The sequence below is a fragment of the Amphiura filiformis genome, chromosome 10 (assembly GCF_039555335.1).
Source record: "Amphiura filiformis chromosome 10, Afil_fr2py, whole genome shotgun sequence".
NCBI lineage: Eukaryota > Metazoa > Echinodermata > Ophiuroidea > Amphilepidida > Amphiuridae > Amphiura > Amphiura filiformis.
Window position 1 is genome coordinate 21,765,361 of NC_092637.1, and position 72,089 is coordinate 21,837,449.

Genomic DNA, 72,089 nt, shown 5'->3' on the forward strand with positions numbered 1-72,089 from the left:
ACACAAAACATGGACCTGTCTGTTTAATTCTTTTCCAATAATTGCTGCTGAGTTGATAAAGTTCGAAGCCATGACCCCCTTTTTCTCAATACAAACATGGCGGCATACATGGACATCACCATTTGTGACTTCATATACAATTATCAGGACCCAAATTTTTGACAGGCAGTGGCGCGGCACCAGAGGGGGCATGGGGGCGAATGCCCACCTCCCTCGAAAAAAATTCCTGGCAACGCCACTGTTGACAGCATGCCAGCTTGATTGATTTTCAAAAATGTGGTTACCTATCATTCAGATTTTGATTTTGAGTATTACTACAAAATGACATCAGGCATGCAATGGTCCATGTTTCCACTCCTAAATGATATCTCAGATTTGTTGTTGGCCATCCTATTCCAATATTGATCATCATTTTGCACTCACATTTCACACCATCATGCTGCAATGTACACTTTTTACTGTTAATAATTAATACATTTAAGTGAACAAGTTTGTCTCTTCCAAGCCTGCGCTCTGTTGTATGCTGGAGCATAGTCTGGCAATCTGCAGGTCCCAGTTATATATATACAACTCTGGATGATTGCCTGCAATTGCTTGATTTGCTTCTACATTTAGTTTGAAGCACTGAAGTTGTAAATATGTGTTTTTGCTGGTGATGTTTTCATTACCATTTAAGTGGAACCAGGTTCCCTTCGTTTGACCGGGAGGCTGCTGAGAGCAAGGTGTATTCTCATTTCATTTTGTGGAGTATCTGTGTCTTTACTTCTGTCAAATTTGATCATCGATATCACTCATTCTTATAGAGCTGCCAATCCTTCTTGATCCTGCAGAAGACTTCCTCGTTTGCTGAAAATCTTTTCTGTCTTCTGCAAAACATATTAAATCTTCTGTATTTGCAGTCATGTGGCTAAATCTTATGTATTACAGCCCGGGATTACAGCCATCTGGCTACAAAATAAAAACAAAATCAAGTATAATCCCACTGTCCTGTCATTTGCAAAAAAAGGTTGATTAGCCTTGGAAAGGCATTTTTAAGGGTCTCAAAAAGCTAACATCCAGGAGCTTTTGGGGGCACTGAAGGGCCGCTGCCCTTGGCTGGAGAGCGCCACATATCCGAAGCTTTTTTTACACTTCGTAGAAATCTGCATTTACATATTCCAATGTTGGCAGCTCTGTTCTTATTTTGTTTTATTTTGCACTTGCACTTGCCTACGATACCACCTTTATTATACAGTAAGCCAAAGAATTAAGGTACCAGTTATGTTCACCCCTGTATATCCTAAATAAAGACAAATATGTCAAATTTAAAACAAGCAGCCAATACCTATACTCTTTAGCTCTGATTTAAGACCTTATTTGTTGAAATTGATTGAGAATTAAAGAAACGGTGATCGAAAACTTAATGAAGAAACGAAATCAAAAGTTGCACTTTTGTGTTCTAATCGATGAAAGCACAAAGCTAGTTTTAACGTGCTAATCAATGGAAGCGCAGCGCTTTATAGTTCTCTTGTTCACAAACGCTTTGTGTACAAATCAATAGGGCATTTAATGCAGCAAACTGCAACTTTTAAATTGGTATCTTCCTTGGGTTTTGGGATCGCCGTGTCCTTATTTCTTGAACAATTTCAACGATTGAGGTCTTAAATTCGAACTAAAAGATGCAGCTATTGGCTGCTGGTTCCAATTATGACATATCCGTCTTTGTTGAGGATATACAGGAGGTGGACATAACTGGTACCTTAATTTTTTGACTTAGTGTAGGTGAGGTATGGTCTGTACTTCCCTAGCTATATCCAGTATTCAGTAACCAGGAAAGCAACCAACCTGTTGTGTTTGTTAGACAAGCAAAAGACCATCCAAACTGGGGTGATTTCACAAAAAATCTCACCTTTTTCTGTCTTGAGATTTAAACGAAATATTTTTTTCCGACTGGGCACATTTCTCTCCCCTTGCCCCTTGTCTGGGAGGTAGATATTCAGTGTTCGAAATATGCCTCAAAAAGTTACAGGCCAGCCGGGCTTGACCTTAAAAAGTTACCGGCCAGCCGGGCCAGTATAAACTATAGATGCCAGTCAGAAAAGTTACTGGCCAGGCCAAAAAGTTACAGGCCAATGACCGGCCCTATTTCGAACGCTGTAGATATTATCATATATTTGAACCAGTGTACTCTCTAATATGGGCTATATTCCAATCAAAATCCATACACCCCTATGGAATACATAACTGTAATCTTCCACATAGGAAATGTAAATTTCAAATGGGATTACCTGAATGGGTTATTCCATTAGAAATTCACACTTCCCGTGTGGCAGATTTAAAAGGTCATATTCTTCCATAGGGTGTATTTCAACTGGGTTAGCCTAATGCAGTATCTGGAGCACTAGTAATTTGCCGCTGATACTGTATTTTTACATACAGGTAGGTATGAACTCGTACTTGGCAAAACAAAAAATGTATGTTTTAAAGCCATTTTTCTCCTTATACAATATACACATAGGTAAAAAATCTTGTTTTAAAGAATTTGTTGGAAGAATTGTTTAGATTAACATTTTAAAGTAGTCAGAAATATTTCATACATGTGTTTGAAAATGTAACTTATAAAAGCTTAAAGCAAGTTAAGAAATGAGGTACATTCTAGCTGTACCTCTTTTCTTATCATAAATAATGTACCGCTTGTCTTGAGTCACTGAATTTCCAGTGTAGTAACTGGATTCCTTGCCCCTATAAAACTATAATATACATAACTTTTCTCACTAGTGTGTTATTATTTTTTTGAGAAAAATGCAAAAATAGTCACAATTTTATCAAGGGGTGTAGACGTACCACCTTAAGATGGAAAATTTTCAAATGTTTGCGTTTGACATCTTGATTACAAAAATTAATACTAAACTGAGCTCAAAAAGAAACTTTTATAATTTTTAACAACTTGTGAATCACAAGGTCATATCCTAAAATACTTTCAATCAAAATGAACCAAAATTACACACAGGATTACCTTAATACTCTTCTCAAAACACACGTCAGTAACCAAGCAGTTGTCCAACTGACACAACAGCAAAATGCACTGTCATGGGACAGCTTCCTGGACTTCCTTCACTTTCACAGCCCAACATTTGGCACCCAGGACAAAAAATCTGTGAGAATGCACACAAGATCCTTGCACAGATGAAAAAACACAGATTTATAAACCCTTAGGTCTGCTCCATAGCTTTAAAGATGGCTGATCTTTTTACATTGTATTATTTTTCTAGCTTCAGATCAGTGATGTGTGTCGTGATTGGCGACGTGATGGCGAATGCCCCAGAGAACACTGCCGTTTTGCCCACAGACTACCCTCTCCACCAAGAGAGCCCCAGCAAGCATTCAGATCTGTTCCACCTTCTAATCGGAGGTAAGATGTTATAGGATATAAAATGTTGTGATGTTGGTGAAATGTTGTATTCCCATGTAAAGTAACTTTAGCCTAAGGCTTGCTGGTTGCGGAGCTGTAGCCATGAGGTTTTTGAGGTGTGAAGCACCCCTCATACCCCCACCACACCCCAAAAATAAAATGCCAATCTGAATGAAAAAGTCCACTTTTTTTCTGTAAAAACATTGAAAGTCAGCCCTTTTTTGAAGGAAAAATTTACAAAAGGTGCAGGGTTGGTATAAAATCCTTTTAGGGCGTCCTGAAGTATTTTATATGTTCTGTGTTATATCAGGATCAGTTGTCAGTTTTCTGGTGAGGCGACAAAAAAAACCCTGTTCTATGGGTCCAAGCGACCCAGAATTTGAGTTTTGGAGATGTTTTGTTACTATCATGTAAAATCAGCCGTTTTGGGCCAGATTGATTAATTTTGGCTGAAAATGTTTAGAAATCTTTTTACAGATTTGTCAGATTTTGGTGAAAAAACACACCAAAAAACACCCAAACCACCGGCCCTACTATGACTGAATGTTCCATCTGCCTGAAGAAGATGTTTTTTTTTGGTGTTTCAATTGCTCACTATTTTAGCTGTGAAATTTTGTGTTTACCAGTACAATTTGAATACTATTTTAGCCCAAAATATAGGTAGTAATTAGTATTCGGTGTTTACCAGGCCAATTTTCAATTTTACACTATTTTTTTTTTGAGGGGGGGGGGGAGAGCAGGGGTTGACATTTTCTTTGGGGGTGGTTTTGAGGCGGGGGGGGTGAAATTCATCCCCACAGACTACACTGCTTGAATGCAAAAATATTAATTGATGACTGATTTCAGGAGGTCACCTCCTCCACATCCACCACCACCACCGCCACAATTGGAGTCACATAGAGCCCAAGGTTGCTATGGCAATGAGATGGAGAGTGACAATAACCAAGGACGTGACAGAGGGAGGGTGAGCGATGAACGGAATGTTGTTATAAGGTCACCCCCTGAATGTGAAGGAAGACCTCATTGGCAAGAGAGATCCAGATTTGAAAGACAGTCGGCTTCTGAGCTTAACACTAGAAGACAGGTGAGTGTATGTACACCCCAAACTCAGTGGTGGCACCATGGGGGGATGCCCCCAGTCAGAACTCCTGCCCCCTCTCCCTGTTGGCCCCCCAGTAAAAACTCAAAATTACGAAAATTTACACTTTTTGCGGCAATTTTACCCTAAATTTGTTCATTTTGCCCCCTGAAATTCATGTTACCCCAATGACTGCTGAAAAATTCCTGGTGCCACCACTGCCCACATTGTGTATGTCAATTTGACTGAGCACTCTCATTTTGTTTGATTGAATATTCAGTCAAAGGATCAGAATTTGACAGATTATTTGCACATGGGGTTTTACAAAGATTACTTGCACATGGGGGTGACAGCTAATTACTTGCACATGGGGGGGGTTGACAGAGATTACTGTACATGGGGGGGGGGTTGACGGAGATTACTTGTACATGGGGGCTTGACAGATGCATATGGGGGTTGAAAAAGATTACTTGCACATGGGTGGGGGTACATGGGGGGTTGACAGATTACTTGCACATGGGTGGGGGCTTGGACAGAGATTACTTGCACATGGGGTGTTGACAGATTATTTGCACATGGGGTTTTACAAAGATTACTTGCACATGGGGGGGCGAGGTCGACAGAGATTACTTGCACATGGGGGGGGTTGACAGATTGCTTACACATGTGGGTTGACAGAGATTACTTGCACATGGGGGTTGACAGAGATTACTTGCACATGGGGTGGTTGGCAGAGATAACGTGCACATGGGGGGGTTGACAGAGATGACTTGCACATGGGGGTTGACAGATTACTCGCACAAGGGGGTGGTTGGCAGAGATGACGTGCACATGGGGGGTGACAGAGATTACTTGCACATGGGGGTGGTTGGCAGAGATGACGTGCACAATGCACATGGGGGGGGGTTGACAGAGATGACTTGCAGATGGGGTAGGGGGTCAAGTTGTCTACTGGCTTAAAATAATGGAACAAAATTTGCACTGAAAATCTTTTGGACTGTTTCAGATCAGAAGTAACATTTTAAGTATTTGCAATCTAGTCCTACATGCACAAAACAAAGGCATTCTGAGACTAAAATAATTTCCTTTTGCCTGTTTCGCCGCTTCACTTGTAATGTGATGTAATGAAGTATGCATCCAACTAGAAGTGATGTGGTCAATGACATATGTGACATGATCAAGGGCAATGAGTCACATGCGACCCTGGTCGAAAATGAGTTTTACACAGTTTTCTAAAGAGGAAAACAATATAAAACAAAAGAATTTTAACACTTTCTTTGCCAATATCTCAAAATCACTATTAGCGACATCCGACTCATTTCCCTTGATCGTGTCACATATTGCTGGGGGAAGTCATACAAAAGACAGTCATAGTGACAAAATTTGTCTTGAGTTCTTTCAGCAATTTTTATTTCATGGGTTTTATGAAAAAGTCTTTAAAAAATGTGATAGATTTTTGTAATAACTCCATCAAAACTATTAATATGTGACCGTCCACGGCGAATGAGCCGTAAATTCCTCCCCTGGTCAATTTTGTTTTATTTCGTGTTTAAAAATAAACATCATAAACTTAAAATGGTATATCATTTGACTTCAAACGATATCCAGAAGCGGGGTTATGGTTTGTTAAACTTTGCTCCTTCAACAAAATTATAGCTTTTACGCTTTTACATGTGTCTCTTTTTCCACATTGTTGGCAATAAATATCAAACAGTCATAATTGGCGGTCATTTCAAATCATCCCCAAGTCAACGAGGTTTAAGAAAGTTCTCTCATTGTTAATTGTTGGTTATGCATACCTGTACAAAATACAATGCATGGTAACCCACCGCTTGAACAGGATTTAGCAATATAAGCAAACAAAGACCAGAGCTATTAAAAGTTCTATAGCCATCTAAGGTAGAAGCTTATTATCCACTTCAACAATAGGATTATTGATTAGTTTTGACTATCGAAATGAGACGGATGTCGAGCAGCTTAAGTTACCGATGAATATGACCTTCGTACACATTTTACACCGTAACTCAGAATACAATTTAGGGAATTTACGGCTCATTTGTGCTGCCGGGTCACATATGTGGTTGGTAGATCTACTCAAAAAACGTCTAACAGCTAGTGTGTATGACACTTGATGCTTGATGACTACTTTGACACCCCCCCCCCCCGTGTCACATACACTCACACCCCAACCACACCCTGTTCTGACAAGCAGGGTCAGGGTTTTTTGTTTGTTTGAAGAGGCTTGGGATCATTAAAATGAAAGCATGAAAAATCTGAAAAAATCTGATTTTTTTTACAAATATATTTTGAAAATTTAATGATATTTTCCAAAGAGAAACTGTTGGTTTTAACTGCATATGTTAAAATAAAATACCAAAAATGTAAATTCCAAGTTGGTAGAGCCCATAGAACAGGATTTTTCTTTTGTCACCCAACCTCAAATGTTCCCTTTGATGTAACATGTGACCTTTTGTCATTAACAGGAGCAAGAATCCTACAATACCTGTATGCAAGAACTCGTAAAACAGAACAGGCATCTCCGTGACGATCTCGGCCATCTAGAGCAAGAGCACTACAAACTGGAGATGAACACACTTGACCAGAACAAACACTTGAGCCGTCGTCTAGAACTTATGGCGGATTTCCAACGCAACATAGTGATGCGACTGTGGCGTAATGAGCCAGCGATACGCAGTGCCATTGAAGACAGTGTGTCATTAGCGGGTCTATCAAGTATTTTACCGCGAAACCAACTTGGAATTTTGGGTAAACAGCCCGGTCAGCCAGACCTTTTTGCCGCTGGCCAGCAGCAGAGGATTGAAGCACGCTTGGCACGGCAGTTGATGTTCCAAAACCGGCTACAAAGTGGCTTGAGGTTGACGGAAGAACAGCTGCTGTGCGACACGGGGTGACGTACGATTACGATCACGGACTGATGATGGACAGATATTGGCGTTATCAATGAATTGGTTAGAAAAACGAAAACAGAAAGACAACTGAGAATGGGCTATTTCATTTACAGTCCACACACTACCCCTGTGGTAAATTTTGGAAATATCTGCCACAGGGGGAGTATGAATTTCAAATGGAATGAGCACATTAGGCAGCTCCATTTGAATTTCATACACCTTCTGAGAAAAAGATTTGACCTGAATCTTCCCCTGAGGGAGTAAGACATTCAAATGGAGCTACAAATGTGTTAATTCCATTTGAAATTCATACTCCCCCTGTGGAAGATATTTCCGAAATTTTCCACAGGGGTTGTGTGAATTTCAAATGGAATAGCCCAATGTTCCACAGTTATCAAAGATGTGATGGATCTGTGTGATAGCTAGGCCACTTTGAAAAATTTCAAAATAAAATAAAGAGGTGTCAGATATTAAGCAACATTTTTTTCTGTTCGATAGGATACAAGGTAAAGTTTACTTGAATCCCCAACAGTAAATAGATAGACAACAAAAAATTTAAATCAAAAATATATTTTTATTGTAATATTCACTTTTGAAACAAAATTACATTTTTATTATTTATTCTTTACTGGTGATAAAGAGCTCACCAATTGTGTTATATCATCAGCCTGCTACGCTAAATGCCTAAGTCATTCTTACATGTTTCTCATTTGCGATTTTGATTTTCTGAGTAATAAACCCATAATTCATCCAATTTCCAGCCGCATTTTTCATTAACTTGTGGAATACATCTCTCTTGATGTATTCCACAAGTTAATGAAAAGTGCGGCTGCGGGTTTATTACTCAGACAATTAAAATTGCAAATGAGAAACATGTAAGAATGACTTAGGCATTTAGCGTAGCAGGCTGACGATATGTGATTTGTTGTACAGAAGCTAGTACTTAACCATAACCATTTAGTTTTCAATTTTAAAAGTTATATATATATGATAATATAATTTAGATATATATAGTATAATAGGATAATGTTATGCATAGTTTCCAATCATGTGTGTGCACAATGCCAATAGCTGGTATTTTTATAGAATTTTTGGATGTTTAATATTTGAAGTTTTATTGTGTTTTGCTATTCTTATTGTAAAGAAAAATATTAACGCATTTATTGACTGTTTCTATTCAGTTTTGTATTTTTACTACAATTTCGATCCTTTGTCATTTTAATGAGGCATGGTCCGATTTTGCATGTTCTGTTTTCTATCTTAGATCAAAGACTACCATTAAAACAATTAATATTGATGTTATACTTTGTATTGAATTTTGATGTTATGATGCACAATTGTGTTTGAATATATACATGTACTTAGATCATGTATAGTATTTTTGTTGATTTGATATTATATTTTGTATTGAATTTTGATGTTATGATGCACAATTGTGTTTGAATATATACATTATGTACTTACATGTATAATATTTTTGTTGATTTGGCTAAAAAATCCTTTCCGGTGGGCCATGCATATGTTTTGGCCAAGTTTGACTGCATTTCATCATTTGTATTTAAAACGAACTATATATTTATCATAAAGTTTGGCTTTTTTCACATGCAACCTACTTGTGACTGATTTGGCAAAAAGTGATGACACACAAATGAAAAGATAAAATTTCATCTTTGTTTTTGAAGTTCTTTCAGGAAACATTTATTAAATATTTTATTTAGGCGACAGAAAAAACCCATTTCTACGGGTGCATGGTCTTTTCGAGTAAGGTTACTCGGTCAAGATTTTTCTTTTTTTTGTGGAGGCTGAAATGACTCTAAAATATCACTGAAAGCTTTAAAGATCTGGCAAAAAATTGATAAATTTGTGCAAAAAATGTTTGCAAAAATTTTCAGTCAAAATCAACCAATTTTAGGCCAAAATTTAAAAAAGGAAAATGCAAAATCTGGCAAATCAGGTTTTTTTTGTTACTAAATAATTTTATACGCTTTGTTGTGTTTTATCATGTTTATGGTTCATCATTTTGAATGTTATATATTTGCACCCAAAACTTTGTAGCTATTCCAGTTGAAACCATACACCCCTATGGAAGACATGTCCCTTTAGTGTTCCTCAAATGACCCAGCAAACACCAAAATGTTCTTTAAACATTTATTGAATATGATTTGATAACATTTAAATGTAGGGTTATGAATACATTTCTAAAATGTTATTGTAAAATATTTTTGCAGGTGTGAATTGGGATATTTCTCTATATATATACTACACTTCATTTATTTTTTTAAATAGCATACAAGTGTGAAGAATCTTTTTTTTAAAAATCTTTCAGGGTGTCAACAATTTCTGGAAAAACAATCCTTTTTCTGGATTAGGGGCGGTATTCTTTTATTTAGTATAAAGCAAAAAAACAAAACATTTTTGTCCAGATTTTCCAGAATAGGGTTGGTCAGATAAGAACAATCAAACAATTTGTTTTGCCTTAATGTACATTATGTAGATTATTTATTTTGTATAGTATCTATTAGGCATACATGTATTATTAACCCTAACCCGCCAGGGGCTTTTTGGCGAAGGGAAAGAAGGAAGGAATAAAGAGAGGAAAGAAGTTGTTTGCTCTGGCTGGGATTCGAACCCGAGACCCTTCGCATGCCAAGCAGATGATCGGCGACACTTTGCCACGGGTACGTCTTGGGCTTCGCTGGCCAGCGAAACCTTGCCTATATATCACTTAGGGCGATTGCGTCATCACACCATCTGGGATGCATGCACGAACAGCGCATATATCAAGTAGTTTGTAGTACTCGGGCGGGTTAGGGTTAACTGAGCCTATACTGAGTTTCAATACAGGGACGGATTTAAGCAGTGGCCCGGGGCCAGTTGATTTTGCTTCGGGCCAGTAAACTTCCAACAATGCTGGCCGGCGGGCACTATATTTTGATCCTGATATAACTCATATGAGGCAAGATATAATCAGTGATGGACACAATTGGACACAGTTTCTGCTCCACTTGTCACCAGTGTGTAATTTATATTTTTATTTAATAATTTTTTGTCTATTTATTCTTATCCTAATTGCGTTGCAAGCAAGTTGGAAGTATACGGCCGCAAATACCGCATACTTGAACCTTTTCTTTTGTGAACTTTTGGAACTATAGATTAAGGAAGGACTACTGACTGAACTTGTGTTAGTGACTAGTCTCTCTATATTGAGTACGCTCAGTATAAAACAATTAAAATGTTCAGGTTTGCTTGAATTAAGGTGGCACCATCCTGGAAAAAGATTTTTAGGGTCCATGGTGGCACAGAATAAAATAATGTTAACACACAAGCAACATGTGGCAAGTTTGGTAATTGGTAGTCTCTAACTTTTAAAAGTCGCATTGGAACGTGCAGGCCCGTAACCAGGATTTTTAAAAGTGGACTTTTGTTCAAAATTTGGACCTTTTTTGACCGACAAGGACTGAAAACCTCTATTTTTCGCTTGCTACGCTCGTGAATGGGACTTTTTGGGTCAAAATAGGGGACTTTGTTTTTTGGCATTTGGCGAGGGGGGGGTGTTCACAACTGCTTCTTTATTTGCACTTTTTGCAGTAGAACATATTGAAAAAGTTGGGCCAGTAAATTTATGCAGATTACGATTAAGGATTAGTATAAATTATTTGTTGATGGTGTTTTTACATAATTAGGGTAGTCGACTTCAAATCAAATTGTGCATTTGACTTTTCTGTCATCACTTGCTCATGCTTTATATAACCATTAGTTATGTATGTGAACTCGACTTCTAATTGCGTGTTTGTTTATACTGCAAAAGTCAAGTTTGAAGTTGTTTGAACTTGACAAATGTTGCTCTGGGTCGTCATTAGAAGTCTAGTTCCGAAGTTGAGTTCCAAAAGCAGCGACCCTGTTAAAACACAAATGAAGTTGTTTAAATTCAACTAAAGTCGACTTCAGGCTCTGTGTAAATGGGGTCTAAAATGAAATATTTGGAATAATTCTGGTATACCCTGCACACAAATATAACCTAACCCCAATCCAACCCTGAAAAATAGGGTGCGCACTATTATAAACCAGAATTGTAGCAAATATTTCATTTCTCCATCCCCTTGAATTTGATCAAGAAATTGTCATTACCTTTAATCTTGCATTTCTACATAATTTATATCACCCTGTTTTCCTTAAAATGTTTGGTTTCCTTTCTAATGAAAAATTTGAACTTTTTTTATTGTATCAAATCTATTCATTACGATCCACTTTTTTTCTCCAGATAAATACAATTTATGTATTACACATTGTGCAGACTCATTGCCAGTAGTGCTAGTATAATTAAAAATAGAAATCTATTTTTACATTTTAAAAGGGGTAGAATTTTCTCTAGCTTACAATCTGCTATCTGTAAATATATCATGGGCTATTCCAGTGGAAATTCATACACCCCCATGGAAGACATGGAGTGTGAATTTAAAATGGGGTTACCTGAATGGGCGATTCCATTTGATATACCTCTCCACCCCACCCACCTCCACATGTGGGAGATTAAGGTTATGTCTTCTATAGGGGGTTTATGGATTTCAACTGGCGCTGGCATAATCCAATGCACACTTTTGTCCAGGGAAAAGGTCATCAGACAACACCCTTAGAAAAAAGGTTATACCGTATTTCGTCAAATAGTCGCCCCCCTCAAATAAACGCCCCGCACCACTTTTTTCAACCAAGATGTTTCAAAAATGCCGATATTTCCATGCTATCTTGTGTAGTAAGCTTACCAAGTTGCGCACATGGTCGATAATAGCGTCAATAATTGGCGAAAGTCTGGATCAGAAACCCGGAAGTGAGCCAGAAGTCAGTGTTTCTAGTTCATAGTTCGTCATTTTAGCGTGTGTTTTTAGTTTACCTAATGATTTTAATGGGAATTGTCGTTCTGAAATTGACCTTGAATAAACGCACCCCCCTTGGGAAAATGTAACGCCCCCGGGGGCGTTTATTTGACGAAATACGGTAGTTGGAACCTAAAAAGGTTCATAAGGTGTTCTATGTGGACCCTGTCATATATGTGGGATGTTGAAATTCAATAGTTCTACGAATACAGAGAAAAAAGATACCTTTAGAACTCCAATTATGAACTGTTCACTGCTATTCCAAGGCATATCTTACTCTTATTCTCTGCGTACCAGTTTGAATGTTGTTCGCCCATGAAGTCTGACATTTGAACGGGGACAGGCCTGTATGCAGGGGGATGTGACCACACCACCCCACCCCCAAAATTGCAAATGTATATAAATGGTCCCAAAAAATTCCATTTGCAAGCCTGTGGCAAGAAAAAATCAGGTTTTTATGCTTTTTTGGTTTTAAAAAAATCAATATTTCGGGAAGAAGGCCCAATTTTTACAAAATTGCCCCTGCCCCACATCCTAGAAAAAAGGTCCACTTGTTCAATATCCGCAGCACCCGCCCCTCCCAAAAGATATCCTGCGTACGGGCTGCGCCTGAATGGGGACATGTACATGAGAATTTACCAGTACTGATAGAAGGTATATTTTGACTGAGGTAATTTAGAATACTTTGCAGGGTGGTACCATTATCTAGTGGACTATATATTCCTACTGTAAAAAAAGTGTAAGCAAGTTCTAACTGGGTTTTCATAAACATTTTTTCTTGGGAAAGGTGAAAAAAGTTGTGCGTTTCAATTTACTTTGTAATTAAACTAGGTTCTACATTTGGTATAGAATTTTGTTTGACAGCAAAATTAAATTCAACAGGTTATGTTTTTTCATTGCAATGCTTGTTTGAATTTGTTGTTTGTTTGTTTGTTTGTTTAACCAGGTTGGCCCGTGAGGGACGGCATGCTAATCCATGGACCGTTCCAAGCTTATACAATAAAAGTGCACAAGCCTGGATAGCCAGTGTAGGCAGGGCCGTAGCAAGGTTGAAAAATGCGGGGCGGCCATCATAAATGTGGAGCGGCCAAAATACAAATATATGCCCAAATTGAAATAAAGATATAAAGAAAAACAACAAATTTCTCAAAAAGTGGGGCGGCCATGCTACGGCCCCGAGTCGAGTGTAGGCTAATAAAGATGCATGCTGGCCCAGATACTCGTGGGTTTGTACATACCGGGGATTTTCTGAATACCCATACTAGATATGGGGTCCCTGGAGGCAACCTCTACTGAGACTAGTTTTATGTAAAAATATACCCCTAGCGGGTCCAGATTTCTATAGAGACATACCCCTGGTGGGACCAGATTTCTATAAAAACATAGGCTACCCCTAACAGGAGTCCGGAGTCTCAAAACTATCACTAGAGTCTCGCTTTTTATCGAATCAAGCATGGGTGCTCTGCCAGAATGCAAGTACCCCCAGGTTCACATAGTATTCCAATATAAAAAAGTGATTACAATCCTACCCCAATATTTGCAACACTTGACATTTTGTGAATTAACATTTTACTGATGACTTCCACTACATGCAAGGTTGGGCTTTTCCAGGTGAAATCCATGATACATCCCCTATGGAAGACATGAAGTTAACTTCCCACACAGGGAGTGTGATTTACAAATGCGATAACCTGAATGGAGGAGTCTGTTCAAATCTACACTCCCTTTGTGTGAGATTAAGGTGATGACCGTTATTTGTCTTCCATAGGGGATGTATAGAATAAAGTAGCAAGTCACAGAAAAACTGGAAAAATCCACAGAATTTACAAATAAAAAAACCAGAAAACACAGAAATTTGCGGAAAACATGTCTTTCCTTGTGAAAAATAAAAATGAAAAAATAATGCGAATGTGAGGTAAAAATAATCAAAGGTATCAACCTTAAAACAACTAAAAATATAATGCAAGTAACTTAGGTACCAGAAACAAATGTGTTTGATCTTTGGATCGACCATCAATGCTGCTTCGATGCTTGTTATTAATGAACTAACATCTAATTAAGCAGAATTAATGCTAAATTTATAATTTTCGATACCAATACAGGCAAAGGTTTATATGTTATCACAATTAATAATGGTCAATTAATTGATTTCATAAATAATAAGGATCAACCAAGCATCAATGGTGGATCCAATGACCAAACTAATTTGTTTCTATCATACCTTGGTATTTAAAACAACTTACCAACAGAAAATCATGGAATTTGGTGTTTTAAATCACAGAAACCTTGCCACTTTAGTATAGAACTGGAATAGCCCATTAGGTGAGGGAGCAGAGTTTAATGATAACAAAGACAAAAAAAATTGAGAGAGTTTCATGGGCGGCATTTTCCCAAATCGTATTTGTCACGTGAAGTGGACCAAAATAACGTCAACTTTAATCTTTGTATAAATTAGCATTTTTTTGCATAGGTTTGTGTTACTTAGCCATTCATAAAAAACCTTATCACTAACTTTACCAATTTTGGTCATTAAAGGGGAAAAATGATTTTAACCTAATTTGCATAGGCTAATTGGTGGCCATCTTGGATTTAAAGGTGTCAAATTTCAAAATAGTCTATGGACCAGAGATTCTCATCTTCTCTGTATGGACCTAGAGGATGATTTAAGGAAGCCCCATCATGCACTGCAAAAGTGTTATCACTAGAGTTTCAACTGCCACTTTACTTTTCAATCCCATTGAACTCTGTGCAAAACATGTTGTTTTAGAATTGTGCGTGTGTCATTATTACTTGGTCGATTTCAGAACAAAAGTGATGTGTGTTTAAAGGATAATTCACACCTTCTGTAGATAACATAAAATGTGAAATCGACTAGCATCTTCACAGCGTTTTTTATGTAAATATAACTGTACAAATTCAAATTAAACCATGCACGTGCAGTACGTCTACATGCAGTTGGCGAGTAGTGGTGTCATGTTCGCTCACACAGCTATGCTAACCGCAAGTAACATAGTGGAATGTTGGGAAGTGCTTAAATCATCCTCTGGTATGGACCCAGGGAAATGAGCTAAGAACTTGATTTTTATTATAGATGAAAGAGAAAAGTCATTGAAAAAATGTTGGAGTCAGTTTTTAAGGGATCTGGAATGAGTGTTTCAACAGCATTTTTGTGGGACATGAGAGCACATCAGACCTATCGAATTGCATTCTGAATACTGAAGAATCTTTCTGATATCAAATAATTTTCATTTTATGAAATTCACGATATAATACAAATTTTATGACAAATTATTAAAATTTGATATTTTTCACATTTTGGAGATATAACAGTTTTTATGATAATGTTAAAAAAGCCTTTGCAATAGCAATTTTACACAGAAAAGAATGGTCAATTTGTAACAAAATAACAAATAATAAGGGCCTCCCTCACCAAATTTTGAGAAAGTTCGCACAATATGCATGTTACTTATTTTACTTGGCCTAATTGAGATCCAAAGTTTTTCAAAACATTGGAATTTGTAACAAATTACCCAAAAGGCTTTCTTTTTCTCAGTTAATCCTTATTTGATTTGTGCACTGCAATCAAACAGGAAGTTTTAAGAAAAATATTATGGGCCTGTGTTTGAGAGTGAATTTGACTGTGCATGGATGATGTCTTTAACAAGTAGAATTTCAGTGGTATTTTTGTAACTTAAGAGCATTTCATGCATGTTATGCAAGATATTAAAAGCTTTTCTCTTCTTCTATGCAAAGGTCGAGTGGAATCTTTAGTGTTTATATATAGAACCAATTTCAGCCTTAAGTGAAATATCTGTAAAATTAAGAGTTGATTTAAAGCCATAATGTGTGATTTGCTTCACAGCGACGCCCTCAATTTGACTCCTAGGATTTCTACTTTTTGCATAATTATAATGCCCAGTGGTGTACTAAAATACCACGTAAAAGACTAAGCCTGAAGTGCTTTAATAACAGTAAAAATTAACTTTTTATATTAAAACCGGGTTGACCTGGTTTTATTCAGAGTTCATAGATCGACTGCTTGCTAACATCTCTGGTGGATATGTCAGCTTATGTGTACACACATCGAGCGCGATGCTCTGTGTAGTATTGATGTTACGATCGGCGCGCGAGCGTAGTACACGCATTGTAGGCGCTGGAATGAAATCGCAATTTTCTTCATTATACCTCATTTGTTTGACTCGAAATTAAAAGGGGATAATGTGATCAGTGAAAACAAACATTTAAAAAGGAAATTATTCTTTATGCAAATCACACATTATTGCTTTAAATCTCATCAACCAGACATGCCTATTTTTTTTTTTTTTTTAAATTGACGTTCAGTCGAGTTTAATCTGATAGTATAGATTTATTATGTGTTACCTGGCAAAAGCAAGTAAATGCCTCTAGGCTGTCATGTGCAGTCTGTGTTCATTGGCAGTGCCAGGGGCATGGGGGATGCCCACAGTCAGAACTATTACCCCCAGTAAAAACCAAAATTAGGAATTTTTCCACTTTTTGGGGCACATTTGAGCAAAATTTGTTGATTTTGCCCCACCCCCGAATTAAAAAATTCCGGGCTGCCACTGAGTATAGTTTAATCTGGTAGTATAGATTTATTATGAGTTACCTGACAAAAGCAAGCAAATGCAGCTGGGCTGGATGTGTATAGTCTCTGTGTAAATTGTGTAGGTCTATAAATATCAGAATTGTGAGATAACTTGGTAATTGTGAAGATCGATTGAGGCACTTATTGTAGTGAACATGAACACGGTGGAAATTTATTCCATTCGTATGATAAATATGCTAAATTCTGTTACCCTCATGGCCCGGGATTTGTCAAAACGTGTCATATAAAAGCACATTCTACATTGTGTCAAGCGTAGATACTAGATAGCCTTACGCTTGATTACATGTATAGAATATTTCCTTGATTTCAGGGAATTTAATGTACGGTACGTCTTACGCCAGTGATAACTTAAATCAGTTGGCAAATGTGGTATTTATTTAAATTGCATACACCCCCTATGGAAGACTTCACCTCAAAGACATAATGTACAATCTTATATTATGAAATTGGGGAAGTTTTTTTCAAACCTGATTTTTGTTGTTGCATATTTGTAATGTATATACATGTCCCAACTTTCACCTAAATGGAATCTGCCAAATTTGTTGTGTTTGACCAATATTCAACATCATTATAACCAAAATTAATTAGTGGTAGGGCTTATTTGTGCAAATTTTCACATGCTTCAAGAATTGGGCGCCATTATGCCCATTAGCCCTGGGTGCCACAACTCCTAGCTACGCCACTATGTCCTCCCATAGAACTGCATGTTAACTTGGCGGCCAAAATAACCAGTGGGATTTCTTTCACGTTACCTTGTTATTTCAGCTTAAAATGGAAAGCAACCCTATTACTTATACTATTTCAACATTGTAGGTATTAAAGAATAACAAAATTAAAATTTGATGGAAATTGTACATTATGGCTTAATCTCCCATACACTGGGGGTGAAGATGCCAAATGGAATCACCCATTCAGGTAACCCTATTTGAAATTTACACTCCCTGTGAGGAAGATTAACTCTCTTCATGCGGGTGTCAACTGCAGACGACAAGTTTCAATTTTTTTTTAAAAGTCAAAAATTTCAGAAATGTGAATTTTCATGACCATATTTGGAATCGGCATGAAAAATGCATTAAAATGGGTACAAACAAGCCTAGTATTGGTTCAGTGGTTCTTGAGATAGCTCTTGGTATTTTGAGAAAATATCTCAAAACTTGGGACTTCTTATGTTGAAGCCTATGGCTAGCATGCAGAGTATTTAAGGACATGCCTTCCATAAGCTTCCATAGGGGGAATAGATTTCACCCAGAATAGCCCAATCAGCCACAGTAGAGTGAATTTGAATAAAAGCTTATTGATTAACTGGTGTTCAGATAGAGTTAGAATTGGTCTAAAAAAATCTAGATGCAAAATGTGGTTTAAATATTTTCAATTTTTTATTTCATTTATAAAATTGATTTATAGTAAAATATGCCTCAAATCACAGGGAAATTATCATTTATGATTGTCATAGGATTTTATTTGTAACCCAAATAATTTTTTTCTGTTTTTTTTTCAAATAGAAAAACCACATGCAGCAAAACCAAAATGTGCAGGCTTGCAGGAAACTTCATTTTTTAAAGCCTTGCTGATAACAATTCTTGAAATCCTTATGATCAAACAAATAATTTGATATACATGTATCATTTAACATAATGGGAGAAATTTTTAACCCCTGTATGATTGATTTTTGGATCCTATTGTTTAACATATTTCACAGAAAGTTGATGATTTGATTTATATTTATCAAAATGTTTTATATTTTTGGCCCAATTTTTTTACAGACAAAGCATACTTTGCAGATTTATGAGGTGCATCACCCCCACAGCACCCCTCCCCCCGGCCAGTCTACAGGCCTGCATGTTCTAAGTTGATATTGTTACTTACAACATCCTATTTTGCTTTAAACATGTTAAAACATCTTATCAGTTGTGTTCTATAAATACTTTGATGTATGCAATAAATTGAATTTAATGAAGCAAATGTCTATTTGATTTTTCTTTTTGGTTGACTGAGACAGCACAAATGCATCAACATAAAATGTGATGAAATCAAGAACACTGATCGTTGGATGTCAATTTTTAACTTCTTACTCTATGGTATTCCAGGGACTGCTTTTGAAAATGAGAAAAGAGCTGTAGAATGTTCTTCTGGTCTCTTCAAGAAGAGCTTTTAGAAGAGCTGTTTGCACCTGTGACCATTAAAGCATAAAGAATTTAACTAGTCATCTAGAGAAGCTATAAATCGCTCCTGCAAATTAACTTTAGAGCTGTAGAGGAGCGATTGCTCTCACTCTCAAAAGGCAGTCCCTGGTATTCTGGTTTGTCCCTGTTAAGATTTGTCATGAAAAATATCAGTCGTTGCCAGAAATTTTAGGGAGGGGGGGTCGGGATGAGCATAATTTTAAGTGACTAAATAGTGCTACCAATAGATACATTTTATATCCAAAAAAGCTTTAAAAAATGCTGTGAAAGTGAGTTATTTTGTAGATAAGGGGAAATAAATTAAATTTTAATGACTCAAAAGCCTCTAGCATGATACTGATTTTAGCTGTTGAAGCCTAAAATTGGGTTGTTAAAGTTTTGTTTGACAATCTGGCTTGAAATGTGGGGGGACAGAATTTTCAAATTGTGGCTGAAAAGAACAAAAAAATAGGTCATATTGCCGAAAGGTGGGAGGGACATGATCTCCCTGTCTGCCCCGGGTTTGATGCCCACATCAAACAAACATGTTTAGCAGTGAAATTATTGAATGACATGTGCGACTATACCAACACAAAGGCTAACACAACCCATTTTCACATTTTACAACATATTTATTATGCATGATTTTCCAACATCACTTGTGCTGGTTTTTTTAACAGCATTTGCTGTGTTAACATTATACAAAACAATCATGGTTTTTTTCACAACAAAATAAAAAAATCTTCATATAATAATAAACTCATAATTGAATGCATTAAACTATACACATCCTTTGTTTTTTATGAACTAGAGCAGTTATCTATTGTTGGACCCATTGTCAACCTTTATGGGCTATTCCAGTTGAAATCCATACACCCTCTGTGGAAGACACGACCTTAATCTCCCACACAGGCGGTGTAAATTTCAAATGGAGTAATCCATTCAGGTCACCACATATGAAATTCACACTTCCTGTATTAATAAGGTCAATGTCATCCACAGGGGGTTGTATGGATTTTAACTGGAAATGCCCCATGTATGTTTGGCTCCTTGACTTGTCAGTAAAATTGCTTAACAACATTTACAACTATTACCCAGTACACATTCATTTGTGATACGTTCTGATCCATGGAGGCCAAAGGCGGCAAATTTGAAATTGAGATAAAGACAAAAATATGGAGGGGGAAAAAACCATTAAAATACACAAGGAAATAGACATCACAAAACTTCATAACTTGAGATCTTTGGTATTTTCAGTATTATGATAGCCTAATGGTTGTATTAAGCTACTTGCAGTTCCGCCATTATGCACTATGTGCGGGAGAGCCTCGAACTGGCAGCATACATGAAAGGAAGAATTATGTAACCTTACACAGAACGTTATGACTAGTTCAATTCCCATTCATGTATGCTGCCAGTTCGAGGCTCTCCCACATATAGTGCATAATGGCGGAACTGCAAGTAGCTAAATAAGGTTTCAAAAATGCCTCCTTTGTCCTCCATGGACCAGATTGTGTCACATTTGAAGTAACCTATATTATTACTGAAATTGTAAAAGGAATGTCATCCCAGTCAATAAGCTCCTCACTTGATTATAAAGTGAGGGGCTTATTGACTAGGATGAAATTCCATACAAGTTCAGTTCAGCATGTATTATTATGCATACAGTCCTATGCACATGCTTCACATAACGCACATATGTACAAGAAACAATGCTTAAATAGGACTTGGCAAAACATTATATGTCATTGCTAAAAGGAATTCCTTCACAGCATTTGTCATCATCCCTCTTGATTCTACATGATGCAAACCTCTTTTACAGAGCTATACTAACAAGCTAGGGGGCACTGTGCATGTGCATATACAAGAGAGGGTTTTTGTTATGTTTTTGATGAAGTTGATGCTAATCCTGATGAAATGTGTTTGATAAAAAATTATGGTACAAAGCTCAAGCTGCTAAAGTTTACTTTATAGCCTATGTTAAACTTATCTGACAGTGAAACTGTTGTAACCCATCAACTTCTATTATTCATACTATAGATGTGACAAATGGCAACTTTTGTAACTCGCACCAAATATAATAATGGTATTGAACCCCAGGTGTACAAATGTCCATACGGTGACGTTTTGTAAACATAGTAGCCTTTCCGCCTTTTAGCAATCAATGACCTTAACTTTCCACACAGGGAGTGTAAATTTCAAATAGGATTACCTGAATGAGTGACTTCATTTGGAACCTACACCCCCTGTGTGGGAGATTAAGGTCATGTCTTCTAAGGGGTGAATAGATTTCAACAAGAATAACCCAATAAACACTGGCTACCACATCCATACCTTGTTATAAATACTGCATACAGAATTTTTAGCAATTTGAAAGTTTTGAGAACAAATTTCAAGAGTTCAATGTTTGAAATAATATGGGTTCTTGTTCCAAAAGTCGGAGAAAATCAGTGGACTACCCTGCATGCCTCTTGAAATTTTGTCACTAAAGTCAGCAAGACGGACTCGATGCCGAATTCAACATCAATCCATGGCTCCATGTCATTGCCTCCCTGGTTGCTGAGTTGCAAGTCTTACAAAGTGTCACACATACATGTGGACCAGTGTAACATTTTACACTTTGAGGTTGGGCCCGTGAAAGTTGATGAGCACCCATAGGTTTCAAACCCAAAGGTCCGAATTGCTGGTTCTTTATTTCATACACTCTGTGACCTGTTTTTTACAAATTGTTTTTAGCCAAAGTATAAAATTTCGGTGCTGGGTAGTTGAGTTCCTCTTCCGATACACTTCCAATTGCAAATGTCAATAAAATGATATCACACAATTTTGTGATCTGAACCCAGAAATAGATGAAGTAAAATGCTGACTCTGCACACAAAGTATGATGGCATCATCAACAATAGAGAACATTTAAAAGATATTATCAGGTCATTGGTGACAGTACACTTTATCTCTTTTTTTTTCCATATAGGCCTGCATGCTTACATATGCTTTTAGCCTGGCTTGAGCTTTTGTTTGAGTCTGGTCCTTTCAGTGTCTTTGCAATGAGTGACCATTTAAAAAAATCAAATCAGTCATCAATGTATCACACCACGAACGGTGTTACATTATGCGTACAGGTATTAAAATCAGGTAAATTCTTGGCCAAGTTCAAACACTCGGAACGCTAGTGGCTCTGTGATAAACACACGCAATAGCGTGGTACAGAAGAAAGCATGCACACGCCTTACACTGCGTACACGCTTAGTATGCTACATGGACGCTACAAGTATTTCCGAGCGTGGCCAAGAATTACTTAATTTACCTCTAATCTGAGAGTATCAAACACAAGTGCAACAAAAAGAATTAGCAAAATGAATGCACCCCAAAGTGTTCCCCCATGCCTGGATAAAGATGGCAAGGAGTCTATAATCGGAGCCAGATATGAAAATACTAGTTTGCATCTGATGTCACCTGTCAATCAAACTCATAAATGATTTGTTTACGAGTTGTTGTGACGATTGAAATTTTTGAACGTGACAGTAAAACTGTTTGCCCTATGGTTAATTTTGCACCTTCAAATATACAAAATGCGTCAAAAGTTACGTCTTAGTAATGGGAAACTTCTTTCTTGAAAGCACCATGCCAACAATGCCTAGGAATTTTTCACCATTTTCTGTGTTTCCTTTTCTCTGATGAAAGCACCAGATGAATCAACCTTCCTTTTACGTTAGTACTACTAAACCGTAATCAAGGGTCGTGGGGAGTTTGATTGACAGTGACGTAAGATGCAAAATAGTATCGGATTATAGCAACACATAAAGACTCCCAAATGTTCCTCCATGCCTGGATGAGGATGGTAAGGAGTCTGGATGCTAATCATCCACATCTCCATCTCAAGAGAATTTATCATGTCCAACCTCACCGTGAGGTTGCAGTCCTCTTTCAAGTAATTTCTTGTTTCTGTTCTTCTCTTCCTCTTGTTTCTGGACCTGTTCTGCTCTCTGGGCCTCTAGAATTTCTTCGATGGATACTTGCTCTAAAGGATTGTTCCTTCATTGTCTAGATCCTGTCAAAAAGAAAGTAAATATATCACAAAATCATTTTATCCTTTGTTTTCATTCACTTTCAATTTTAAAATTTCCAAAGATTTTCAATGACCTAGAATTTCAGAATGACAGATATGACTAGGCCTACATTGTACATATTATATATGTACTTAAAATTACCCTAATATCAGCCTTGATCAAGCCAAGCTTACATTTTATTTCCTCTAATGTTCATGTATGATCAGTGTCCCACAGGGGGAGTATGAATTTGAAATGGATTATGGAATTAGCACATTATAGGCAGCTCTATTTGAATTTTATACACCCTCTGAGACAGATTTAAACTGAGTCTTCAACAGAGGAAGGAAGGATGAGTTTCAAATGGAGCGGCATACTGTGTTCATTCCATTTGAAATTCATACTCCCCCTGTGGAAGATATTTCCAAAATCTTCAACAGGAGTAGTGTGGATTTTAAATGGAATAGCACAATTATGCAACAACATAATTTACATAATCAGCAACAATTATTTATTTTATTTGAATTTTACCAACATAGCAATGCTAATCTTAAGGGCTCCTATGAACAAAGTATATGTATAGGCAGGGTCAGAATTTCGGCGAATCCGAGAATCGATTCTTCCAAAGATTTGTGTGAACCCCACAGAATTAAAACCAGAGAACCAGGACTCGACCGCCATCTTGATACAGGCATGGAGCAAAAATTGGGGGTATTCGGTTTCCCTCGGAATGCGCTCGAAGCATTCGTAGTCATGCAAACGCGACATGGATGATGGGCGCATTTGAGAGACGCACTTGATGCGACCTGCACGCGAGTACCAAGACGCTTCAGATGAAACACAAAATTGTTTTCGTTCGTCTCCGCGCACCGTCGGCAAGGACCCGAATACCCCCAATTTTCTCCCCATAGCTGACGGCGCGATTGTACATGCCGGTATAAGGAGTCCCGGTTCTCCTTCTCTAATTCTGTGGTGAACCCTAGTAAATTCTCGCAAACTTTACACCGAAGTTGATTTGCAAGAATCAAATGATTCCCACAAATTTTTTCTGCAACTCGCACTGCAAAACAAAATTCGGACCCAGTGATAGGTGGATTGAGACTGCCAGGGGTAAACACCATATTCAAAAGTGACTGCATATATACCGGTACTGTAAAAGTGGTAATTTGTGTGTGTAATTTTTTGCGCTTTGCCGATTTTGAACTACATTGCTTGCTTTTAATTTTGCGATTTTGAGTTAGACATACATTAAAAGAACATATTTGTTTATTTATTTTCGCAGTAGCTGTATTGCGTGCGAAAAGCGCAAAAATTAATGTACTGCACAAATTTCCACTTTTACCATATATGTTATGACCACAGAGGAGTAAGATAAGACAGAGCGCGTACCACCAGTCAAAGTCTCCGCCTCATCCGATAATGAGGGCCGATTGTTCCATGAAATGCGACAGGCGAGACTGCTACGCAATTACCGCGTATTTTCATGGTCTATCGCGTAATCGCGAAAGCATGCAACGCTCTATCGCGTATAGGCGAAGGCACGCAGCGCTGGCGTGATTGTTTGACACAGCACGATCGAACAATCGGCCCTCATGAATATGCGAGAACTGGTACCATACAATACACGGGGACTTTGACTGGTGGTACACGCTCTGTCTTATCTTACTCCTCTGTGGTTATGACCCTCTACCCAAAGGATGGAATATTCTCATGGTTCACTTGAATTGACCAATTCAGCATCGATTCTGGGCCCCTCCAAGCGATGACAGTCAAAATTTTCGTGCGCATTCCGTACAAAATCATTTGAAATTCAATTTAAGACCAATATTCAATTTCATTATAACCAAAATTAACTAGGCAAATTTTTGCGCAATTGTTTCAAGAATCGGGGGGAGGGCGTCATTATGTTCCCTTAGCCCTGGGCGCCACAAACCCTTACTATGCCACTGCATTATGCCTTATGTGGTAAAGAAAAATAATTATCAATCATGAATCACATGGTTTTATTTAAAACAATCTCATATTGCCCTTCAAAACAAAAAAGAACAGCTGTCTCTCACCACATGATTTTTAAATTTCCCTGACATTTCCCTGACAATAACCATGACATCATTGCCACAGGCAATTTTGGCACGGGAATTTTGAATATCGCCTGTTGATAGCCGGCTGTTTTTATGATATGATATTGAAATAAAACCACATGATTTGTGCTGATTGTTTTTCTACCATATACATGTAAGGCAAAATGTTGTGATTGCTGTAAATGAACCATGGGGAGAGTGGAAGTCTGAATTTAATCTACATTATGTTGTCACTTAAATTCAAGCCTTTTTTCAAGCCAATACCCAGCAAGTTTACACCGACTGGGATTAAAATATACAATTACGATCTTGGAGGACACACACTGGAGGAAGTGAAAAACTACCCATATCTGGGTGTTAACATTTCTAATAATTTAAACTGGTCTACTCACATCAACAACATAACTTCATCTGCCAATAGATCTCTGGGTTTCATAAGGAGAAACCTTTATGCATTTCCCAAACCAATCAAGCAAACAGCCTACATGTCTCTTGTGAGACCTCTCATCGAGTACTCAAGCTCGGTATGGGACCCCCATCAGAAAGATCTCATAAATAAAATCGAAATGATCCAAAAACGGGCTGCCCGATTCACAACAAACACATATGTGACACGATCTGGTCCATGGGGGCCAAAGGAGGCATTTTTGACAATTGAGTTACCGTAATTATTACATTATACATACAATAAGCTTTCATTTACTGAAAACACCGAAGGTCTAGCATACTTGGTTCTAAAGTTATGAAGTTTTTTGAAGTCTCTTTTCTTATGTATTTTATTGTTTTTTACTCCATATTTTCACCTTTATCTCAGTTTCAAATTTGCCGCCTTTGGCCCCCATGGACCAGATCGTGTCACATATGACAGAACAACCAGCATTACCAAAGTCATCAAGAACTTAAACTGGGACACTCTACAAGATAGAAGAACTGCCAACAGATTATGTGTTCTCCACAAAGCCAGACAGGGCCTCCTGGCCCTGTCGGTTGAACACCTACTTAAACTAAGTCTGCGTCAATCTCGGCATACTCACTCTGATTCATACCAGATCATCACTTGTGCAAAGGATTGTTACAAATATTCATACTTCCCCAAAACTATAATAGACTGGAACCAACTACCACAATCAATCATCAATATTCAAGACTCGACCAGCTTCAAAGCAGCTGTGCAAGAATACATGTACCTAAAGCAAGACTAAAGCATCTACAGGCGCACACCAATTCCTGCTCGTCTTGTTCCGCACGGAGCGTTGTGCAGTATCCACACAGGTACAGATACAGATTAAACCTGGGACCTCATGCAAACTCTCCCTGTAATAAAATACTTACAATTTCTCCAAGTAACATGACATTCTCACCGCGTACAACAAACACACCTCTGGGGATGTCGCCATACTGCTTGCCAACATGGATTCTTTCTATGGTTCTGTGCAATACTAGGTTAGCTGTAGAAAAATAAAAACAAATTTTTACAAATGTCTTAAAAAGTGTTGCTAGCAGTCATCATTTATGTGTTTACAAATGGCATAGAAACTCGCTATTGGCAGGAGGCCACCGGGCCTGATGGGGGTCGGGGAGGTAGTACAAACCATTTTTCAATTTAAAAAAAAAATAAATGGGGGGAGGGAGGCATGCTTGCCACTGCTCATCAGTTATTTATTGAGAATAAATGAATATATTGCAGTGTTTCTAAACTTTACATCTGTTGCTGTATAGACCATTTCATATATATCAAGTTCGGAAAACCACACTATTTATTCAGTAAGCTAGCTAGGGGGTCAAATTGAAATGTCATGAATCATGGTCCCCTTTTGTGCGAAAATACAGCTCATTTAGCCTATGTGAACATGGGTCATCAGTTTAAATATTTTCCTAGCATATTGAGCTAACACCTGCAGCTAGTTGGTTTTTCACAATAAGATACTAAAAGAAATGATCAATTGTTCGTCATTTTTCGTCAGTTAATTTTTTTTTACAGAACGACGATTATATGCATCACCTCTTCCACAACATACCACCACACGTATGATGCATATTGAGTATCTTTGGCAAAAGTACCTCTCTCATCCATAATTGACCGTAAAAAGTTACACATTGGAACTTTGCACTGTACATGATCATATGCTGAAGAGGTACTTTTATGCGTGTGCGATCGGGGAAATTATTTCATGCTTCAGGTTTTAACGGAATGACAAGGTCTATCCCGCAGTAATCCAAGTACCCAAAAAAATGCCAACAAAAATTATCACAGCTGGATAAAATTGTATTTTAGTTACGAAGGTACGGTACTGTTGTCTCTATTGATCAGCCAAGAACACATTGAATTAGTACCGTGTGCTAGCTATTCAATAAGAGTAAGATCATACTTTATCCAGCTTTCAATTGCTTTTTTTTAGTATAACCCGTCACTGGAATTTTGACCCGGATGCCAAGGACGGGTGGAAATTCGGGTACGGTATCCGTGAATTGGTGCGAGCCTTATAGTTGTTATTAGTGATAGGCTGTATAAGGGTGTAGTTGCAAACAGCTTAGGGTACCAGCTTATTTGATGCAGCTTGCTGTTCTGAGTAATTTGACACCAATTTTATTGAAATCGGCCAAAAATTGAGACAGTGCGGGCCAAATAACGACGCACAAGGGGGGGGGGGCAGATTTGACCTTTATTTTCTAGTTTTAAGGGAATTTTATCACATTAAGGATTATGTAATACATTTTTGGTATCTACTTACATAGTTTTAGGTACAGGAAGGTCATTTATACATTTTGTGTCAAATGAAACTTTTTAGTGTCCTTAAAATTAACAGTTTTGGGTAAAATTAGGCAGTGAGGGCGCTTTACCTTTTAGCGACCACTTATGCAACCATTTTTGATTTTTAAGTTAATCATACTAGAGATAATCATCCATCATCCATATTCTGAAATTTCCAGCCATTTATCACATTTGGTGTGGCTGTGGCGCTAGTTTTTAATACAGGGATAACCTGCCCATAGCAATATACAGGGGTCAACGACCTTTGTATCACATGTAAGTCAATGGAAGCGTCTCTACACATTTTCAAATGGGTACCAAGCACAAGTGAAATAAGGTTCGGAGTTCAAATTTGGACAGAAGCTGTTATTTAGCAGTAGCTTTGATTTGATAATAAGAAATGATAAAATTTTAGTAGGGGGGATACATAACAGCTATTAGGCTGAACAGCGCCCTCACATCCTAAATTGGCTCTTAAACTTGCATCAAAACATACGATTTGTGTAAAAATTGCATAAATATATCCAGGGGACCCAAAATCATGTAAATAATCATTAGAATCCAACAAGCAGCAAAGAAAACGCCCATAATTGTCAAAATAGTGAAAAATAGGGGGGTCCCAAAAAATCCACCTTACGCGTAGTTTTTTGGCCCGCACTGTCTCATTTTTCAACCGATTTTTTTTTTAAAGGTGTCAAAATGCTCAGGAGGATTAGCTGCTTCAATTCAGCTGGTACCCTAAGCTTTTTGAAACATCAACCTTTTTTTTGGGCTGTACAGCCTATCACTATTGTTATCACATTTCAATTCCTGGTTTGTAATCATACTAATCAATTATCTAAACTCACCAAATTGATCAATACTTCGTAAAACACCAATCAGGGTTCTTCCGTCTCTTAAAACTACCAAGAGCTTTTCTGAAATAAATAAAGATGATATTATTCACATTCAGTAATGTTACTCAAACACGAAACAAAATGTCAATCCCATCCCGATTCAGATAATATTTTCAAATCAGTGTTAGTCCATCCCCAGTTTACTCAGCTACACAGACAAATTCATCTCTTAATCTTTCTCCTTACGACAGCATTCAAGCTTTGACTTACTTTTTGTGGCCAGAATGGTGAAAACATAAAGTGAAAGATATCCTACTTAAAGGAACATTTTCTAGGGTGAAATTTTGTGTAGAAACTGAATCTGACATAAAAATGCATAATTATCAACTTGAAAATTTTCCCCATAGCACTGTACAGGCATATTTCTGCCCGAAATCCTCAAATATGAGTGAAAATTTGCTCTAAAAAAAATAAGTCCTTTAAAATGGGGATACTTAGGGCTAAATAAACATAAACTTGCTCTAGAGGGATATTAGGGGTATTGGCAAGAGCAAGTTTGTGTTTGTTTAGCCTTAAACCTCCCAGTTTTGAAGGACTTATTTTTTTAGAGAATCCATTAATTTTTTCACGCACTCAAAATTCTTACGGGTGGGGGTAGCATATTGCAAGTTATTTTCTTTTCTGTAAATGAAGCTTACTTATTTATCATATTACCATTTAGCTATTGAAATACTGAGCAAAAAGACACTTAAAGCATCCCTATAGCTCATACCATTGTGGAGATATGGCCTTTTCAAATAGAAAATGAGGCAAATATCGTACTTTTTTCCAAATCAATTGTCACCCAAACGCTCAAGTTTCTACTGCTGCTACGAACATAAAGAAATATGTTGATCCCATTCAATGCTTTTAATATCACAATTGTACCCTTGTTACACAATTAGTATAGAAAATTAGGCTCTATAGTGTTCATGTTCATACACTCACAGGAAATCTGCAAGTCAATTTTTTTGTCACCCCAAAACAGCTATTTTCGGCCAAAATCGGACATAAAATTGAATTTTTCTTGAAATCTATAAAAGATAGCGAGTTTTAAGTGCCAAAATCTGAAACTACATGATATTTTACCCTTGGAAACATATAAACAATCAAGAATTTTTATTGTTTTCACCCCTAAATAATTTTTTCACACTTTTGTCTGCCAAACGTAAGTCAAAGCTTGAACGCTGTCTTACACACACCCCCACGGACGAATTCATCTCTAATCTCCCTCCTTACAGTTACACACACTCAGCCCCACCAACAAATTCATCTCTTAATCTCCTTCCTTACACACAGCTATATGGGCAAATTCATCTCTGAATCTCCAAACACTTAAAAAACATTATTTTCTGCTGGGATTTATTTTTTTTATTTATTTTATTTATTACACTTTATCACTGGCACAGAATTACAAGAAATATATAATATTGCACATAAGTTACATCAAAAATTACACAATATTATGAAAGGAACATTTGTTTTAAAAGTCCAGTGAATGGCTGGAGCGAACAGGTGCCAGGCACCTCTAAGACCGCCCCACCAAAACCAAAAAAGAAGGAAGGGAAAAATAAATTAGAGGGGAAAATGCAGGTAAGTTACATTTGCCTGCAATTTGGACAATTACAAAAAGAGGTCCAAGTGCAAACAGAAGTTGCATCAAAGGTGCGAGCAAATTTGGACTGGTAAAACTCCAAAACTTGGTGCTTAAATGAAGCAACAGAATTTGTAGATCTGATAATACTAGGGAGCTGGTTCCAAATGGGCACCATACGCTGAAAAAAGCCCATCTTGTGGCACTCAGTTTTAGAAAGCTGATTTACCAGCAACAAAGGATCAGAGGAAAATCTGGTGGTGGGACGGTCTTTGTTAATACCATTAAAAACTACATAATCATCTAGATTGATGTCATATAATCCCAGATTGCACTTGAAAAATATATTGAGATCAACATATTCTCTTCTAAAACTTAATGGGAGAAGAGTTAGCTCTGTTAACCTTTCTTTGTACTCAGCCTTGGGATAATCTAAAATGAATTTAGTTGCCCTTCTCTGGACCCCCTCAACTTTCTGGATGTTGCGCTTTGAGGTACCACTCCAGAGGGGACTGCAATATTCCAAATCACTACGAACCGAGGCTGAGTACAAAGTCCTGGATACATTACGAGGGGCATTGAAGCCAATGGTGCGCTTTAATCATACCAAGTTTTTGTTACACTTTTTAACAACCCTGTTAATGTGATCATCCCAAGTGAAAGACGCAGGAAATATCAAGACCAAGATCTTTAATGGAACTAACACGGTCTAGAATGGCACCATTCATTTTATAATCATGACGAATTGCATTCCTACGTCTGGTGATTGATATGATCTGGCATTTAGAGGGATGAAAATGGAGATCCCAAGTTTTGCTCCAATTAAATAATGCATCAATATCACTTTGGAGCATGTGACAATCAGAGACATCAGAGATGTTTTTATAACATTTAGAGTCATCTGCAAACAAAGCTAAAGAAGAATTCTGGGCAACACTGGGCATGTCATTTATGTACAAAAGAAAAAGCATAGGCCCCAATATTGAACCTTGGGGTACCCCTGAAACAACTGGAAGCCAGTCGGAATTTACCCCATCAATAACAACCCTCTGCCTCCTCCCTGTTAAATAAGCGCGAAACCAATTGAGGAGGTCAGAATGAAAGCCAAAAGATTGCAATTTGTGAAGCAACAAGCTATGACAAACACTGTCAAAAGCTTTCGAGAAATCAAGATAGATCATATCAACTTGCCCAGCGTTGTCCAGAGTAGAACTGACTTCATGAAAAACGGATAAAAGCTGTGTCACAGTGGAGCGACCTTTGATAAAACCATGTTGCAGATGGTATAATTGGTCTTTAATTGCGGGAACACTTGATCAAAAATAGCTCTCTCCATCACTTTTCCACATATACACAATAGTGACACAGGTCTATAATTTTCAGCACGTTGCCTGTCAGACTTTTTAAAAACAGGAACAACATTGGCTTTTAACCAGGTCTCAGGCATAATACCAGAACCAGAAGGATAGGTACAAAAAAGCCTCTTTGCATTAATGCTGGGACCACTGGAAAGTCTATTGAAATATTATTTGGTAGATCGGTATGAAGATTGGCAACATAAGGGGATTTTCCCCCGATTCAGATTCAAGGCCGATTCAGTCCCAGATATGGATCGGCCAACACTATCCACAACATTTGATTTCATCTATTTTTTGTAAAAATTACTGCATATACATGTACATAAGACTGATTCATTGTATGTGACCAGCTCCAACAAAACCCGAAACAAGTCACCAGACATGTTTTTGAGTTATAGGCCTTTAAAGATGATGTCATTCCCATAAAAAAATCTAATTTTGGAATTCTTAATTTCATGGTATTTGACCTTATAATGAGACTTAGTGGACTTTCAAACCCTTGTACATGTATGTAAGTACTATTAAAAAGAGGTTTATTTAATCAATAATTGACAGTTGAACTAGATGACAATCCCTATTCAATCCTGTGTACCGCAGGAAACTAATTAGCCCATTAACCAGAAGAGCAATTTGACAAAAATATCAAGGTATCATTTGCAAAATTATCCATATCTTGAAAAGTAATATTGATGCTATATATTTTGGTATCATTTTAAAGTTAATTGTCCCGTGCTTACATTTTTATTCAAATCATGAAATGTCAAAAATGCGACTTGTTCCTGGTTTTGTCGGAACGGGTCACATTAGGTCTGAGACTGCAAGTCAGTCGCTCAATGTAATCTCTCAGCAATTTACAACTTTTTTTTATTTATTTGCCACTTGTGGTGAGCTGTGATTCCCAGGTGGCATGTGGCAAAAAGAATTCGGGTGTGACGTCACAGGCATCGGTCGCATCTCTTTTTGCTCCCGCGAAGCTTTGAATCAAATCTTCGCAATTTTCTGATTTCCTTTGGCCATCCGGCAATAATTTTTGTGGATTTGCGTTGTATAAACCTTGCTCCTCAGTTATGTTGGCAAATTTACCTCGATATTGCTGACTAAGATGTTATTTTATGAACTTTAATGATCCTGGGGTACTTCAGTGTACAGTCGCCATTTTGACTCGTGTGTTGAAATCTATCGGGGATCTACGATAGTGATTACGGACTTACGGACTTACGGAATTGATGGGTAGTGTTTAGGCACTCGCCTTTATATCCCCATATCTTTGCCAATAGTTCTGGAGTTCATGTTTGAATGAGGTAACTGTCAGTGCGTTAATAACTTGCTGAGGCAGGTTATTCCATTCTTCAATGACTCTTTGCGTGAAGAAATCCTTTCTGCAGCGAAGACCTTTATGCAATCTGGGTTTAAAGATCTTCTTGTTGTGTCCTCTTGTGCTGCTGCTTTCATCCACCAATTGAAAAAACTTGTCTGCATTTACCTTCTCAAGCCCATTCATGATTTTGTACACCTCTATCAGGTCACCGCGCAATCTTCTCGTCTCCAGTGTAAATAGACCCAGTGCCTCTAATCTCTCACAATATTGAAGATCTTTCAGATCTGGAACTAATTTGGTGGCTCTTCTTTGCACTTTTTCGAGAGTAGTAATATCTTTTATCAATCCTGGATTCCATACTGGAACACAATATTCAAGATGAGGCCGTATGTATGATCTATAAAGAATCTGGAAGGCATCTTGGTCAAAGTGCTTGAATGTCCTTTTAATCACTCGGAGAGAATTCATGGCTTTCTGAGCTGCTTTTGAACATTGGGTGCTGGGCTTGCAGTCATTCGTGATGTACATGTACACTCCCAAATCCTTTTCACTCTCAATTTCTTCAAGTGCTGACCCATTCATCTTGTAGCTTCCACCTGGGTTATTGTATCCCATATGCATCACCTTACACTTTGCTGTGTTAAATTTCAGGAGCCATGTTCTAGACCATTCAAGGAGGTTGTCTATGTCTTTCTGCATCGCTTGTACATCATCATTTGAGTTCACACTACTAAATACCTTGGTATCATCCGCAAACATCTGCGCCTCTGATTCAATAACTTCAGGAAGGTCATTTATGTATACTATAAAGGAGTGGCCCTAGCACGGATCCTTGCGGAACTCCACTTGTAACTTCTGCTTCTGCTGACTTGCCTTTCCTTACAGCTACATACTGTGATCTCCCACTGAGAAAGCCTTGGATCCAATTCAGTATATTTCCTCTGACTCCATATGAACTTAGTTTACTCAAAAGTCTCTTGTGTGGCACCGAATCAAAGGCCTTCTGATAATCAAGAAAAACAACGTCTACTCCATTTCCTCTATCAAGGTTGTCTGTTATGTCTTCCAGAGTCTCCAATAAATTTGTAATTTCCCCTTTGAGAAGCCATGTTGTTTTTTCTGAAAGTGCACTGTGTTCATCAAGATGCTTTTGAATCTTGTCTTTGATGATCGATTCCATGACCTTGCAAGGGATGCAAGTTAAACTCACAGGTCTGTAATTGCCGGGTTTTGTTCTCGATCCCTTTTTGAAGATGGGTGCAACCCTTGCTGTTTTCCAGTCTGCTGGCAAAATTCCTGTGTCAAGTGTTTTCCTGAAGATGAGGTACAAAGGAGTTGCTAATTCTCTGCTACACTCTTGCAGAATTCTTGGATGAAATTTATCTGGTCCCGGCATTTATCACCCTTAAGCTTATTCAATTTCTCTTCAACATCTTCTATACTAAAATCAAAATCACTCAGTTCATCCTCAATAACACTTGGTAGAATTGGTATCTCTCCATCTGGTTCTTTAGTGTACACTGATTGAAAGAAGGAACTCAGTACTTCAGCTGCCTCTGTGTCGTTGTCGGTTCTTGTCCCATCTCCTTTTTCAAGCTGTGTTACTCCAACTTTCACCTTTTGTTTCTCTCTAACGTAACTATAGAACTTTTTCGGTTTCGTCTTGAACTCCTTCATGAGTTCTTTTTCATAGTCTGCTTGTGCTTTCCTGACTATTTGTCTGGTCCTGTTGTTTTGCTTCTTATAATCTGCAAAATCACTATCATTTTGCGTTCTCTTGTATCTTTTATAGAGTTCATACTTCTTTTTGACAGCTCTTTTGACTCCAGATTTCATCCATCGTGGTTTGTTTTTCTTTGCAGGCTTCTTCTTTGGCACATGTTTATCAGTCACACTCTGATACTTGTGTTTCAACAGTTGCCATGCACCTTCACTGTCAAGAATGTCCATTTCTTCATTCCACTTGATAGAACTGAAGTCGGCTCTCATATCATTATAGTTTGCTTTGTTTAAATTTGGCTTTGACTCATTGTCATCCTGCAGAGTCTCTATGTCAACATGGCATGTAAAATTCCAAAATAAACCGACATGATCGCTTTTCCCTATGGGGGGGATTTCCTCTATTTCTCCATCAATCATTGGTTCTTCGCTTGTAAAAACAAGGTCAAGCAACGATGGACTTTGCCCCTCTCTATAACTGGTTGGTTTGGTAACATGCTGAATCCAATAAAGATCTTGAGTAACATCGTAGAATACACTTGCTGGATGTGTGTCACTCGCTTCCACAAAGCCTTCTGTCCACTTGATTTCTTTGAAGTTAAAATCGCCGAAAACAAGGATGTGGCTTCTTCTCATATTGTCAATACTCTCCAGTTGATCAAGTAATTTCTCATTATTTGTGTCTGTACTGTTTGGGCTACGATAACAAAGTCCAACAAGTAGAACTTCACTGTTACTTAACTTCACATCACACCATAGTGATGATTCAAAGTTGTTGCTGACTACTTCATGACATTCTGAGACTTGTAGATTGTCACGGAAATACATTAGTAGGCCTCCTCCTTTTGCTGTTGTAGGCTTGTCCTCTCTGAAAAGATTGTACCCACTTAAATTTACTTCTCCATCTAGTACAGAGTCGCCACACCATGATTCTGCAATGCCGATGACATCAGGATCAAGTCTGTCTATGTGCACTAGTAGTTCACTCCGCTTATTCATAATACAGCTGGCGTTTGTGTAAAAGCATTTCAGAGAACTAGGGTTGCTACTACCTGTATTTCTGCAAGTCGAACCATCATTTCTTAAGGTAGGACCATCTTTCTGGGTAGCGCTAAACTTCTCATCTGGTTCTGATTCTTTATTGTCTATTTCAATATCACTTATCTTTAGTTTCATAATCTTTGAAGTATCACTTACTTCATGTACTTCTTGTACAGTACTTCCTGTACCTGTGCTGTTGTGCTTGGGTGCAGGTTTTATATACAAGGTTTTCTCTTTCTCCTTTGAAGGATTTGGCTTAACTTTTGCCTGCCTTGTCATCATATCATTGTCACTAGTACCCGGAACTTCCAGGGGTTGGTCAGTCTGCACATCGCCCCTTACCGTAAAGTTCTGGTTTAAACTCACTTCTCCACTGGTCCCTTCTGCTCTTCTGTCATCTGACACTGGCTGGAACTCAGGTGGATAAAAACTTGCTCTCCTTGCAGCAATATCTTCTGACATAGGCAGGTCTATGGTGCCGGTGCTAGTAAAAAGTCTGTATCTTTGTAATTACCATTCTTTGAGCCTGGCTCCTTTTTTGTTGCCACGAAAGGAGCTACTTGTAGTACTTGTGGACGGTACTATTTTTCCTCCACGTATTACAACATCCTCACCATTGCGTCGTCTTTCCTTAAGATCGCTCTCAACTTTCTGTTCTCTTCACGTTCCTTTGGTGTCATATCAGGTGTGACGTAAATGAAGGATAGAGTATCGCTTTACTACTGTGAAGTTTCTTGGCATTTGATAACATTTTCTTTTTGTCATTTATGTTATTTAAAGTTACTTTCAATAGTCTTGACCTTCCAGTTGCCATGTCTGACTTCTTACCAAGGCGTATTGGTTTTAGGTTGACTTGTTGATCAGATATGTCAAGATACTCTAGTACCTTACCAGTTTCCTCGGCATCATGTTCTTTTCGTTCTTCAGGATCATCTTTATCACTCTCTGGTACATTGTGTAAAATGATATTACATTCTCTTTTTACCTTTTCATCCTTTTCATCCATGTATTGGTACACCTTTCTCTCAACTACATTATCGAGGTTGCTTTCTCTTTGGTTAAGTGTTTCTGTCAAATTGTTCAACTTATCAACCACTTCTTCAAGCTTCTTCACAACTTCAACCATCGAAATACTATCATAGTTTAGTGGATTTTGCTTTGATTTCCTTTTACCATCTTCGTAATCTCAGCAGTGCATGAATTACAAAACCACATTATATTGTGTCTACCTTTATCTAGAGCTTTCATCTCCTGGTTATTGAGATTGGCACATGATTGGTGTGTCCACGACATACATTTCTGACACATGATGGCTTTTTCACTATGACCTGTGATCTCTTCGGCACATAAGGCCGTGTAAAATTAATATTTTGGTTCTCGTCCCTCCCTCCTCAATTTCTGGGATTTGTCAGATTTTTTTTTTTTTATAGATTTTTCAATTTTGTTAGACTTTGGAATGATTTATGAAATCTTCATACATATAAATAAGTTTATTAGAGAACAAGCATCAGTTCCAAGTCTTTTTGTGGTACTCTAGGGGGTTTATCCCTCAGAATCTCACATTTGAAAAAAAAAAAGGGCCTCATCGTTTCCTCAAGCACTGTTGGAGAAGACCGAAAACTAATGACAATGCTAATTTTACATTGAAAAAAAAAAAAAAAAAAAAAAAACACCTCCCTCCCTCATCAATTCATAAAAATCCTCTGGACGAGAACCAAAACATTAATTTTATACGGCCTAATGTACACTCGGCAGAGTCATTTTGATCGTTTAATGCACTTGGTGTATCTACATTACCTCCTTTTGCACCTCTGAGTTTGCTTAAATCATCACCAGCGTCGTCGCCATTTTGATTTTTGTCAATGGCTTTTAGCTTTTTCAATCCGGTACCATCCTCACTGACAGTGACAGATTTACCTCTAGTATTTGGCATTATGATATAAGATAATGGGGTTTTAGGCTTAAATGAGACCTTATTACTACCATCAAACCGCTTTTGGATTCCTCTTCTTTCTTCACTTTTTCAGTCAAAAACGGGAGCAAAACAAAATCACACATCCACCATCTTGAATAGCGCCACCACATTTCATGATTATGATTGCTTGCAGCTTGTGCGCTGCTTTACTCCCGGGATATCACTGGACTTTTCTTTGGCCACTATCCTCTCTGTGTCATCTTCGTGCTGGACAGTTACGGTAGGATCTTTCCATTATTTTTGTAGCCTATGTTACCGAACTTATACATGTAGCAACGGCGAGACGACAATCTGTCAACAAATATCGTGACCATGATATGCTCTCGCTTATTGTTCTTCTAGCGGCAAAACTGCTAGTATTCCATCATCTAGTGGCAGTTAGTGATTTGCAAACAGATGTTCATGTTACAAATTTGAAGTTTAGGCCTAGTTACGATGTCTGTCATGAAATAGTAAATAAATATGAACAAAAACATGTCATGAGATTCTGCCTATACCACTTCAATGGCCAAACCCCACTTTAAGCTTCCGGGGTGCACCCCTGCCAGGGGCTTAAGGTGGGACTCAGGACCCCACCCATGAGATGCAGCGCTCTACAGTGTATTTGGTTACATGTAGTTACATGTAAGTTATTTCATTTTTTACTGTGGCACTTCACATACGGTAATCTATTTGGGAATGCCTGCTCTACACCTGTAGTCACTCGATCCACTTCTAGTTGGAGCGAGCAGGCCATCGATCGTTGATTCTAGTATGGGTGATGTCGTATGAGTTGAAAACAATTTCTGAAAAAATTTCATTTCGAAAATTACGAAGAAAATATAGTCCTGAATCAAATTATTATATATTTTTTCTACTGATATATATCGCTCCCACGCTTTTTAGAAACCTTTATACCGCAAAATTGAAACCCCACCCTTTTAGTTTAAATACCGTACTGATTTTTCAGAATTCCAAACCCACATGCTTTAAATTTTTAAGCGAGCCAGACAAACAGTGCCAATCCACTTGCATATCTACTTCTGGCTCATCAAAGATCATCCGTCGAGGCCGAAAATGGGATTTCTTTAAGAAAATGCAAAGCCGGTATATATTCACTTTGTTGTACCGTACTTGATGAAGTTGATCTGCTTACTTCTTACAGCCTATGACCATCTAGTTTGGTTGATTGGTAAAAATGGTGATATGATGAACAAAAAACAACAGATTGGTCATTGGTGGTCAAGTTAAACTAGGGTAGATAGATGCAATGTCCACATTGCTTATTATATAGGGCGACGTTTGTGTAATCCCCATAAGAAAAAAAAAAATGTTGAAATTTGGACCTCAGAGTCAGAAACTTGGAGACCTTGGATCTAAAAAGTGCTGGTACTTTATCCTTGATACAGAAGTCATCATGCAGTGATAGTTAGATTTCTTAATATATAATCGCTTAAATTGTGTAAAACGGATCGCCATAGTGAAAAATGATGCATTACTTGCTTTTTTGTACAGTAAGTTAATTGTAAGGCATTGTCAATGATGGCCACAGAAAAATGCGGAATTTTAAAAACAGACATTTGCCCATAACTTTGCTGATATTTGAGCTACAGACATAGTTGACCCCTCATTTTTTTAAGTTAAATAATCACCTTTTTAAACAAAATAATTTCCATGTGAAAAAACCTACTTGAATTAAATTTTGGGATCATGCCTAACTAGGGCCCCTTGATTAGGTTTTAATTCTCAACGACAACGTTTCGTTTGACATGTCATTTCTAGAGACCAGGGTGATTAAATAAAGATCAATATTAGTTTATATTTGAAGAATGATTGTTATGATTCTTGTCATCGAACGGAGTGAGGTTGCCTCAGTCCCGGACATGCATCGTCATCGGGAGTTGGAAATTAATCTTTAAACATGTTAAACAGGATTTGGTTTGAGGCACTGTGATTCCCAGATTGAGTTTATATACTCCCTGTACTGCCAGGACAAATGCTGGATGTGATGTGCACCCAAAGATCTTTTAGTAAAGCTAGATGAGAATAAGTATATGTGTTCACGTAACCTCCTTCAACTCATTTGCATAGAATTGGATACCGGGATCGTATTCGGATTCGTCGAACTTCGAATTAGCATACTTTTGGATACCTCCATATTTGGGTTTACCTAATTAACTATTAATGACGATAACGTTGTTTACATCATGACGTCATTAGAGCTTGTCACTCGTCCAATTCGAAACACGAAAAACATTTGCCCTTTTCTTTCCATTAACGTTATATTGTGAAATACCACATAGCGGAGGAGTTAGTTTTTTATTTAAGGAAAATATTCTTGGTGATGACCCCATGTTGACAATGGCTAAATATGCTGCATTAGTTCTGGAAAGGGTCCGCGACCGGGCGGCGACGGTCCGCCATTTTTTTTCTTCAGATTTTGATGTCATTTAGTAGACTTGCTTACCAGTCGTTTTCATTATAATCCTAACTACAGTTTGCACATTGAAAAGTGAACTTCGACGTACCACAATCAAACTTGCACCATTGGCACTGTACAAATAATTAAGAGAACACACCAGGTACCACCACCATGATGATCAATTGCACAGTTGGGAAACCACCAACCAACAGTACACACAGCGCTGCTCACATTACAACCCCATGCACTGAACTGACCAATCAGGTGCATGGATTTTCAAGAAAATTTGTTCTGGACTATGAAAAATGCTCATGCATATTACGTTTGTCCATCAACATTTGACTGTCTCCACTTGTACTTCCTACACAAGTAGCTTGAATAAACCTTAAACTTCCGTAGAAAAACTTTGAAAATCTCCGAAAAACTTGTAATTTTTTACAAAAAGGCCTTGAAATTTGAGTAATGTTGGCCGGTTCCACTTACATCAGTTACATGTATTTCAATGGGATGTAATTTGAGCTGGTGATGTCATTGGGTTATAATGAGCTGTGGTTGATTCATTTGCATAAGTTGAATTTGTACACAGAAGTTTGCTTGTGCGTACGTGATGCGAAAAATTCTTGCCGTACCTTTTTGATTCATTTTTCAGCCGGGACGGTTACGTTAGCGGCCACGCATCGGTATAGGGATGACCAGTTCTTGTGTATATAGAATTCTGTGTGTGCACCGCATGCATGCATGGATATGGATGATCATGCATGCATGATGATGATGTCCCTTACCATAAGTCGAGGCTAAATAAGCCTTACCTTAGCCTCAACTTGGCCTCGATATCTTTTGAGGCTAAAAATTAACCTCAACTTAGCCATCGAGGCTAAGAAATTAACCTTATCGGTGACAAGGCTAAGAAATTAACCTCGTCTTAGCCTGAAATGTTTTTGAGGCTAAAAAATTAACCTCGTCTTGGCCTGCTTTAATTTTGAGGCTAAAATTAACCTCAACTTTTTTGAGGCTATTATTAGCCTCAAAAATATGGTCACATGATAGGTCAGAGGTCACCAACTGTCAGGGAGCAGACTACTGTATGCTGCTCAGAATTGCCAATAATTTTGAAAAATTAACAGTTTAAAGGGTATTTTAGGCTTTTTTACTGGTGCCTAGTTCATGGGGAGCATGGCAACCATATCTCTGGAAGAAAAATCAGCTTTTAAGTAAGTTTCAAAGTATGTATTTTATTGCTTCTTTTTCATCAGGAAATATGGCCTTTTTGAGGTTGTCGAATTCAGCAGACATGCATGTATTGTAGTCTGCAGACATGTATACTGCAGTTTGATGCTGGCTGACCCTGGTGAAAACGTGTTACTGCACTGATGTTGTTAGGGTGTTATGTTAATTGATGTTTGGGGATGTTTGTACTTTAAATTGGGGTGGGTTATTTAGAGAGTTCAAATATGGTGAGTTAATGTTGTTGGGAAAGTTCAAATAAATGAAATATGATAGGTTGTCATATTGGAAGTGTTATGTTAAGTTGGGATGAAGTGGTGTGCATGCAATATATACAATTATGTATTGGAGATGTTTCTACTTTGAAGTGGGGGAGGTCATCTGGAGAGTTCAAGTGTGGTGAGTTTTCACCTACACCCGATTTGAAAGAGTCATATGCGGGAGTTCTATTTGGTAAAAGTTGAGATGTGGACATGTGGTATATGGGGATGTTTGTACTTTTAAGTGGGGGATGGTCATTTTGAGAGTTCTTATGGTGTCGAGTTGTCACCTTCAGCATATTAAAAGAGTTGTTTGGTGACATTGGGATATGGTGTACGTGTCATAAAGATAAACTCTTCCAATACGCTAAAGGTGACAACTCTACAAATTACCACCTCCCCACTTCAAAATACAACTGTCCCGTAACATTGACAGCACACCATATCCCAACTTTACAAATAAAACTTTACAATACTAGTATGCTCAAGGTGACAACTTGCACCATATTGGAACTCTTACCAAATGACAACTCACCATAGTTGGATTTTCCAATTGACAACTCACCATATTGGAACTCTCCAAATGCAACTCACCAAATAACCCTACCCCCACTTCATAACACCCCAAAAATATCAGTAACACTTATCACCTAGCTGGATCAATAAATAGCCCAACCGTCCCTGCATGCATGTAATGTTTAGCCTCGTAAAATAGCCTCAAATTATTAGCCTTGTCTTAGCTTAGCCTCTAAATATTGCGAGGCTTATCTAATTTGCATAATTAGGCTAATTTTCAGGCTAAGGTGAGGCTAAGGTAAGGCTAAGACGAGGCTAGTTATTTACTGAGGCTAATATTACGAGGCTAATAATGCGAGGCTAATGATTTGAGGCTAATTATTTGAGGCTAATTATTTGAGGCTAATTATTTGAGGCTTATCTAATTTGCATAATTAGGCTAATTTTCAGGCTAAGGTGAGGCTAAGGTAAGGCTAAGACGAGGCTAAGGATATGAGGCTATTCATGAGGCTTATTTTCTGAGGCTAAGTCGAGGCTTAGATAAGGCCTCGACCTTTGGTAAGGGGTGATTGTGAGGTAAGCTTAAAAAAATAAACATTGTAAAAACCCATCAACTGCTTAAATTGACTCACTGTCTATTTCACTGATAAGGCTAGCTGTCCCTGGCATATATTCCATTGTTACTATCTTATGTAGCTGTACAAAAACATGAAAAGACTACTCTGTAAATACAATAATAATGCACAGATCTTCACATTCTGCAACAAAAACAAGAATACAAGATTGACCTCAGCCCAATGACCCCACGAACTTTCTGAAGTGTTTTTATAAATCAAATATTTAGAATACAATATTCACCTTTTAAATGGATTAAAATGCCATAAATTTTACTTTAAAAGTTGTTTTTTGATACATATAGTAATTTAAAAAAGATTAAATTGTCACTTTGAAACAGAATAGATAAATTTTAAGTAAAAACATAAATGCTTATTTTCACATAAATAAACACATGTCAAAGGTCATGCACGTGAGTCAAATTTTATCGCAACTCTCAGGCAAAGTTCTACTTCACCAATACAAAAAGGTGGGTAAGGTCACTTGAATAATAAAAGGAGGACGAATATTAAGCTGTCTGCTTTCGGATGATGTCGTATTTTAAGGTCTATGTTTGTGTGAAGAGGTTTGGTTTAGCACTTGTATTTTTTTAAAAGAATCCTAACTCCAGGTTTACAGATGGCAGCATTCAAAAGAGTGTTTGGAGCAGGGGTAAGATAAATTGAAGAAAATACAAATGTACATATTTTTTTTACAATCATGATTTATATGACTATTTTAATATATTAAATTATTATTTTACAAAAAATAAACATTGACGTGTACTAGACCGAATAATCAGTCGCAATACAACATCTGTATAGCGACTGAAGTGGTTACAATGCTAAAGTCCATGGTGGTATTTCACCGTATTTATGTCACTTTTTGTTGAACTTGTCTCACCTGCATTTATATGAACCACTCCAAATTGTTGCTTGTATATAATACGAGGTTTGGGTGTACAATCGGCGCAATATGATTCCTTAAAAAACAATTTGTAGTTACATTTTCAGCGCAGTTTCTCTCGTCGCATGCTCGGTATTTACTTTTAAACTGGCATATGAGCATGCGCGGCTAAGCTGAATTTATACTCCTATCGCCGATCAGTACTTGACCAATGAGATACACGCTTTTTCCAATGTAACAAAAAGTGGTCTACCTCATTGGCCAAAAAAAAATCGCTATCGCTTAGCGATGTAGTATAAATTTAGTTTTAGCCTAAGTCTTCCGGCCACGATTTTGAAGCTAGTAAACATAGTAGAACGAAAAGGCCATTTCTCATTATGACCGTGCGTAGCAGTTGAAGACTAATGCTAAATACAGGGTCGGCCATATTTATTTCCGTTGTCCATGCAAACAAGATTCGCGATGAGCAAGAAATTTCGAAGGTGAGAGCGCAAGAAATTGGATTTTTTGTGCACATTTCAGTGCCCATCCAGAAGCTTGAAGTATTGCGCTCGAGAGATAAGTAAGTTCTCATCACATATAGGGTATTGCAGGGAATTATACCAGATTATTTAGGGGTGAAAAATATCAAGTAAAACACATTGTGGCCGTTTGCAAGTTCAGGATGTAAATATCGTCATCCTCGCCAAATACAAAACATAGCGTAATAGTACGGCACTAGACGTGTACATGTGATGTGTAAATTAATTCACATTCACTATATTGCTTGTATTAAAAAAAATTAAGTAATATCATATTAAATATGAGTAAGTAAGGGTATTCACTAAAACAGGGATCTATTTTTTAGGTACGGTAAATACTAGAACACACACAGACCTAGTATCATCATGATCATCCGATGACGGATCAACATATAAAAAAATGGTAAAATCTTCAATAAAAATCACTGGGTCAAACCCTAGATTGGGGAAGATCAGGAAGTCTAAACTCGGAAGAAAATTAATGTCGCGACGCGTGTGAGCAAAAAGGGGGGGTCTGACCCAATTTTTAATAGGCCGGTTCTCGGAAACGACAAGGATTAGAGACCTACCGTTTGAAATGTGTTCATTTGGCACATAGGGCTATGATATAAGTGATTTTAAACTAAATCTGAGAGGGTGACCAGTAACCACACTAGCCAACCCATTAGGTGATTTGAGATGGACTGACCCGAAAGTCAATCTCTGGGAAGATGTTACTACGGAAAGCGCTACATGACAAAATGGTTTTCAGTTTTGCTTTCTTTACTCAAGGGTTTTTAAAAGGGGGTACTACACCCCCTGCCAATTTTGTGCCTATTTTTGCATTTTTCTCAAAAATTATAGCGCATTTGGGACAAGTAAAAGATATGTATATATAGGGGCAAGACAACTACTGCACTGGAAATTCAGCACAGCCAACAGTTGTGGAGTTACAGTCAAAAATGAGAAACCCAATATTTGATCAATAAATCAATAACTACTTGCCTTGAGTTGCTGAATTTTCAGTACAGTAGTTGTAGTCCTTGCCCTATAAATGCATACTAGCTTACTTGTCACCAATGTGCTATAATTTTTGAGAAAAATGCAAAAATAGGCACAAAATTGACCAGGGGTGTAGTACCCCCTTAATTTGATACCGTAACCCTATAAACTGATGTGGTGTTGCTGACAAATAGGAATTCACCTTTTTGGCTGGCCAAAAAATTTTTCCCCCCCCCCCCCCCATTTTACCCTACAATTTCAATAGAGACAAGGGCTAGATTTGTTTACATTCCAGTTTGGGGAAATAGGGGAGGGGGATGAGAACCAGTCAATCTGTTCATCCACCTACTTAATTAAGCTTTACGGTACATTATTTTTCTTTTTGTTTTTCTATAGTTATCCCTGGTTCATAGAGCGAGTGCCTTGAAGACAGTACCACAAACATCCTGGAAAACTGTGTCACGACCACTGAGTGTGTGTAAGTACAATGTACAACTTTGGTAGCTGAAGGGGCTGGGAGAATTAGGAGGGTATCATTTTGATTAGGAGGACATGATGCCAAAGTGCAGCTGATTATATGAGTGGGTATCATGCAGCTGACAAGAAAATGAGGAAATGCAGTGGGAACAATTGAATACATGAATACAAAAGCCACCTAAGTCCATGCGAAGTTATTTTGAGAGAAAAACCCGTGTATCATTTTAATTCCTTCAGTTAGATTTACCTGGTCAATATGGTAAGTTTTACGTGCAAATGAGTGGATTAACCTGTATTAGGTATGACGATTAGCATTTCAGGGACTTCGTGGGGTTCATTTTAAATTTTGGACTTAAGGTGGTTTTTGAATCATATACAAAGACAACAATGTTAGAATGAGATTACCACTAGTAAGATAATACAAAATAAAGCACACAGGTATGTATAATGTTGATAAGCATTCTGCCATGTAATATAAACCACACACTTTCCTTTATTAAACCCATTTTTTGTTCAAAAGTCATTCTCTAGCAATGAATGTGTTACATTGTACAAGTGGACTTTTATACATACTGGATTTCAATCAATGTGTTTAAGACTCAAATCATGGAATTGGGTGATTCTTTCATACATGCTATTTTTCACATGCCCAATAGACACAGAGAATGAATTTGAGTTGTTCTTTCATGCATATGACAGGCCTATGTATAGCAACAATTTCCCATGCTTAACTCAATTTGGCCAAAGTATGGACTTAGGTGGCTTTTGTATTCATATATTCAATTAATGATAACATGTTGAGTTTCAATTGAAATTTATTTAGTCTTGCTTCTCAGAAGGTGATGGAATATTGCTATGATACATCACAATATTTGGACAGGGATAACAATTGGATTACTGTCAGAATCACAAATGAATGAACTCAGAGTTCCATTTCAGATACTATGTTGTTTTATGGTTAAGTGGCGAAAGGATTCACTGAGATTTCAAATGTACATGTAGGTCCTCAAGTGTATAGCAACAACCACCTCACCTTCACGCAGTGGTGTAATCAGGTTTTGAAACAGGGGGCTGAAACTTGTGAATATATATGTACTGACAAAAACGTGGTTTTACCTGATGAGTGTTCTTGTCAGTGTCCCCCCCAGTTTCGTAGCTTTAAGTTCCATACTATTACTAGCCAACATTTCAGAATTACTAAGTGATCAACACTTTGCAATATTAATGTTTGATAAACTGGGCCCAAATAGGTGAACTTTGGACTGAAACAAGCCAAAAGGTAGAGCGCATCTCATATTTTGGCCAATTATGGTTTAATATTGGTACACAATCCCAGGACCGTCATCAGTGATGAACCAACAGACTATGATAACCGTGAGGGCTAGTCCTCTGGCTATGACACTGCCCACACACACACATCTCATAGTATGTGTGTGTTTTAACCAGAAATCCCCTTCTCTGGTTTAACCCCATGAGAACTACCTGCCGATTGGTAAAAAAGAAGTTTTCATTATCAATTGCACCAATCAGCAACATTGTTAGAATAATTTCAGTACAAAAATGGGGTGAATTATTTGCAAAGCTCCTTTCTGATTGGTGATTAAAGTGAAAATATCATGTAATTGTCCAATCAGTGGCAATGTTAGATCGGCAGGTAGTGCTCAAGGGGTTAACACTCACCATCATTTTAGGAACATGACAACACATCGTCTATCCTGAGTGCATGCATTTAAACTTTGGTGTCTTCAGTAAGGCTATCATGGGTGTGTGTCTGCATGCTCAAAGATAACTTTTTTCATGAGAGAAATATGATTTTAGGTTCAGCTTATTATCAATTTCAAGATATGTATGTTCTGCATAAATTTGTGTGCACATTTCTATAAGATCAGCATAACTTCTTGTTATTTCTTCTATACTTTTCAGCATCCCATTTACACCAGGTCAAAGTTCAACATGCAGCCCCAGGATTCCAAGGCACAGCAGTAGTTGATGGAGAATTTAAAGAAATCAGACTTGACGATTATAAAGGCAAATATCTGGTGCTGTTCTTCTATCCACTTGATTTGTAAGTATCAGTAGCATAGATTGAAATTACATTAGGGTGGAGGAAGATGGTGTACAATCCTTAAAACAGAGGGCGCTACATACATGTAAGCCTCTTACGCCATGGGGTCGCTGTGTCCTGGAAGATTTTGACTACTAACTGAGCTGTAAGGCAATCTTAGGAATATACATTATAAAATATATTTCATCAAATATTTGGGATGATCATAAACGCTGTTCAGTGTGCAAATTAAGTGGTCATCCGGGCATCTTGAAGCCCAGATTTGCTGGCAGATGACCATGCAGAAATTCACTGCAGGTTATCTGTTGGATGCCCATTCTTTGTAAAAAAATAAATAATATTTTTGCTTTTGCAGTGTTACTTGACCTAGAGCTAATTGCTAGGATCAATCATTCATGGTTGATTTTTTTTAATGTATTTTTAATATGCAAAGTGTAATTTAACTTTTTAAATATATTACGGATGACCAAAAATTTTGGCAGATGACCAGATTTCATGACCTGGTCATCCGCTGGATGACCTGATTTTTTTCTTAATTTGAACACTGACCCTGTTCATATTAGGTATTTGCCTGCTGGTATAGAGAGTTGTAAAAATGTGCTGGCAAGGTGTTTTCATGGCTTACCTAGATATTCAGTCATATTGTCAAAATTTCACCTTAATTGACCTGTGCACTTGGAAAAATCTTTGCACAAGTTGAATTATGGCAGGCATGTTATGGAACACAGCATGTGATATTCATGGTTGCTTTTGCATAATTATGTCCATTTTGGATCTTTTTTGTCTACAGCACATTTGTGTGTCCAACAGAAATCATTGCATTTAGTGACAGAGCAAATGAGTTCCATGATATCAACACTGAAGTAGTTGGCATATCAGTAGATTCACACTTCAGTCATCTAGCATGGATCAATACACCAAGAAAGGTAAAATATACTCATATTAGAGGCATTTATAATCATTGCATTCAGTTAGTGACAGGGCAAATGAGTTCCATGATATCAACACTGAAGTAGTTGGCATATCAGTAGATTCACACTTCAGTCATCTAGCATGGATCAATACACCAAGAAAGGTAAAATATACTCATATATTTGAGGCATTTATAATAATTGCATTAATGCACTTATACCTTAGTGACAGTATGCAGTTGTACTAGTATATGAACAGTGAATCACATCCTCTCTATCAATTTTCATAGCATCAAGCTGATCAATCAGTAACCATCACAAGTTGAAAAATACCGCTTTTCGTCATGAACTGCTTTGATCATTGCTGAACAAGTTGATCTATAATTTAGCACTTCTCTCGATCATCAACCTTCTCAAATAGTTATTAACATCAATGGATCTCCTGAAAATATTTTTATGTAATTTGCACACAAAGAATGTTGTGATTGATTGGTATAAATGCCAAAGTGTCAAGCAATTTACAGCTTTTCACAAGTATAAATTTAGCTGTGGGTATTGTTCATTTGATTTGTTTTCAGCAAGGAGGCCTTGGGCAGATGAAGATCCCACTTCTGTCAGATTTCAACAAGAAGATGTCATCTGAGTATGGTGTATTGATTGAAGGAGCTGGCATAGCCCTCAGGTTAGTAACAGATTGGGATATTCCATTTGAAATTCATACACCCCCTTTGGAGGACATGACCTTAATCTTCCACACAGGGGTGTGGATTTCAAATGGAGATGTCCATTCAGGTAACCCCATTTAGAACCTTGAGACACAAGCACTTCTCAAACAATGGGACAAACTCAGCATCCATGATAACATCTTGTATCGTACAATCCATGTCTTCCATATTTGGTGCATGAATTTCAACTGCAATAGCCCATTTATACTGGCCTGGCATATAAAGATCTTCCATCAGTTTCATCATTATCCTGGGAAATATATGTTTAATTTAATATGGTTTCCCTACTGATCCTAGCTGAAATACCGTAAAACCTCGTCTACATGCATATAAAGTGCTTCTGATGAAAACTTAATTAATCCAGGCGCCATTATGGAGTTTGAGCAAATAAATGACAGATTCAAGCATATTCAAACAAGTATTATTATAACACCAATCTATTGTAATGGCATATTTACGCATGTATCGTATTAATTTATATCTTTCATTGAAAACACTATATATGCTTGTAGACAAAGTTTTACGGTACCCCTATAAAAATGGTTCTTGGTGGTGATTTTCTTCAATTTGCAGTTCCCCTTGCCTGGGGCTCATAACTATTGCACACCCCCTTATAGACAAATCCGATACCACACATTCCTACACCTCAATGGCAGCCATTAGAGTGGGCCATCCCACCTGAAATGTGAAATGATGCAGGGTTTGTGAGAATTTTAAACTGCATATATATGTTCCATCCCTTGTGTGACAAAAGGATGCTCAAAGTTTACAATGCAATACAATATAAGATTGATTTTGAAGCGGTGCTTTTCCACCCAATTGGGCAGTTACAACACCAGTTTGGTATGAATGGCCCCCAGTAATGACATAATGAATTCATTCTGACCATCACTTGGCTCGTCGGATTAGTGCTTTCTTAATTTAATGTACATTTTTTTCAATCTCTTTCACATCCACACAGAGGGTTGTTCATTATTGATCCAGAAGGCACAGTGAGACACATGAGTGTGAATGATTTGCCTGTAGGGAGGTCTGTGGATGAGACGTTACGTCTGGTGAGAGCCTTCCAGTTTGTCAACAAACATGGGGAAGTGTGTCCAGCAAATTGGACTCCAAACTCAGATACAGTAAGTTAGAAATTACCATTATTTGTAGATCTCACACGACCAAATAAGAGTTAAAGGAGCATATAGAAATAACAGATGTGGAAGTAGGAGTATAAACTGACCAGTAGATACCAGTTGTAGTCTTACTGTATATGGCATATTGGATGGCCTAGGGGAAAGTTAGCCCATATTTGCAAGTCTATCCTTGCCTTCAAGGTGAAACAAACCTACTCATGTTACCCTCTCGCCATGGGCTGGCCTGGTGTCAGATCTTACCCAGGGAAAGATGACATTCCAATATGCGCCTTTAACATGAACTTCTCTCTACTTATTCCTGTGATTTGGATTTTTACTAGTGCAGAAACTTCCATGGTTTGCATAATGCATTAGTTTTTATCTTTCTGTGTTTTGTCTTGTTGCGCCCACATCAAGTTGGTATACCTGACTCAAATCTTTCAAGTACACTGCAGTATCTTACAGGGGTGAAACTGGCTCCTTAAAAAAAGAAGGGTTGATGTTTCGCCGTTCTTGTGGGGGCTAGGGGGTGGCAGCCTATGTCGGGGGTGGCAGCCTATGTCGGAGGTGGCAAGGTGCCCCTTGGATTTTTTTTCACAATTTAGCCTCAAAATCATCAATTTTCATGGATTCTGATCTCCTTGAATTTGTATGCATTTTGAAATCATTAATTATAACATGAGTATAACATCAACACAAATTTTAACTTTGCATAAAAAATTATCGTTATTGGGCAGTAAATACCTCCTATGTGATTGTGGCCCCTGAACATGTTTAAAACAAAACTGTCAAAAGGCGGTTTTTGAGGTTTCGCTTTTAACATGAGGTTTTGCTTCAAACATGTTCAGGGGTCAATGACACATAGGATGTATTTCCTGCTCAGCGACAATATCAAAAACACAAAAATATGGGGGTTTTTTTGTTTGTTTTGTCAACCATGAATGATCCTAACATTTAGCTCAAAGTCCAGGTACACTCCAAAACCGAAAAAATAAAGAACTTATTTTTAAGTAAATGGTTAAAACTGGAAATATATGGCTCCTGCCATCCCACTTACATTAACAGACAACTAATTTCTTTTTTCTCTTATTTTTGATACGCAGATCAAACCAGACCCAGAAGGTTCCAAAGACTACTTTGCAAAGGTCAACTGAGAAAATTGCAATATACTCTAGCTCCACTTCATATCAACCTGACCTACCGAGTACAACTCCATCCCAGTAACATTACCTTTAGTTGTAATGCTACCCAGCTCTAAAGGAAACTTTGCAGTGTTTTGTGATCTATATTTATTTAGCAAGTTAACGTTACAGGGTACACTTATATTACTTATGCTGATTCCACAGATAAGGACCTGTTCATGTATTGACAAACAATTTTAGTGATCCTATATTCACATGTATTTAGCGAGTTACAGAGTGTACTCGTTTTGCACATACCTGTTCTACATGTATGATAAGGTCCTGTTCATTTGTAAGTTTTGACTATCAACTATCAGTATTTTGTGATCTTTACTTATTTTTCAAGTTACAGGGTATATGGGTGTTGTGCATTATATAGACAAGTATTTCCTTTTTTGTATTCAACATATGGTTGTTTTGTGTTTGTCTGATAATGATATTAATGGTAGTTTTTGTCGGATACAGGGTGTACATGATATGTACATGTCGGTCTTCAGTGCTTAGAAGTAGTGTGATATGCATGTGTGTGAAACTTTTAAACCAAAAACAAAATAAGTATTACTTGGCAAAAAAAATTGTTTGCTTGCCTCGCACTCACCGTGAGACAAAGCGGTCTGTCGGATTTTTTTTTTTTAAGATCATAGCATAAACATGTGTAATGAGAAATTTCTGAGATATTTCTCTACTGTATCACGTAATTCATGTTTTAAATCAGTTTAGAAATGGGAAGAAACTGTGTCAGGATTTCAAAATTCTGCAATTTCCAATATATTGTGTCTGTGTAGATTTGGTCAGTCAGGTGAGGACAAGCATCCAGTTTTTTATTTTGCCTTAACGGGGTGTGTTAGCAGTGTGGTACAGTATTGTCATCTGTGAAACCAGTTCTTTTTTGTGTGTGAACCTCAAACCAAAAATCATGGGTCTTTAAAGTCAATTTTGTTGGCCAGGCCAAATATAGTACACAAATGTGAGGTCAAAGTAAGACTGTGGTAAGTTGAAACATGATCATATAGCAAGATTTTAGATAATATTCCATCATGCAGTGGGACTGTATACATTTTCTGTATAAATGTAAACACCACCTGCAAATAAAGGTCTTTTTAAATTTTATTTAATTACATGTATGATTCATTTCGCAAAACAGTACAATTTTTTTTTTTAAAGTAGTTCTGTATTTTTCTGGAATAGGGAGTAGGTAGGTGCATTAATTATCTTGTTTTACCCTTTGCAGCTGTAATGTTTTAGTAATAAGTATGTGCTCAGGATTTTGAAGTATATCATAGTATTTAAGTTATTGTAGTGTTTAGTTTATTTAGACCATTTTGGAACTTGTTTAGCATGTTGACAAGAAAAACAAATATGTACTATTGGCAGCCTAAGTAGATCAAGTTCATAGGCAGTGTAACAATTAGTTATTGTTTGCAATATTTACCAAACCCAAGCATAAAATGTTAGGTTTTAAAACTTCTCTATACCAAAATATACATATTATCCATAAATAAACCACGATCTGGAAAATATCTTGTGAATTTGTATTATTTACATGTAAAGACCGCTATACAGACTCCAGAGTACTTGACGTAGAATATTCCTTGTAACATGTCTTTGTTATTTCATCTATTCCTATTCTTTTCCAGTCATGTTCAAGGTCTAATAAAAATGATGGTAGATGATTAAGTATAAATCAAAAATGTTTTGTAGAATGCCTTTATTGATTTTTGATTTTACGTCAATAAACATTCATTAGAAGTTAAACATCAAAAAGTTTGTTGTGGCCCCAAGTTTTGTTTGGTAGTTTTTGTCAAAAAGTGAAGATAAATATATAGGCCTACTGCGTCAAAAAACTAAGCCATTTCTTTAAGACAATAAAACCATGGATGAAAGTTCGATTTTGACAAGAAGCCTGAAAAACTGCATGAAAATGGCCCAAAAATGGGCTGAAAATTATGTGACGCTGGATACAGTCTAAACGCAGGACAACCGATCTTTTGTTCTGCTTAGTCGCGCTAAAAGTCGATCGATACATGTTAAAATCAACACAATTCCGAGATACACCTTTTGCTATGAAATTTATTTTCTCGGTCAAATATAAAGCAAAATTTTTTTTTTCTTCAGTAATGTCAAATAAAAACATAGTGCTTGGATGAACATTTTTTAAAATCCTGGTGTTAAAATTAAGCATCAAATTGTGTCTTTTAGTGTGATATTTTTGATTTTTATAGGCCTTTAGTTCGCCCGTGAGCTTTTTACAGAATTCATTTTTAGCGTCTCAAACTAATATAGTTTGCTAAAGAAAGATATTTCCCACCTCTGTAAAGCACATCGTGTGGGTCTATATATTATAGTTTTGTCAGAATTTCCGTTTTATTTTACCCTTTTCCCCTTTATGCTCCGAAAATGTCAAACTTAGTACTTTACCTCGAGAGCAACCACCAGAAATAATCGATATTTCAATTGTTGTCAACCCAGGTCCCTTTTCCATTGAAAACCAGGATTGCCTGACCAGCGATTTAGTAGCCCAAATCCCCAATTCTGGTAAATGATGTGGATTTTGGAAATTTGCTCCCGTGATAGCCTGCAATTTCAATTTATAGGGGCTATGGATTCCATGATTATGAAAACCATTTTGTCTGTTTGTTTGTTTGTTTGTTTATTTATTTACCTAGGATGAGGTCCATGGGAAAATCCACTGTCCAAACCTAGAAAAATTCGCGTGTTATTAGAGGGGATGGTAATTTTCTGTCCCTCCTATCTCCAGGTGAATTTTGAATGACCCCCCCCATCGCAGGTTGGCATTTTCATTACACCCTTCAGACTTGCGTTCGGGTTTGTGTAGGCCTGTTTGTCATAATTTAGCGCTATAGGACCTACTTTCTAAATGTATAGCTATAGCCGTGCTATATAAATATTATAAGGTACCGGTATGTAATATTATGTAGGCCTATGGGGGTGGGGTGGGTACTCAACACATTTTAACCATGACTTACAATGCAAGGCTCATTGTTACCATAAATGATTTTTCCTTTAGGTCATTATAATAGGTTGTTATAAACTTCCGTGTTTAACCTTGTATTGTTTTGGCTGCTTCATTATGACTTTCAGTGGGTTTAAGCAATTTCAAACAAACACAAACAAAAGGCACTATACTGAAACACTAGGTAATTTCTTTGCTATATTGAAGTTCTGGCAAAACTGTATCCAGGCCGGGCACCCAGAGATATCGATCCACAATGCTAGTATTTTACTCATGGATTTTAAATTTTTTTCAGCTGGTAGTCAAAAATTATGGAATCAAACGGAAATTCTGACAAAACTATGATATATCGCTCACGGTGATGTGCGTTAGAAAGTTGGGAAAAATCCTTCTTTAGCGAACTATATTACTTTGAAAAGCTAAAAAAAAAAAAAAAAAAAAGGCTCACGGGCAGAGTTGAAGCCTATCAAAATCGAAAATCTTACACTAAATGACTGAATTTCACGACTAAGTTTAACACTAAGATTTGAAAAAAAAATACAGTATCAAGCATTACAGTTTTTCCTGACATTTACTAAAAAAATTATTGCTTTTCATTTTGCCGAGAAAAAAAATTTTACACTGAAAAGGTGTAACTCAAAATTTTGTTCATTTGAATACCAAATTCGATCGTTTGTATTGCCTTATTAAATGACTGAGTGAGCCTTGCAGAACAATAACAATCGGTTGTCCAGCGTCCTAACTGGATACAGGCATGAGAATTTTCAGCCTGAATTCAGGCTATTTTGTCCAAATTTACACCTTTGTTTTTCAGATTGTTTTGGGCCGTATAAAGGGCCAAATTCACACGCTTTTTCAGGCACATTTCCATGAAGTCATTCTCATGCCTGTGGACAACAAAAAGCCTGAATTCTGGCAAAATCCTGAACACTTAAATCCCTGTAAAACTAAATTGTAAGATAAAGTATTCGGTAGATTGAGCATTTTGTTCGACATACTTTGATACCTAATTCGGTACGATACAACTTCATTTTTTCTAATTTTTTTTCTAAATTACTTGTTATTGAAGGTCGGAAACCATAGAAATACTGCTTTTTTTTAGTAGCAGTATTGCTCAGGTTTCCAAACTTCAATAACAAGTAACTTAGGGGCTATTACATGCTTTTTTGGGGCAAAAATTAAAGAAAAAAAGAGGGGGGGGGGTCAAAATGTGATGAATCACCATTTTCATATTGCGCACTATATATATCAATTTCAGCCAATTAAGCCATGTTATTAGGTAAAAAAATAACTTTGAAGAATGCCTCTTATGTACAAAAGTATTGGAAACTGAACATTTAAAACCACTTTTATAGGATGAAGCCTGAAGCATTTTTTCAAAAAAGTCTAAAACAAGTTTTTATGTCAAAAATGGCCTTTTGGGGTGCTAAATCTGCCAACATTGGCTGGGCTTAGGTACCTAATTTGCATATTTTACGGTATGATTTTGAGAAAACAAGCCAAGATAACAGCCTTGAAGAAGATTACATGTATAATAGATATTTTCCAAGGCTGTTATCTAGGCTTGTTTTTTCAAAAATAACCTTATTTTTAATCCATTTAAATGTAATTTTCCCCTCAGAAATTGTGTCTCCTGTAGTGTAAAATGTGTAGAAACCCTCTGGCTTCGGGGGCTTTGCCCCCTCGACCCCCAACAAGGCCCTTGAGCGGGGCCCCTGGACCCTCGGCCGTGTGACGCAAGCGCTACACTTCGCAAATTTTCAGGTTTTTTGACAATGAGTCACTGGCATCCCTGCTTAATACTCTACTCAAAACACATATCAGTAAACAAGCAGTTGTCCAACTGACACAACAGCAAAATGCACTGTCATGGGACAGCTTCCTGGACTTCCTTCACTTTCACAGCCCAACATTTGGCACCCAGGACAAAAAATCTGTGAGAATGCACACAAGATCCTTGCAGAGATGATAAAACGGTGGTGCTTTCTGCTTTTTCATACACTATTTTCATGAAACAGGGCTGGGCTGTGAATGTGGTCCAGGAATTTGTCCCATGTCAGTGCATTTTGCTGTTGTGTCAGTTGGATAACTGCTTGATTACTGACATGTGTTAAGAATAGAGTATTGAAGTAAATCTGTGTGTAATTTTGGTTCAATTTGATGGACAGGATTTCAAGATATGACCTTACATTGTACTCTGACCAGGAAGTAAATAAATGCACCACTGCTATCCGTGAAGAAATTCATCAGATTTGTGTGATACAATTAACATAACGGCCATCTTGGTCGAAGGCCATCATCGGAGTGATGGTACTTGATCCTTCCTTCTGGTTGACTGGTCACCAACAGAGGGCGCACAAGCACCCAGAAGAGGATCGAGGAATGTGATTAGGGGGCACGCCGCATCAAAGAATCCATGTGGATAAGAATGAGAGCTCCAAACACCATGAACAGAGATGAGGGGGCCCATTTTCTCAATCACATACGATCCTCTTCTAAGCGCTAGTGCACCCTCTGCTGGTGACCAATTAACCAGAAGGAAGGATCAAGTACCATCAATCCGATGATGGCCTTCGACCAAGATGGCCAAAACTGTCAGTAAAATATAATTGGTTTTGACAAGAACATTGTTTTATTAAATGCACCACTGGCCTTGTCTGTTTGTCCTGAAACACCTTTTGGTGAAACAGCTCGTCATACATTCTATACTATATTAGCAGTGTTCGAATTTAGGAAAAATAAATGGTTGTCCCACGGACAACCAGATTACAATTTCTGGTTGTCCGTCTAAGTTTTTGGTTGTCCGTAGGCCTACAAATGTGACTTTTGGCTAGATTTATGGTTGTCCGGCGGACAACCGAATCAGTATTTTTGGTTGTCCGGCGACTTTTTTAGTTGTCCCGGGCAACCGGACAACCAAAATTTCGAACGCTGTATATTAGGATACCCAGGAAATGGTGAACCAAAATGGGGCACAGTGACATCGCCCCGATGTCTTCATAGTAGAAATCGCCATGGTAGGGTGAATCCACAGCCACCCATGACCATTTTATTCGGACCTTATGAGATGCATATTATTAGCGAAGTGACCTGACTAAGGCTACTGAATAGACGGGGTGATTGATTTCTCGATCTGTGAGCAAGCTTGTATACGACATTGCGGTCAATGGTTATACTCTCTCCACTTGAGTGAGTGCCGAAATAGCCTGCTGCGCGCTGTAGTCCATATAGGACCAAGGCAATATAAAATTGAGAGTTTTGGGCAATTTTTTAGTTCAAAGCGCACTGCCAATTTTCAAAGCGCACGCTAACGACTATAATATCTGTTCAACACGTATTTTCAAGTGTATGAGACCACATCTGGTTTCTTGAGAAAAATTCATTTACGGGAGATATTCATCATTTTTTAACCCAGTATCCGAAGATTTTCGTCTGATATCAAAATCGTGCATAGCAATTCACGTGTATGGATCCCGTGTATTCATTTTAATGTCTCTGCTGCACCAAATAATTATTAGCCAGGCGATGTCGGTGTGTGGGGTTTCTCTATAATTTGAGGTCAGAATTTGAGATCATTGTTGAATGGAGTCTATTGATCTGTACCATTAATCTGTACCATTGGATATTGGACTCAATTTTGACTCAAATATCGACTGTTGAGTCCTGTTTAGAAATATGCGTCTGAATTGCAAGGACTTCTTTCAATCTTCTCGTACTTCTTGCCATTGCTATTAATAAACCATATTCAACCTAATTTAATTGATAAATTTCAGGGGGGGGGGGCATTTATTAAATTGAAGAAATGAAGTAAAATTTGATATTTACACACAGTAATATGACATGCTCTCAACAAATAAGCATCAAGTCAAAATTGGTAGTTTTGATTTTTGATGCACACACATGTCAGTAGTATGTGAATGCCCCATTGTGTATGCTAAATTCACATTTTTAATGTGGCTGTACACATTTGTTCACTTCAGCATTATAAATTCATAGTGATATTTTTTGAAATGCACAGTGCCAAATACTACATGTAGGCGAGTAGTTGTCAAAGTTCCTCGTTTGCATAAACTTTCAAGTTACGATTAAGCATCATTAATTTGATCTTGTGCGCTAAACTTGTTTTCTTTAAACTTCCGTGGTCGGGGTACGCGCTGGTGAATTGCGATCGCGTAAAAGTGACAAGGTCGCCTACTACGCGCCGAACAGACAACCAATGGGTCAACCGACGTGTTGTCAATTGCATTGATCAGCCAATCAGCGTGATTGCTTATTTTGTCTGTGTGTACGCTCGTAGACGCTTGGCGCACAGCTCGGACCACGGAAGTTTAAAGAAATTAACTTTAGTATGTAATGTTTGAATGTTTCCATGTTCCAGTGTATGATGCGTAGGCCTCTTCCCTTGTTTGCATAATTATATTAGGCCAGCGGGTAAGCATCATAAAGATCTCGTACACTGGTTACCCCGCATGACTGCTCATATCCATAAGTACCAGACTTGAGTCCTGTTTATCAGGGACAGTCTATGTAGCTCAGTGGTAGAGCACTCGCCCGACAAGTGAGAGGTCTGGGGTTCGAGTCCCCGCACAGGCAGGTATGTCCGGAATTTTTACTCTGGTATATCTGCCTATGCATGTAATGTTTCCATTTGTAAATTCATGTTTAATTGTGCTAGTGTGCGATGCATAATTCTTCTTTCCCCTGTTTGTTTGTATAATTTAATTTCCCCTCGGAAACTCCCGGACGAGGTTTCCTGATATTATGACAAAATCTTCAAATATCGGATCTCAAATTTATTTTTGGTATACAATGGATAAATTGGACACTGTGTTTGTACGCAAGTACCAAATGCGACACGATCTGGTCGATGGAGGCCAAAGGAGGCATTTTTGAAAATTGAGTTACTCTAATCATTACCCTACACACGCATTAAGCTATCATATACTGAAAACGCCAGAGTTTTGTGATGTTTATTTTCTTATGGATATGTATTTTATTGTTTTACTCCATATTTTTGCTTTTATCTCAATTTCAAATTTGCCACCTTTGGCCTCCATGGAAAAGATCTTGTCACATATTTTAAGTAAAGAAAGTCTGCACTTATATGTAACCCATCCTACACCAAAACCTGATATCATGACAATTTGATTGATAAGGTCGTGTGCAGAATCTCCAATTTGATCAGGTATTGGTGTAGGACGGGGTAAAATAAGTGCGTACTTTTTTATGCGAGTAGTTTATATTATTAGTATAAAAGTGATGACCCAAAATAAGCAGAGAGTTACAAGTTCACCTCTTGTTTACAAATCTTTAATAATTCATCACTTTGATGAAGGAAATGTACATACATGTTCAAAAGTTGTCATATAAATTCTCAATTTGAAAAAAATATTGTTACGAAAAACCCAACTGTCCTACGGGCAGACTGACCTTTTTAGTCAGGTGTTTTTGGTTTGTGTTTTTGATGGTTTTTTTTTCAATAACTTCGCTAACATAAGAGTTAAAATAAATCCACTTGCCCCATGGCTGATTTTACCTGCATACAATATATCTGGGTTGGTCGGACATGTAACCTTTTTTGGGACACCTTGTATTATATGAAGGCTTCAGATGCAAAAACCGTGATGTGATCAAGCAAAATCAATCAGATGTCAGAAATATTGATTTTGATATGGCCAAACAAAGGAAGTATTTCCTTATTATGTTTGCTATTGTTTTGGAAACTCTGTAACTGCTCATATCATTTGAACTGGTTGTCCAAATTCAATGGGGTTTTCTGCAAAATGTAGCTTTGCAAATGCTGTTTACAATCCTATAAGAAACTGAAAATTGAATATGTCCGACTTCAGACTGATTTTGCTTGATCACACCACATAATTGTAACTCATCAAATATTAAGAACACTTAATAAGAAAATATCTGCTGTTTTAATCATGGTTTCAAAAATATATACAAGGAAACATTTTTATACCATGTAAAATCTGTGATCGGTTGAAAAATCTGAGAAATATCAAATATCTGTTGGATTGCAGATTTGCTTCAATGACCTTTGACCTTTCAAATGTGCGGGCTAGCCCTGCGTTATTACAAAGTATGCCTTACACTGACCACACATTTTCGTATTGTGTATGTATGCAAGTTGCAAGGGCCTGGCAGAGTGTCAATAACAAGCTGGCATTATAGGGCCTTCATGGAAAAAGTTTGAAAATGAGTTGACTCTTCATACATACCTTCACCCAATTTTAATCGGTGTTTAAAATCATGTTTTTTCTTATGTCTAGAGTGACATAAAGGTATGATAAATTTGTTATTGGGTTCAGGGTTGATATGGTGTGGAAAATACAATGGGTTATAACCAAACCATATCTCCGTACCATCCAATAACTAAAATAATACATGTATACACATTTTGGATTTTGGTTTGACAAAACCAAGTGCATTTTTTTTTCATCCTGCACATCCGAGGACTTCATCAGGTTTGACTGAGATGATCATCTGATCCACTTTCTCAGCAAACAATTTTGACTGCAAAAGAGATTAAAACCACCGGAAACCACTCAAACTTGTTTGCCGGGAAAGTAGATCAGATGACCATATCAGTCATACCTGAAGAAGTTCTCCGATATGCAGGATGAAAAATAAAAAATTCACTTGGTTTTGTCCAAAAAAAAAATCCAAAATGTTTATTTACTGAACAAACCTGATGAATCTATTCAACGAAAATAATAATATGTGCATCTCTTGCTAGAGTGATACAATGAAAACTGTGTCACACTAATTAGCCCATGTCATTTATTTTGACTTCCGGTCAGCTATCCTCTTCAATCTCTTCAAAATGTTCTCAGGTAAGTCTCCCCTGTGTTGTTGATAAATCCTATTATATGACAATATATACACAAGGGAGACATTGTTGCCCTTCTACACCCATTATCACAGTTCCTCAACACACTTTTACAGATACAGCACTTGAGGGGGTCCTCAATACGCCATGAAATATCAGGTGTTTCTTTGGCTGAATAAGTTGCGTTAAATCACCAGGTGATGGTAGATGGCCTTGGTTCTTTTCATGTGATAAACAATACGCTCACACTCGTATTATTAAAGTGCGAAAGGAGCTTGCTGATAATATATCAAATTGTCTATAGGTATTTTTATGACCTAGGCACGGCGGCTGCAGCTACTGCCCTTAATCTTACTTTCCTTGCTGACTCCATCCTCTTTGCTCTCTCCCAAACTTCCCTTGTCAGTGATGTCTGCCCTGTAGATAAACTCAGTAACCTGAAAAAAAAGTCAAAAACAAGACATCAATGAGTAAAAAGCCAAATCATCATATAGCAGGGACTGCCTTTTGAGAGCGAGAGCAATCGTTCTCTACTGCTCTCCTTAAATCTGATATAGGAGAGTGATCTTTAGCTGTCCTTAGTTGACCATTCTCTCCTTACATTCTTATTGTAAATTACTCTAGACAGCTCTCCTTGAAGGCTCCAGAAGAGCTATTTAATGCTCTGCAAATTCCAAAGACAGTCCCTGATATAGGCAGGCTTTCATGTCAGTAATTTATTTTCAAAATATGCAATGCAGCTCAATTTGAGGTACCTCTTGCATCCCTCCCATTGGGGGGATAGCAAGCAAACATCTATACCATTTTTAACCCTCATGTTGCACAGTTGCAGTGATGCCAACGTGTTACGGTAACTGTTTCGGGCAGCACTTTGAGCAAATGCTAACGATTTGAAGCTGCGCTTAATGAAATGCGCATTGACATCAATGCCCCATCTGGCTAAAAAAATGGTACAGGTGAGTATTTTACTTTGATTTATTGGAAAATGGCAACATTCTTTAAACTTGGTCAAATTCAGTGCATTTAGAATAATGGTTTTCATTATTACACCTTGTGTATATTCATGAGAGAATGACACAAATTTATTTTTCCTGAGGTAATGGTTTGCCCTATTTACCCTCCAGCCATGTAAGTATTTGTATAATAGACGAATCCAATTTCACACATTCCTACTCCTCAATGGCAGCCATAGCTGGGTCCCCCCTTAGGTCTATCCCACCTAAAATGTGAAATGATATGGGCTTGGCGGGGATATTAAACTGCATTCCATAACCTGTGTTACACGTAGACAAAAGAATTATGAAAGTTTACAACACAATACCCATTCAACATCGATTTCTAAGCGGATTTACTCCATCCAAATGGGCAGTAACAACACCAGTTTGGTGCAGACGGGACCCAGTAATGACCGACTGAATTCTGACCATCACTTGGCTTGTTGGATTCGTCTATACCATATTCAGCTTAACTAGAGCTCGTCCCTATCTACCATGACAAAGGTATCCTAAAACATCAAGTAAAATAGCCATGTAATAGCCAACTCTTCATGATACTATATATGATATGATTATTTACCTTGCAATGACTAACAAACTGTGGAAGTCCTCCTGCGTCATACTGTTCAGATCTGTTTTGCGAGCTTCTACAAAATCATCTTCTACAATCTGTGTAACGAAATGTGAAGTACCAGTTTGGTGATCTGTTTTGTTTCACATGAATATAAGGTGTTTTTTTTTGGGGGGGGGGGGAGATAAAACAGGTTGGAGCAAGGGTGAAAATAAGAGCTTTTTGACCAGGATTCAGTTTGGAGTAAAAAAGTGAGTCCTGGTTCTCTTGAATTTAGTCATGACTGCAACTCACATTTACAAAACAGGATTCATCTTTTGTTTTAGTAACCATTAGAATTTAAGCCATGCTCTAATATCCAATGTCACAGTTCAACAGCCTCCATTCTGATCTCAATTTGCAGAGAAAACACATTTGGGTTCACAATTTTCTATTTCCTGGTTATCTTAATATGTATAGACTGTATGGTGACGGGCTATGATTCAGGGCAAAAAGTGTAGCCTGTGTCATGATTTTTATTCTCAATGGGCTACAAACGGGCCTAAAACAAGGCCAGAAGCCTGTTTATTTTCACCCTTGGCCTAAAGACCGTTATTCTCCTACTATGAATGCAATGGTGCCAAAGTGGGCGATTCAATGGATTCAAAGTGCTTCAAGCCAACCCTTGCAAAAATATAGGAATAATATAAGAATATTTTGAATGAAAATATATATACGGGACAAATCTAGGACAGCAGAAGTCAATCATATTTAAAAAAAGTTATATCCCCATTTAAAAAGTTATTGCACCAACGTTAAAAGTTTAAAGGTAATTAAAAAAAAGCGCAGTAATATGCAGAGGAGGCTTAAAGGTATTCCTACAATGCACTATGATTGGGAAATTTGATCAATAAAGTCCCCATTACCACACACACAAAATGGTAATTTTAAAATTACAGCCAACAAGCTAATAGTTGAGACTTATCAAATTAAATTGGATTTTCTTATAGAAAACATTCTTAATGTCCCACTGCATTAATTTTATTCATAAGTCTCAATGTTTTGAATGTTAAATTAAAGGATGAAAACACCAGATATTTGCACACAATCCCAATGCAAGGTATGGTCCACTGTGCCACATGTGTACAAAAGGCAAACATACCAAGGTCAGAAACTTCATTGGGTTATGGGAATGTCTTTATACATCCTCTGGGGATTATGCAAGTTTTGGATTGCAAATTGGGCGGTGATACGGATTACTCAAAAGGTTCATGTCTTTATTTTATCGGCCAGAGTGCCCATCTCTCTTTTGAAGAGACTGTGGACCAGACTCCTCCATGAATAATGTTGCTGTGGAGGTCCACTATACTTTGATCAGCTCGTAATCGGCGGGCCTTATAAAATGACGGATTAATATCAAAATATTTTATTTTGAGAATTTGTCTTGTGACATCTCGCTAAAAGCATCACAAATTATTAATAGGGTGGTCACATGAAAATTTCAAACCCACCCTGGAATTACTTTTTTTGTCAGGAATATTCCTGCTGCAAAATGATTTTAAAAACTTTTTGAATCAACTCAATCGGACAATCCGTTGCGAAGATACAGCCTTTTAAAGATTCACAAAATTTGTCATTTTTACCCCATTTTTAGGAAAATCCTGATTTGTCATAAATTTGCATATTCACGGAGCGATAATTGTGGGAATAAAGCCAAAGAAGGCACGATATGTATTGTTTTTTTGTTTATTTAATGTTCATTTAAATGCAAATATTAAAAATCCAGGGTCATAATTGCTATATTTGCTTCTTTACAACATTTTTAAAATGACTGAAATCACAAAAATAACTCATTTTGCCAGGACTTTTGAGGTAAATATATTTAAGTTGGGACCCATTTTTACACCTTGGTAGAGAAATAAAGGTGGGGAGCCTTATCTAAGGGACAGCACCGCCGGGGTTCGAACCTGCAACCCTTCGATTATGAATCTGGGCCTGTACCTTGCCACCTTGCTTTAATACTCAATATCCGAGTACATACCTTTTGAATGTCATCAGACAATGTATACTCCAAGAGTTGGATAAGACCAATAAACGTCCTGATCTTCTTGATGTCAATGGCACCTGAAGTAATCTGCTGTTGTATCGTATTCTGTATGGCGGCCATGTTGGGTGCATCTGTCTTGGGCTGTATGGGCACTTGGCAATCACTCTAAAACAACAACAAGGATATAGAAGAAAAAAAGTTCAGAAATGGACTTCTGGTGTAAGCAGTCATATCAATACCAAATCTTATTAAGCCATATCTGAGAGCCATGGCAGAGAATCAAATTGTTAAAATTAAGATTTTGTGCTGGAATCATTTAACTCTCTGTACTAGTACTTGACTTACCTCTCCTTTTTTTTTTTTTTTTTTGAGGGGGGGGGTGATTTGGTTTGTTCGAGTTTAACAACCTTATCTAAACCAAGAAAGCCTCTTGTATAGCTTATTTTTCATTGGAGTCCATTTGAACACAGGGAAAGGTTGGGACAGTCCGGGGTTAAGCTAGGGTTAAGCATATAGGCCGCCTCCTTCTTCATTATTCAAATTTTAATTTTGTTATTCTTTACTCAAAATGCTGAAATAATATTCGTAATATCTGTCAGGAAACGTTTCTGTCTATTTTAAACTGAAATAACAAGGTAAAGTGAAAGAAACCCCAATTACTATATTTGTTGTTTAATGTCGAGTTCTATCTATGCAGGATTTATTGAGCGACTTATGACATATATGGCATATCAAAATTGCTCTGTTGACCTGACAAACACAACAAATTTGGCTGATTCCATTTAGGTGTAAGTTTGGACATGTGTAAACAATTTTTTTTAATGCCAAAAAATCAGATTAAAAAAAACTAACCAAATTCATATTACAAGATCGAATGTTATGGCTTAACAATCTACTCTTCTCGAATCCACTCACATCTGAATTCGTCAAGTGTTCATGTCTGCAGTCAAGTTAGCTCAATCGATAAGGTGTTCCACTATGGTGTGAGAGGTTGCGGGTTCGAACCCTGGCGGTGCCTAGTACGCTCTCGTGGAAAAATTGAGTTAGCTTGAAATTCCCCTGGACAAGGAACTTACTGCTAACTTGTCTCATTGTAACCCGTACGAAACTCGGGGAGCTGATCCTGGTTGCGATGGTTATTTGTGGAATGCCTAGGGTGTGCGCTCTTGAAGCAGCAAAGACCCTGAATTGTTGTTTAATGGTTTATGGAATGATGTGAGGCCGTAGTGGTCAGCGACAACCTGTAAAAGTGTGCTGAGGCTTGTGGATCAACGCTCTAGGCGTTGTGCCTGTGCGTAGCGCACTATAAATCACTGCGCTTTTTTTTTTTTTTTGCAAATGAAATGCAGTCCCCATAAAGTTAATATAACCGACTCACCGGTAAGAGTGATTTTCCTTCTGATAACACTAACACAGTCACATTAGCAGGGAAGTCAGTTTTGTGGAAATTGAAGTCATACTCAACTTTCTGCCATGCTATCAAATTGCCCAATGCTGTCAAATTCTGCACACCTACAAGATATAAGAAATATATTCATGAAGGGTCAAAAAAGATAATACTTATTATGAAGAACCTTCCTTCAACAGGGAAGGGACCCTTGCTCAAAAATTTAACGATGACATGCGACAAATCAATTAAGAAGACACATGGTCACAGGTCAATCAGTGGGCACTGATGATATACCATGAGATGCACTGTGTTATTATAACCAAAAACAAAACACAATGACCAGGTTTTAATTACTCGTTTGTTTTTTAATTCCGTATTTGACTTAATAATTAACAATGAAATACTGAATGAACAACATGCTTGGATTGACAAAAACAGCAAATTTTGTGAACATCTAATCTGCTTAAATTATGATTATGATCCAGTATAGGAGTCTTGAAACATACTAAATGACAAAATAATCCATGTGTCATGCCAAAAAAATTATTATTATATTATCTGTGCACAGATGATCAACTCAAAATCTCTGAATCAGGTATTCCAGTTGAAATCTATACACCCCCTATGGGAGACATAACCTTTGTCGCCCGCACAGGGAGTGTGAATTTCAAACAGGGATACGTGAATGGGTGACTCCACTTGAAATCCACACCCCCTGTGCAGGAGATTAAGGTTGTGTCTTCCATAGGGGATGTATGGGTATCAACTGGAATAGCCCAATGTCCCTGTAACATTACGTCGTTGGGCAGAAGAAACCTCCTATGTGTCATTGGCCCCGTAACATGTTTAAAGCAAAACCTTCTATGTAACTGGTTGGCAGTTTTGTTTTAAACATTTTCAGGGGCCAAAAACACATTTCCTGCACAACATCTTACCTGTTGCATCCAGCTGGCCAGGCTCCATGGCTGTCTCATCAAGGATAAGATGCGTCCTTTCTGTCAGTTGGAGGGCGCCAGATTTCAGTCGATTTGCAGAGTAATCCTTCTTGGGGCTTATCAATGATGAATTCATGTTTTGTAATGACAGCGGGAAGACATGAGACTGAAAGACAAAATCAATTGACATTTTATACAATTGTTCAAAATTATAAATTTATAGCACTTGGTAGAAATGTCACAACACTGTATAACACAATAAAGCCTGTTTTGAAACTTTTATCAGTTTGGTCTATTCCATTTAAATTCCACACTACCCCTGTGGAAGATTTAGCTAAAGTCTTCCACAGAAGGAGTATGCATTTTGAATAGAATAGACAGATGGGTAACTTCCATTTGTAATACTCACTCCAATTGTGGAAGATATAGGTAAAATCATAATACAGGCCAGGGGGAGTATGGGTTTCAAAATAATTAACCCTGACCATTTGCATTTGAAAAACTCCCCCTGTGGAAGATATTTCCAAAATCTTCCACAAGGGGTGTGTGAATTTCAACTGGAATAGCCCATTTGAACACCTGGGACTGTCAGAGGTCTATACCAAACTTTTCTCAAAACCTATATGTGACACGATCTGGTCCATGGGCAGGGACGTAGCCAGCTTTCTTGGTGGGGGTGGGGGGGGGGCAAAATAAAATTTCGGGGCGAAAATAAAATTTCAGGGGCACAGCTGAAAAAATTGCAGTTGTAACATGCAATTTTTGTTTTTAGAGAGACTGTACATGTCTTTATTGTGACGATATGCGCACGTAATGCGCAACAATTTTGAATTTAATATTTGCCCATGATCGAGATAAAATTGGCTTTATTGTGACAATCTGCACGCGCGCCCAAAATTTTGTATTTTACACCATTTTGGCCCATGATCGGGGTGAATTTTGATGGAAAAGGGCTCTTTGCCCTTTTCCTTTCCTTTGCCCTTTTGTCAGAGGGGCACTTTTTCTTTCATTTTTTGTCGGGGGGGGGGGCAGTCACATGGTGTTTTCAGTAAATAATAGCCTATTGTATTTATAATGTAATAATTACAGTAACTCAATTTTCAAAAATGCCTCCTTTGGCCCCCATGGACCAGATCATGTCACATATATTTCAGGTATGGCTCCTCTGTACACACACAGGACCAACAGTTTAATATCTCCAAAGGAGGGAATTCCCTCATGCTTCACATACCCAATTCTGAATGCACCATATTGGGCTGAAATTTTAATTTAATCTACATATGTTGCCAAATAAATTCAGACATTTAATTTTTTTCAGGTCTTGTGATCAATAAATACTCACCTTACAGACCAGTTCTTTTATTTGATTGCTTAGAAGTGAAATGAATTCAGGGCCAGCTGGACAGCCGCTCAGATTTAGGCCAAACTTGCCCAGGGCTACAACATCTCTCCTTGCATACCTAGGGAGAAATATATAAGTGAACACAGTGACTTATCTGCGTGACTTGAAACAGCAATGTTATTTCGACATATGATTTTTTTTATTCACCTACTAGTCCCACAAACATGATGATAGCAACTTAACAACTTAGTTCAGGATATCTGTTGTCAAATGGTGAACTTTATTTTGTCAAAATGGAGGCCACACATGCCACGGCACAGATGAACAGCAATGTTATGTATACTGTATATCAGGAAATTTTCCAGGGGCTCGATTTTCACGCTTTTCGACGTAGAACGGGCATTTGCAAATATTCAACCCCACAAAAATATTTATTACACATAGCACTTAATGCGAATATATGGAAACACAAATTAAACACCCACTAAACTATCCTGAATTGATAAAATCACAAAAAAATTAACCCAGGGAAAATATCACAGTGTACAGTATTTCTCATCCCTCTACAACATGTATTTTACTCAAATGTAAGTTCATACGTGCTGGTGATAAACAATTTCTAAATGAGGTCGAATGAGGTCGTTGTATAAGGTTGGCAATTCCAGTCCTTGATCGTGATTTAGTTCTGACGATTTCTTCTTGATCTGGAATCCGGATGGCCTCCCGCACTAAACGGGGGTACTCTCTATAATCCTTAGCTAAAATCTGTGAGGATTCCCAGTCAATGTTGTGGCGAGAATCTGTTTTATGCTCTTCGATAGCAGGGGGCAGTTGACTTGTGCTTCTTCAATCTATCTCAGAGTTGTGTACCCTATATAGAGGGGCTGTCACAGAAACTCCAGCATATTTTTAAATCCTACTGTGTTGCGACTAGCTTCAGACTGCACAATATGCTACGGCAACTTTTAGTCTCACCCAAGGATCCCACGCCAACAGAGAAAAAATCAGGTGTGGTTTACAAGATTCCCTGCGGTGAATGTACCAGTTCTTATATCGGCCAGAGATGTAGACAACTCAGAGATAGATTGAAGGAGCACAAGTCAACTGCCCCAGCCGCAGAGCATAAAACAGATGGACGGGAATTGCCACCCTTATACAATGCCCTCATTTGACCAAAAGTGGCCAATGGTCAACAAAAGGGCAAGTCCATCAGAACATCATAGGACCAACTTCTGATGAGGATGTGTGTCACACATCGAAAATTCAAGGTTAGTTGAATTTTTGTGCTTAAAGTCAGTTTAAACTTTTAGAAACATGTATACCGTAAAAACTCCATAGTTAGCATATGTGCTTAGTCGAGCGCTTTTAAAACATGCGAACATGAAGAGCTCAATCCACAAAAGTATAAAGGGTTTTGACCAAATCATCGATACACATAGTTATATACGAACAAGTAAACCTGCAAATGTGTGTTTCAACCCCATTATCTCATTTGGTAAAGCGCCGGACTTTGGTACAATTTCATGTTTTCAAAAAGGCTTGATAGAAAGCACATATGCTAACTATTGAGTTGTTACGATATTTGTCCCAGCAAATACTTACACACATGATATGAGATGAAGTAATAAATAATCAGCTGCAAAGGCATCTCCAAGGCACAGTTGCTGTAGCAACAGTCTTAGCTGATCCCTGATAACTCCTGCTTCTTGTAATACACTATCAACAACTGTGATGAAATAAGGTAAAATAATGTCGAGAACTGGTTACAGAAAGTTTATTCTTGAAGAGGTTCATTAGGTTTGTAGAAACTCATAATATACATTTCATCTTGTCAAAACCAAAAGTTATTTACTGACCTGACAGTTTCGACCATCTTGGACGATGATCATCTTCAGAGTGATGTTTTTCTCTCCACCTTCTGTTTACCAACAGAGGCGCACCAGCGCCCAGAAGTGGGTCGATATCGTGGCTAAGATAATGAGCCCCTCGTCTCTGTTCATTGTGTTCGGTGCTCTTCCCGTATCCAGATGGCTTCTCTTATACGGCGGGCTCCCGAATTACATTCCTTTTCAAGTACTTGAGCATCTTTCCAGTTAATCACATGATTTTGTTGAACGGCATGGTCCGCGATAGCAGATTTGGACTGTTCGCTAGCCGACTGTTTTCTTGTTTGACGAGTAAATGTTCCTTTACTATGGGCTACTTTCTCAGTTTCTTTTTTATGCTCTTTCAATCTAGTTTCAAAACGCCGCCCAGTTTCACCAACATAAGTATTATCACAATTTGCACAAGGAATTTCATATATGCAGTCCGTGGTACTCATGGGGTCTCTTTTGTCCTTTGGATGCACCAACATTTTTCTTAAAGTGGTGTGTGGACGTACTGCAGTGGCTATGCCGTGTTTTCTGAAAATGCGAGTGGCTGTTTCTGTCATTTTTTCAACATAAGGTATGATCACAAGTCCTTTGCTTCTTTCCGTGGAATTTTTGTTCTTACTTTGCTTTTTAGCCTGTTTACATTCCATCTTGCGCTTGACATGGTTAAAAGTCCACTCGGGATAGCCACAATTCTTGAGTGCGTGCTTGATTTTTCCTTCTTCTTGTTCTTTGTCCTCCTTTTCTGAAACAACACTGTTCATCCTGTCCAAAAGTGTGCGGACCACGCCAGTTTATGATGAACGGGTGATGAGAAGCAAAATTTAAATACTGGTCTGTATGTGTAGCTTTCCTGTAGACCAGTAGCTTAACAGAACCATCAGGTTTATGCACAATCAACGTGTCTAAAAGCGGTATGGATCTTTCTTGTTCTTTCTCGAATGTAAATTTGATACTGTCCGTGGGGTCCGTTTGATTGAGGTGTGTGGTGAGATTTTCAACTTGATCTTCCTTTACAATTTCTAAAATATCATCCACATAACGTTTCCTGGATACGGAAGAGAGCACCGAACACAATGAACAGAGACGAGGGGCTCATTATCTTAGCCACGTGATACGACCCACTTCTGGGCGCTGGTGCGCCTCTGTTGGTAAACAGAAGGTGGAGAGAAAAACATCACTCTGAAGATGATCATCGTCCAAGATGGTCGAAACTGTCAGGTCAGTAAATAACTTTTGGTTTTGACAAGATGAAATGTATTATATGGTTACAGAAAGCTATAAAAAATGCCTTACATGGTTACGTTGGACTATATGGAACATACTAATTGTAATATTTATACCATGCTATGGCATGTTGGCGCAGTGGTACAGTTTTTGCCTATAATCGGTGGATTGCGCATTTGAGCCCCAGAGGTGCCATCATGTTGTGCTCTTGGGCAAGGCGGTTACTTGCCTCTC

General features: G+C 37.7%; 4 protein-coding genes across 4 annotated transcripts in view; 2 read left to right on the plus strand and 2 right to left on the minus strand.

Annotated features, from left to right (window-relative positions):
- Positions 1–2,065: 2,065 nt before the first annotated feature.
- Positions 2,066–7,381, plus strand: LOC140163247 (uncharacterized). Its single transcript, XM_072186645.1, has 4 exons — positions 2,066–2,071; positions 3,252–3,391; positions 4,238–4,475; positions 6,953–7,381. The coding sequence occupies exons 1-4, from the start codon at positions 2,066–2,068 to the stop codon at positions 7,379–7,381; spliced, it is 813 nt and encodes a 270-aa protein (XP_072042746.1).
- Positions 7,382–21,211: 13,830 nt separating this feature from the next.
- LOC140162647 (U6 snRNA-associated Sm-like protein LSm1) lies at positions 21,212–42,981 on the minus strand. Its single transcript, XM_072185925.1, is given in 5 exon segments — positions 21,212–23,065; positions 23,068–23,086; positions 26,498–26,613; positions 28,766–28,834; positions 42,831–42,981. Coding segments are annotated over 5 exon segments (402 nt in total). The 5' UTR covers positions 42,877–42,981; the 3' UTR covers positions 21,212–22,913.
- A 372-nt stretch (positions 42,982–43,353) lies between these two features.
- Positions 43,354–51,744, plus strand: LOC140162648 (peroxiredoxin-2-like). Its single transcript, XM_072185927.1, has 7 exons — positions 43,354–43,464; positions 45,597–45,678; positions 47,601–47,742; positions 48,533–48,668; positions 49,232–49,335; positions 50,340–50,505; positions 51,603–51,744. The coding sequence occupies exons 1-7, from the start codon at positions 43,432–43,434 to the stop codon at positions 51,651–51,653; spliced, it is 714 nt and encodes a 237-aa protein (XP_072042028.1). The 5' UTR covers positions 43,354–43,431; the 3' UTR covers positions 51,654–51,744.
- Positions 51,745–61,782: 10,038 nt separating this feature from the next.
- Positions 61,783–72,089, minus strand: part of LOC140162644 (mini-chromosome maintenance complex-binding protein-like) — a 25,745-nt gene continuing 15,438 nt past the window's right edge. The window contains 7 exon segments of the mRNA XM_072185923.1: positions 61,783–61,932; positions 63,071–63,159; positions 65,082–65,252; positions 66,466–66,599; positions 67,413–67,578; positions 68,755–68,872; positions 70,357–70,480. Of these exon segments, the coding sequence (XP_072042024.1) occupies positions 61,806–61,932; positions 63,071–63,159; positions 65,082–65,252; positions 66,466–66,599; positions 67,413–67,578; positions 68,755–68,872; positions 70,357–70,480 (929 nt within the window). The 3' untranslated portion in view covers positions 61,783–61,805.

Coding starts and splice junctions, on each gene's coding strand:
- LOC140163247 (XM_072186645.1), top strand. Junction 3,392..4,237: donor GTTCCACCTTCTAATCGGAG/GTAAGATGTTAT, acceptor GACTGATTTCAG/GAGGTCACCTCCTCCACATC. Junction 4,476..6,952: donor AGCTTAACACTAGAAGACAG/GTGAGTGTATGT, acceptor TGTCATTAACAG/GAGCAAGAATCCTACAATAC.
- LOC140162648 (XM_072185927.1), top strand. CDS start 43,432: ATGGCAGCATTCAAAAGAGTGTTTGGAGCAGGG. Junction 49,336..50,339: donor GGAGCTGGCATAGCCCTCAG/GTTAGTAACAGA, acceptor ACATCCACACAG/AGGGTTGTTCATTATTGATC. Junction 50,506..51,602: donor GGACTCCAAACTCAGATACA/GTAAGTTAGAAA, acceptor TTTGATACGCAG/ATCAAACCAGACCCAGAAGG.